We start from the raw sequence: 72,089 nt of genomic DNA, 5'->3' as shown, positions 1-72,089 counted from the left end.
ACCTTAGATACCTGATATAAAAATAAGACAAACAATTCCATTCTCTATAACTGTGTAATAATCAAAGAGATAAGACAAATGAAGTTTAAGTTGCACAGCTAGTAATATACTAAACTATGGGTTAAAAAAAAAACAAAAACAGTTTATATCAACAAACCCAGTATAGAACCTAGTATTTTATGAAGGTTCCCTCTTACTTCTGACTCAAGCCAAAGGTTGATTTCACAAAAATATTCTGCATCTCACACACATGAAAAGATGCTCAGAGTCACTAATCATCAGGGAAATGCAAATCAAAACCATTTCACACTTGTCAGAATGGCTATTATCAAAAAGACAACAAATATAAAGTGTTGGTGAGGATGTGGATAAAAGGGAACCCTCATGCACTGTTGGTAGGATGATAAATTGTTGCATCCACTATGGAAAACAGTATGAAGGTTCCTCAGAAAATTAAAAAGAGAACTTCTATGTGGTCCAATAATTCCACTTTGGATATTTACCCAAAGAAAACAACACAGTGATTTGAAAAGATATATGTAACCCAACGTTCACTGCAGCATTATTTACAATAGTCAAGATATAGAATAAACCTCAGTGTCTATCAATAGATGAGAAAATAAAGAAGATGTGGTATATATACACAGGCATAAAAAAATAAAATAAAATCTTGTCTTTTGTGACAATGTGAATGGATTTAGAGGGTGTTATGCTGGATGAAGTAAGTCAGATAAAGACAAACACCATATGACTTCACTTACATGTGGAATATAAAAAACAAAATAAATGAACAAACAAAACAAATCAAAATCAGACTCATAGATACAGAGAACAAATGTGTGTTTGCCAGAGGGGAGGGTGGTGAGGGGGCAAATAGGTGAAGGGGATTAAGAGGTACAAACCTTCAATTATAAAATAAGTAAGACATAGGAATATAATACACAACATAAGAAATATGGTCAATAACATTATCATAACTTTGCACAGGCACAGAGGGTTACTAAGTTTATTGTGGTGATCATTTCATAATGTAGGTAAATGTCAAACCACTGTGTAGTACACCTGACACTAACATAATATTGCATGTCAACAACAACAAAAAATACATTCTACATCTCTTTTCCTTTGAGGGTTGAAAAAACCCAAATATATTAAATATTAATTAGGGATGTAACAACGAATGTTTTACTTATCTTCCACTGCCTCTCCAGATCCATTCCCCATCATTAGATAAACTTCCATCTGCCCTGAAATAGAAGTGAGAGTGCCAAGACCAATTAGAAGGATATTGTCATGATTTAGACAACAGATAATGATAGCTTGAACTACAAATGGCTATGTTGAATTATGGCCAAATTCTAGATATTTGAACATTGAAATAAGAACTCATGCAGTATTAGGGAAAGAAGAACAAAAACACTCCAAAGTTATCAGAAGGAAAGAAATCATAAAGATCAGAGCAGAAACAAATGAAAAAGAAATGAAGGACACAGTACCAAAAATCAATAAAACTAAAAGCTGGTTCTTTGAGAAGAGAAACAAAATTGATAAACCATTAGCCAGACTCATCAAGAAAAAAGGGAGAAGACTCAACAGAATTGGAAATGAAAAAGGAGAAGTAACAATTGACACTGCAGAAATACGAAGGATTATGAGAGATTACTACAAGCAACTATATGCCAATAAAATGGACAACCTGGAAGAAATTGACTAGTTCCTGGAAAAGCACAACCTTCAGAGGCTAAACCAGGAAGAAATAGAAAATATATACAGACCAATCACAAGCACAGAAATTGAAACTGTGATTAGAAATCTTCCAACAAACAAAAGCCCAGGACCAGACGGATTCACAGGCGAATTCTATCAAACATTTAGAGAAGAGCTAACACCTATCCTTCTCAAACTCTTCCAAAATACGGCAGGGGGAGAAACACACCAAAACTCATTCTATGAGGCCACCATCACCCTGATAACAAAACCAGACAAAGACGTCACAAAAAAAGAAAACTACAGGGCAATATCTCTGATGAACATAGATGCAAAAATCCTCCAAAAAAAAAATACTAGCAAGCAGAATCGAACAGCACATTAAAGGATCATACACCATGATCAAGTGGGGTCTATCCCACTTGAATGCAAGGATTCTTCAATATATGCAAATCAATCAATGTGATAACCCATATTAACAAATTGAAGGAGAAAAACCATATGATCATATCAATAGATGCAGAAAAAGCTTTTGACAAAATTCAACACCCATTTACATGACATCCTCTGGAAAGTAGGCATAGAGGGAGCTTACCTCAACATAACAAAGATCATATTTGAAAAACACACAGCCATCATTTTTCTCAATGTTGAAAAACTGAAACCATTTTCACTAAGACCAGGAACAACACAAGGTTGCCCACTCTCACCACTCTTATTCAACATAATTTTGGAAGTTTCAGCCACAGCAATCAGAGAAGAAAAAGAAATAAAAGGAATCTACCTTAGAAAAGACTAGGTAAAACTTCACTGTTTGCAGATGACATGATACTATATAGAGAGAATCCTAAAGATGCTACCAGAAAACTACAAGAGCTAATCAATAAATTTGGTAAAGTAAGAGGATATAAAATTAATGCACAGGGCTTCCCTGGTGGCGCAGTGGTTGAGAGTCCGCCTGCCGATGCAGGGATCACGGGTTCGTGCCCCAGTCCGGGAGGATCCCACGTGACACGGAGCGGCTGGGCCCGTGAGCCATGGCCGCTGAGTCTGCGCGTCCAGAGCCTGTGCTCCACAACACGAGAGGCCATGACAGTGAGAGGCCCGTGTACCGCAAAAAAAAAAAAAAAAAAAAAAAAAAAAAAAAATTAATGCACAGAAATCTCTTGCTTTCCTATACACTAATGATGAAAAATCTGAAAGAGAAATTAAGGAAATACTCCCATTTACCATTGCAACAAAAATAATAAAATACCTAGGAATAAACCTGCCTAAGGAGACAAAAGACCTGTATGCAGAAAACTGTAAGACACTGATGAAAGAAATTAAAGATGATACCAACAGATGGAGAGATATACCATGTTCTTGGACTGGAAGAATCAACATTGTGTAAAGGACTATACTACCCAAAGCAATCTACAGATTCAGTGCAAGCCCTGTCAAACTACCAAAGGCATTTTTCACAGAACTAGAACAAAAAATTGCACAATTTGTATGGAAACACAAAAGACCCCTAATAGCCAAAGTAATCTTGAGAATGAAAAATGGAACTGGAGGAATCAGGCTCCCTGACTTCAGACTATACTACAAAGCTACAGTAAACAAGACAGTATGGTACTGGCACAAAAACAGAAATATAGATCAGTAGAACAGGATAGAATGCCCCAAGATAAACCCACACACCTATCGTCAACTAATGTATAACAAAGCAGGCAAGGATATACAATGGAGGAAAGACAGCCTCTTCAATAAGTGGTGCTGGGAAAACTGGACAGCTACATATAAAGGAATGAAATTAGAACACTCCCTAATACCATACACAAAAATAAACTCCAAATGGATTAAAGACCTAAAGGTAAGGCCAAACACTGTCAAACTCTTAGAGGGAAACATAGGCAGAACACTCTATGACATAAATCACAGCAAGATCCTTTTTGACTCACCTCCTACAGTAAGGGAAATAAAAAGAAAAATAAACAATGGGACCTAATGAAACTTAAAAGCTTTTGCACAGCAAAGGAAACCATAAACAAGACGAAAAGACAACTCTCAGAATGGGAGAAAATATTTGCAAAGAAGTAAATGACAAATGATTAATCTTAGTTTACCAAAAAAAGTTAACAAGCAACTTATGCAGCTCAAAATCAAAAAACCAAACAACCCAATCCAAAAATGGGCAGAAGACCCTTAAAAGACATTTCTCCAAAGAAGATATACAGATGGCCAACAAACACATGAAAGGCTGCTCAACATCACTAATCATTAGAGAAATGCAAATCAAAAGTACAGTGAGGTATCACCTCACAACAGTTAGAATGGGCACCATCAAAAAATCTGCAAACAATAAATGCTGGAGAGGGTCTGGAGAAAAGGGAACCCCGTTGCACTGTTGGTGGGAATGTAAATAGATACAGCCACTGTGGAGAATAGTATGGAGGTTCCTTAATAAACTAGAAATAGAACTACCATATGGCCCAGCAATCCCACTACTGGGCATATAACCTGAGAAAACCATAATTCAAAAAGACTCAGGTACCACAATGTTTATTGCAGCTCTATTTACAATATCCAGGACATGGACGCAAGCTACGTGCCCATCAACAGATGAATGGATAAAGAAGATGTGGTACATATATACAAAGGAATATTACTCAGCAGTAAAAAGAAACAAAATTGAGTTATTTGTAGTGAGGTGGATGGACCTAGAGACTGTTGTACAGAGTGAAGTAAGTGAAAAAGAGAAAAACAAATACTGTACACTAACACATATACATGGAATTTAAAAAAAAAATTGGTACTGAAGAACCTGGGGCAGGACAGGAATAAAGATGCAGACGTGGGGAATGGACTTGAGGGCATGGGGAGGGAGAAGGGTAAGCTGTGACAAAGTGAGAGAGTGGCATGGCCATATATACACTACCAAATGTAAAATAGATAGCTAGTGGGAAGCAGCCGCATAGCACAGGAAGATCATCTTGGTGCTTTGTGTCCACCTGGAGGGGTGGGATATGGAGGGTGGGAGGGCGAGGCAAGATAGAGGAGATATGAGGATATATGTATATGTATAGCTGATTCACTTTGTTTTAAAACAGAAACTATCACACCATTTTAAAGCAATTATACTCCAATAAAGATGTTAAAAAAAGTTTTAATAAAATAAATAAATGCATAAATTCATATTCCAAAAAAAAAAAAAAAGAGAGAACCCATGCAGTTTGAGAAGATATCCCCTGCCTGGGAAGAAGAAGGTGAAGGAGGAGCAGCAAGATCCAAAGAGGATTCCTAGGATTCTTGTTTGAGGAACAGAGTAAAAGGCCAAGTGCTTTAGGAGTTTGAAAAGCCTAAGGGAAGAACAAATTCTGGGGAAGATATTCATAAAGTCTGAAAGGAAATAGAAGAAACAATTTTTCATCCACAATGGCAATATTTTAAATAGATTTCATTCCATTCTTCATATATCTGAACTTTCTGGATTTTAATTAGGAGGCATGTCTTTTATATTAACAATTCATCACCTTTTATGCTGTCCACAAAAAACTGACTCAGCACAGAGATAAAACACATTAAATATCAATAATAAAAAATATGCAATAAAAACACTAATCAAAAGAAATCTTGAGGGACTATGCTAATAAGTTAGACTTTGGAATGATGACTATTACTAGGGAAAAAGAGGACTACTTCATGTTAATACACGGACCAATTCATCAAGAGAATATGGCAATCCTAAATGCGTATAACCCTAGAAACAGTGCTTCAAAATATATGAAAATATCAAAATATATACAAAAACTGATATCATTTGAAAGGAGAAATAGAAAAATCCACAATTATAGTACAGAATCTCATCACTCCTCTCTCAGTAATTGAAAGAACAAGTAGATTAAAAATCAATAAGCACATAATACACTTGAACACACCAGCAAGCAACTTGACATAATTAATGTTTTTAGAACACTGTAGCTGCCCATCAGAGGATGTATATTTTCCTCTAATACACATGGAATATTCACTAAAATAAATCATATTCTAGGCCATAAAAGTAAGTCTTATTACATTTAAAAGAATTAAAACTATTAAATTATATTCTCTGACCACAGTAAATCAAAGTCTAAATCAATAGCAGAAAGATGACTGGCAAAACTGAAATACATTTTAAAATTAAACACCATCTTTTAAAATAAGACATATTTTGGAGAAAAAAATCACAAAGAAAATTAGAAAATATTTTGAACTACATGAAAATGAAAACACGCCTTATTAAATCTGTGGTATTCAGCTAAAGCATGCCTTACAGGGAAATTTGTAGTAGTGTTTATATTAAAAAAGAAAGAATTAAAATTAATTATATAAGCTTCTACCTTAGGAAACTAGAAAAGGTGAGTAAATTAAATTCAAAGTAAGCAGAAGGAAGAAATTAATAAAGATAAGGGTAGATACTAATGAAAGATAAAACAGAAAAAAACAACAAAGAAGATTAATGGAATAATTGGGCTGGCAAATGGAATTGTTTACAAGGGACATGAGAGTGATTAAAATATTTCTAATCTTTTTTGTGGTATTTGTTAAATTATTACATACCTTGGTCAAAACTAATCAAGCTGTATCCTAAAATAAATCTAAACTTTATCTTAAACTTTATATGTCAAAAAACGTACTTTAAAATTTATTTACATTATCCAATATATTATGAATACAAGGCCTTTATTTTTTATGTGTATATTAAGATATCCTTATATCCAATGACTGGACATTTTACTTGGTATATTTGTAATAAGCTTTTAATTTTAGAATAGTTATAGAAATATAGAAAAGTTGCAAAGAGAGTTTCTATACACCCCATGTTGTTTTCCCTATTAGTATCTTACATTAGTATGGTGCATTTGTCACAATTAATGAATTGATGTTGATATAGTGTCATTAATCAAACTTGATACTTTATTCCTATTTCCTTAGTTTTTACCTAATGTCCTTTTCCTGTTCCAGGATCTCATCCAGGATACCATGGTGCATTTAGCTGTCATGTTTGCTTAGGCTTCTCTTGACCATGATGTTTCTTAGACCTTGCTCTTTTTTTTTGCAGTACGCGGGCCTCTCACTGTTGTGGCCTCTCCCGTTGTGGAGCACAGGCTCCGGACGCACAGGCTCAGCAGATTTGGCTCATGGGCCTAGCTGCTCTGTGGCATGTGGGATCTTCCCTGCCCGGGGCACGAACCGACATCCCCTGCATCGGCAGGCGGACTCTCAACCACTGCACCACCAGGGAAGCCCAGACCTTGCTTTTGATGACTTTGTCAGTTTTAAGGAGTACTGGTCAGTATTTTGTAACATGCCCCTCAATCGAGATTTCTTTGATGTTTAGCTTGTGTCTGGGGTATGTATTCTTTGGAGGAAGACTATAGATGTAAAGTCCCATTTTTATGGCATTATATCAAGAGTATATACTATCAACATGATTTATCCTGTTGATGTTGACACATCATCTGGCTGAGGCAGTGTTTCTCCATTGTAGAATCATTCTTTTTCCTGTCTTTCCATACTGTACTCTTTGGAAGAAAGTCACTATGAGCAGCACACATTCAAAGAACATGGAATTGTGTTCAAAATCCTTGGGAGCAGATTATCTATAAAAATGTTTTGGAATTCTTCTCGACAAATCTATCTTGTCTGCCCCCATGCTATAATATGAATGTTTGTGTCTCCTCAAAATTCGTGTTGAAATCTTAATGCTCAATGTGGTGGTAATAGAAGGCGGTACCTTTAGGAAGTTCTTAGGTCGAGTAGAGCTCTCATGAATGGGATTAGTGTCTTATGATAGAGGACCCAGAGCTCCCTAGCCCCTTCTGCCATGTGAGGACGCAGTGAAAAGACAGCTGTCTGTAAACGAGGAAGTCCTAACCAAACACTGAATCTGCTGGCCTCATCATCCTGGACTTCCCAGCCTCCAGAACTATAAGAATAAATGTTTGTTACTTACAAGGCACCCAGTTTATGGTACTTTATTATAGCAGCCTGAATAAACTAACATACCCCCATTTAGTTATTTATGTTTTTTTTATCATTTATTTATGTAATATCCATGGACTCATGGATATTAATTTTAAACTTTGGGTGACCATCCAATGCATTAGTTATTTTGTTGCTTACATTGTTACAGCTTTGGTCACTGATAAATCTTTTAATTTGCTCCTGTGCCCTTTTGACATAGTCTATTGGTTGTGTGTCTTTGTTTGTTTGTCTGAGTGCCTTTTTATTTTCTGGCACTAAAAGATGCCCCAGGCTTACCTTTTATGTTCCCTGTCTCAGCCTAGAATTAGCTATTTCTCCAAAGAATTATGTTTCCTTTTATTGAAGAATGATATTAGAAACCAAGATCTGTGCATTGGTTATACTCATTTCTACCAGGATGTAGTTGCTTTTGTCAGAGGAAGAAAATATGAGTGTCTTTGTGAATTTTAATTAACAGAAATTTATACTTTTAATGTCCAAATTTTAAATTTGTTAATGCTTTGTTTAATAAATCTTTCACTTTTACAAACCCAGGGTGTTTATACTATGATTATTTTTTAAAAGCATGTTGTTTTATTTTCCACACTTATTTACATTTTGATTTTCAATATTTCTGACTTTGTTATTTGTGTATATCATGATTTATGAGTCAAATTTTATTTTTCTCATATGGATATCTAATTGATCTAGAATAATTTATTTAAAAGACTAACCACTTTTCATAAATAACTGGTGATGAGTTTGTATCCAGAATAAAAGAGAACTCTTGCAAAGCAGTAGCATTAGGAACAATAACCTAAAAGAAGTCTTGTTATGAAACTTCAATTATTTTAAAAATTTATTTTACCTATTTATTTTTGGTTGCGTCAGTCTTCGTTGCTGTGTGCAGGCTTTCTCTAGTTGTGGCTAGCGGATGTTACTCTTCATTGCGGTGCACAGTTTTCTCATTGCAATGGCTTCTCTTGTTTTGTGCAGAGCATGGGCTCTAGGAACATGGGCTTCAGGAGTTGTGGCTTGCGGGCTCTAGAGCACAGGCTCAGTAGTTGTGGCACACAGGCTTAGTTGCTCCGTGACATGTGGGATCTTCCTGGACCAGGGCTCAAACCCGTGTCCCCTGAATTGGAAGCAGATTCTTAACCACTGAACCACCAAGGAAGCCCTCAAATTTTTTAAAATATAAATTAAGGGTTTATTACAAAATACAAAATATTAGTTTCTCATTGTCAGTGATTCAAGAAAACAAGGCCATGAGCCCTGGGTGGAGCTGGGGGTTAAAAGCCAGGCTCGGGAGACATCCTACAGGCCACAGCCCCCAGCTGGTGGGTTCTCCAGGGCAGCTGCTAGCTGCTCCTTATCCCCAAGGGGCTTGTTCATTGCATGCTCTGGTGTACTGTGCACGTCCATCCTGAAATGCTGAGGAATGGATGGCTGAAGTTTGACTTTGGTGGACTGGCCAATAATGGTGTCTATGCTGCAGTGCAGAGCAGTGGGTATGAAGGCCGCAGCCACTGTGCCCTCAGGGTTACTCACTTGAACCTGGATTTTCTGTACAAAATTCAGTTCTTCTAGCATCAGTGGATGTTCTGGTTCATTGATGGAGCTAATCAGATTGAAGATCTACTGCATTAGTGCTATCTGGAATGGCTCATCTTCATAGCCTGAGATCACTGACCACTTTCCAGAGTGCTTGTAGATGAGGGGATTACATTCAATATTTTTAAAATCCTTGGAAATTATTCACTGATTAAAATATTTCGTTTTCCTACTTCTATCTGTAGATATAAATATGTTTTCAAAAATAACTTTTTTTTTCTGTATTCCATTCCATAAATAAAGTCTTCAATGGGAAATATTAAAGTGTCAACTTGGTTTGGTGTTTTTTTGTTGTTTTTGCTTTTTTTCCTGATATACCTATATAGATATAGATGTTTATGTATGTAATATTTTATGTATAAATAAGGATACTGCATATATATGAATATGTAACAAGGATACCGAGTCATAAAATAAATGTGATGTGAAAACTTCCTCTATTTTATTAGTTGTCAAGTAAATGAAAATTAAAACCATAAAGACATACCATTACATGATAATAAGAATCATTAAAGTTTAAAAGACTAAAAGTATGTAGCGGTGAATATGTGGAGCAACAGGAATTTTTATTCACTACTGGGAAAAACTTTAGCATTATCTATTAAATTTGACATACGTAGTTATATACCTTGTAGAAATGGTGCACCTGTGACCAACAGACATGTACGAGAATGGTCATAGCAAGTTTAATCATGTTATAGTCATACAATGTAATACTAAACTATGATGAAAATAATGAGTAAGATGTGCAGACTTTAAACAATATGTACATTATAATTTCACTTAATAAAGTTCAAAGATAAGTAAAACATATATTGTGTTAAGAATCAGGAGAGTGTTTTCTTTGGGGCAGAAGAGAGACATATGCTTAGGAGGAGGCTTGTCTATCTTCTTGAGTGTTGGTGTATTTCTCACCTTTGGTGGTGTTTACATGAGTGTATTTCAGTCAGTGATAATTCATAAATCTATGGGCTTAAAATTGTGAACTTTGTGCACGTGATGGTTCAATTAAAAAAATGAAAATACATTACGTAAAAATAGGAAAAACTGGAATTAGAAGATCTAGAAGCAGGGTGGTATGCCTTACTGTCACTGAATATTATGGGATTTGCCTCATCTGCAAAACAAAAAATTGTCACTTGGAATAAAGAAGAATTTTGGGCTTTGTGAGGCAAAGATGCCAAAAGCATACTCTTAGAGGTAAGTTGTGCCACAGGGAAAAGTGTCAGGAATTAAAATAAACAACAAGTACATTCTGATTTGAAGTGTGCTTGTTTTAAGGACCTGGCAAGTGTTAAATTCCTCCCTTTAAAATGACTCCTAGGGCTTCCCTGGTGGTGCAGTGGTTGAGAGTCTGCCTGCCGATGCAGGGGACACGGGTTCGTGCCCCGGTCCAGGAAGTTCCCACATGCCGTGGAGCGGCTAGGCCTGTGAGCCATGGCCGCTGAGACTGTGCGTCCAGAGCCTGTGCTCCGCAACAGGAGAGGCCACAACAGTGAGAGGCCCACGTACCGCAAAAAAAAATAAATAAATAAATAAATAAAGTGACTCCTAGATACAGAGAACAGCAATAAAGGCAATAATTACAAAGATTTTTTTCTTCGTAAATCCATATTTCATGTGCATTAATACAACGTAATTTATAAGGATTAAGGTTATTTTGATGAACACCAAGGCTATTAATGATTAATCTAGGTATTTTAGAGTGTGTCTGCTTGAGATAATGTTTTGCAATCCTGACATTAGCACAATCCATCTGGTTCTTACATTTATGCATATTTAGATGAAAGTACCTAGAATGTTGTATGCTGATCACTAATCATGTATTTAACAAATGCATTATTGCCAAGTGACATATTTTTACTCGCTTGTTAAAAACATATCTCTTAGTAAATATCTTCATCTTTTTAGTCCTTAGGTGAGTTTGAGTTTATTTTGTATCATGAAGTTAAGAAGTACAGCACTTTTATTTTTCTACTAATATAAGTTCATTTTTCTAATTTTTACCACCTATGGCCTAAGCATGAATAATTTCAGTTAGATATTATTCTATACTATAATAGTAATCCCTGACTTTATTTAACAATACAGTGAAAGACATTTCTTCTGATAACTGCTGAAGTATATATGATTGCTTGTTCCACACTGCAGATAGTACTTTTGTCATTTTCTCCAATATCTCCATATTTTATCACTTTAACATGAATATCACCAATAAACATCCAAGTTTTTCCAATCTCTTATCAGCAGAAGCATCTATAAACTGGAGTGGAACTATTTAATTAAGAATGGTAAATAGTATGAAAGTTCCTCATAAAGTTAAAAATAGAACTACAATGTGTTGTAGTATTCCCACAATGGGGTACTTATCCAAAAGAACTTAAATGAAAATCTGGAAGAGATTTGGACTCAGGTTCATTGCAGCATTATTCATAATAGCAAGATATGAAAACAACATAAATATCCACTGACAGATGACTGGATAAAGAAAACGTAGCATGTACATACAATGGAATGTTATTTAAGTAAAAAAAGGGGGGAATTCTGCCGTATGTGACAGCATGGATGAACCTTGAGACACTATGCTAAGTGAAATAAGCCAGTCATAGAAGCGCAAATATTGCATGATTCCACTTACATGAGTTATCTAAAATAGTCAAACTCATAGAAGAATATAGTAGAATGGTGCTTGCCAGAGGCTGGGGAGGGGGAGATGGGAAATTGCTGTAAAACATGTTCAATGTTTCAGTTATGTAAGCTGACTCTGCATTAGAGACCTGCTATTCAACACTGTGCTTTTATAGTTAACCGAACTGTATTTTACACTTACACACTGGTTAAAAAGTTAGATCTCATCTTAAGTGTTCTCTGAATAATTTAAAAAAGGATAAATTAAAAACGTACATAAAATTCTGACTCAGAAAGCAAAGGACCAATGACAACATGTTATGTGCAATGCTAATTACATGTATAGGAAATGCTTTTAACCCACTTCCAATCACTGTTTCTAGATAGAGCCCTGTCACTGGAACAGAATATGCAGTCATTGTACCTGCCATATTATTATTATTTTTAAGAGTTACTTTTTAAAATTTTTATTTTATATTGGAGTATAGTTCATTTACAGTGTTGTGTTAGTTTCAGGTGTACAGCAAAATGATTTAGTTATACATAAAAATATATCTACTCTTTTTAAATATAGATTATTTTAAGAGTATTGAGGGGATTTCCCTGTGCTATACAGTACGTCCTTGTTGATTATCTATTATATATATAGTAGTGTGTATATGTTAATCCCAACCTCTTAATCTATCTCTCCCCTGCCACCTTTCCCCTTTGGTAACCATAAATTTCTACTCCAAGTCTGTGAGTCTGTTTTGTAAATAAGTTCATTTGTATCATCTTTTAGATTCCACATATAAGTGATATCCTATGCTATTTGTCTTTGTCTGACTTACTTCACTTAGTATGATAATCTCTAAGTCCATCCATGTTGCTGCAAATGGCATTATTTCAGTTTTTTTATACGCACATTTGTGTCTGTGTTACAGTTGTTTGATGTTGCAGAAATCTATCTCTGGATAGATGTACACATAGTTTCTAAAATGATGAATTCTTATCAAATTCAAGGCTAAATATTAATTAAATTTCTATAACTTCTCTGAATTTATCTAATTATTATTTGGATCAAAATAATGTGTTATATTTGTTATATCACTAAGTTAAGATTTCACAAAATAGATTGAATTTAAAATCTATAACAGTCATTATGCTATATGACCTAACATAAATTATCAAATATATTCCATATTTTATTTTTATTAAATAGTATTTATTATTTGTTTTTCAGATGATGAAAGACAGTCTCAAAGTTTTAGCAACTTGCCCTAAGTTTCTTAACTAACACACTGAGGAATTGGTAATGATTCAAAGATTGTCTTACCAAAGCAATGTCATTTTCACTATTCCATTCTATTCAAAAGTATGTTTGTAGGTCATTGGTACTTCTGGATATTCCACCCCCTCAAAAAAGAGTTCTGTAATCAAATATATTTAAGAAATGATGCATACAGCCTCGTCCTCTTGGAGACGTACACAACACATGAGTATTATTAAGTTTCAGAGAATTTCCGCAGTGAAAAACTTAACTTTGTTTAACCAAGGGATTTCCTAACATATTTTATTCCAATCCCTTTTCACCAATTAATATCCTAATAGAATAAGTTTTCTAAGGAAAATGCTAGAAAACTTAGTGTTACATCACAGTTGCCTGATTTTTTTTAATTGATTTATCATAAACACGATTGGAATACTGATGCTTGGTATAATATAGATGAACTTGAAATACTATGTTAGGTGAAAGAAGCCAGATGCAAAAGGCCATATATCTTATGATCCCGTTTGTATCAAATGTCCAGAATAGAGAAATAATACACAGAGATAGAAAGCAGATGACAGGTTACCAGAAGCTAAGTGAAAGGGGGAATGGGGACTGACTGCTAGGGAGTATCGTGTTTCTTCTTCTTGTGGCTATGAAAATTTTCTGGAGTTAGATAGTGGAAATTTATTATTTGAGGATTGTATTTAAATATGCTGTTATTAAAAATTTAATAGAAGAAAGAGGAAATATACATGGTTATTAAGCATAGTAGTAACTAAATAAATTCAAATTCAGGTTGATTGGTAACATTTTTATTTAAAAAATTAGGGAGTTTGAAAAGTAACTACATTTTCCACCTGTCATGGCCTTGGGAACCAGACTGATCAAGTTTTAATATTAAGCCTAATCAGGCCTTAGCTCAAGAACCCAAAGCACTCCACCCATGAACGCTAATAAAGGCGTGTGCACCAGGTCCTATCTGTCTCTCTGCCTATACCCTGCCTTGACCCCCTGTGTTGCCCCTCAAAACATGCCTAGTACTTCTTCCAGGACCAGTGAGTAATATATCTTTCTATTTCAGTTTTTCTCGTGGTCTTTTGTTGAACCAGGGTTTAACATCTTGCACCCCAGGGCTTTACTTAACACATGTTAATTTAACATTCATAACATAGGTGACTTATAATGATAAAATTGGAAACAGACTAAATGACCAACAGTAGGAATCTGATTAATCAAGTTATGCTTTATTTACCAGATGCATTATTATGCACTCATTAAAATGTATTTTTAATATGATGAGATACCAAAATGCTTTTTAAAAAAATACTAAATGGATAGTGATAATAGAGAAGTTTGTGTATATAATGACTTAAAATATGTAAAACATTCATGAAAGACATGACTGAAAAAAACTCACAAAGTCACCAAATTCAAATAGTGATGATTTTTGATTGATGAGACTGTGCTTTTCTCTTGCTTATTGATAAATTTATTTCCAAAATTTGCCCAATAAGTATGTATTTTATAATACATAAAATATTTTAGATACTAAATAGAAGAGTTACAATCCAACATAAGATAATCTGGTAGGATCAAATCAGACATGATTTAGCAAAGTTTGAGAAAATAATGCCAAATGCCAATAAAAATAAAATAATGTCAGTGGTTTACATTTGCACATGTATTAAACTATAGATATATGTTGTAAGAGGTTTATATTCATTAATTATCTAAGTTATGACAACCACCTTATAACATAGTACTGTTCTCGACTTCATTTAACATTTTGGGAAGATGAAGCAATTTATGAATACAAAAATTTCTCAGCTAGCAAGTGTTGGTGTCAACATTCAAACCCAGGCAGTCTGGCTCCAATACGCTAAATGCTGCTAGAATAAAATCAGCAGTGTTTGTGCTCTATGTATTCTAGAATTCTTAATAACTTTTCTTACAAATAAGAAAAAAACACTAACAGTATTTTAACCTCCAGAGCTTTAGTCAGTTAAAGAAATGAAGATTTATACAAACACAAATATAAACATAATGATTAATTATCATGACTTTCTAAATGCCCTTTGTGAATAATTTACACTGAATGACTTATTTGCTCTGCAGAAAACATTTGCATTTGTTAATTAAACCTGACTTTATTTATATTACTTCTATTTTAAGGGTAAAATTTTGCCATAGAGCTTGTGATAATCAAGGCATTCAGAACCTAAAGATGGTGCCATGAAAAAGGTAAGGACAAAATAAAATAAAACAGAAAAGTTTGAATGTATTCAAGCATCTATTCTAGACAATTTGAGTCTAGACACATAAGAATCATTAAGTCTACAGTTCCTTTATTAATTTACCTAATGTGTTTTCCAAGGACCTTACATCGCTAAATTCTCAGACAATCCTCCTTCTCCATTCTAGATGTGAATTCTTGCCAAAAAATGTGATAAAAAAATCTGAAATTTCCATTATTTTAAAGAAAGTTCCAGTTTTAAGTCATTAATGTCACATGAAATAGCTTTTCTTAATAAACAATTCTTTATCACTTAACCTTGACTCTTACTCAACACACACACACACACACACACACACACTTATAGATAAAATTGCCTTTAAAAAGCTCTAGTAAATGAGCGGGGTTGTGTATAGAATTCTAGTAGTGGTTAATCTCAACTATTAAATATATTTTGTGCAAAAAAACAATACGATATTGACTTTGAAAGTTTGTGCATATATTTTATGTCTGTAAACACGTACAATGAGATACAGCAGTGTGTGGGGTAGAGATTAAGAACCTCTTAGCAGCTCTTTTTTGAGTCTTTCTTTTGGATTGTTTTTCCAGATCTAGCAGTATTACTTCATTTACTGAACTAGTTATTGTCTAATAGGGCTCTAGTGAACTGAGTTAGTAAAGGTTCCAAATGACACAGAATCAGAAACAATTTATTACCAGTTGAAAGATTCTTACAGACTACACATTCCTAAGACCTTTATGGAACAGCGCTTGATAACTTATAAGCAACCAACTCTCTAAGCAAAGCAGATCTATTCAAATAAAAATATGATTTGTTTAGACAAAGCTTGCAGCAAATTTTCCAAACTTCTAATCCTAGGAAATGCAAACGTTGCAGAAACATTTTTGAGACATTTAATCGACCATATTTTTTTTTTCTGATATTAGTCAGTGTTAATGATGGACTATGTATGCTGCCAAATTTTTGCCCCACTTTTATTGACTGTATGAAATACTTAGGGATACAGAGCAACGCAAATAAAATGTCCCTTTGTAAAGAAGTGAAGAAACTCTGAAGCCAAATTCTCAGTTTTGTGATACTGAAAAATAATTTAATTATTCCGGGCTCTATTTTGTCATTTCTTTTATAACATGGTTATTTCTGTGTTCTTTGCTAGCATTAATGTTCAGTGATTGTAATTGGGTTTGTGTGTGTGTGTCTTTCAGTTCCTATTTTTAGAAGTTGAACATTACATTAGTCATTGTTAAAAGTGTTCTAGATGATAAACTCACAATTAAATATCACATCATGCCACATCAACAGCACTGGTCACCTTGCTTGCAGCAGTAGGATAGGGTTTATTTTTCTTTGTCAAGCATGGTACACTCTATTTAAAACTCTTTTATTGTGTACCTCTTTTGAACACAGCACTCCCCAAAATGACAAAGAAGCCCAGTATATATATTTATGTTGTAGAGTCTTATTGTAATGTTGGATCAAAAAGTCAGGTAAATATTTACAGAATACCAAGTAGAGGGGGAGAAAGATAAAACACACACAAAAATGGCATGGTAATGAAACAGGCATGAATTGAAATTCTCATTTGCTATCTTAATTGTGTAAACTTAGATCATTAACCTCACTTATTCTTGGTTTCCTCTGTTATAAAAGGTAGATGATAACTGAATTATAAATTTTTATGTAAGGACTAAAGGGGGTAATGTATAAAAAGTGTTGGCATATAATAAGGATGTTGCTTACAATTTTCCTGATTTTCCCCATTAGAACCTCCTCTTTCACATTCTAGTAAATGGCAACTGCATGCTTCCAGGTACTCTGTCCAAACCTGGACTTACTACTGACTCCTCTGTATCACACATATTGCATCTCATGCCCACAGGAAACTTGTTTCACTTTCTCTGTATTTCTTTCTATCCACTACAATTACCCTGGCCCAAGAAGCCCTCATCTCTTATTTAACTGTCTTCTTTTCTACAGTTTATTCTCAATAAAACCATCAGAATGATGTTTTAAAAAAGTAAGTCTGATCAAGTCACTCCCTTTCTTAAATCATTCTATCATCTTCTCATCTCATTTAGATTGAAAATCAAAGTTCTTAAAATGGCTTATAATGCTCTAAAAAGATTAGATTTACACTCTCAGTATCCCCACCTTTTTTCTGGTCCCATTATCTACCATGTTATCTCCCTGCTCCTTGTTCCAGCCAACATGGCCATATTCCTGAATATGCCAAGCAAGCTCCTGCCTCAGGACTTTTGCACTTGCTCTTCATCTGCTTTAAAGATATTTGCCTGGTATTTGTACAGCTCACTTCTTTCTGGTACAACTTTAAGTGCTACCCTTTAGAGAAATCTTTTCTGATAATGTAATTTACATTAGTCACATGTCCTGTAATCACATTTTCTTTAACTGGCCTTAATTGTCTCCATAGTCCCACCTGACACAGCAAACATGTCCTTACTGGTTTATTTTCTGTCTTTTCTACATTAAATATGAGTATCATGAAGGCAAGGTCTTTTCTTTGTTTTGCTTTCTTCTGTAACCAGGCATCTGATGAACATCAATAGATGATAGGAGCATGATGAATAACTCTTTAAAGAATAAATAAGTGAATAAATCATACAGTAGAATGTATGTTTGTGATAATGTTCCAGGTATAAAAGAAATAATCTAAAGCAAAAGAACTCAGAAGAGAAAGTGATTGTCCTTGCAAAACATATTCAAGGGAATTCAGATTTTAGAAGAACTGGTGCATCAGATAAACACACACAAAACTGAAATAGTATCTCCTTCCTAAACGTTAAACGGAGTGCTACTAGCACAGAGGAGATGCTCAATAAGAGTTTGCTGAATGGATGGGTGAAGTAAAAGATGAATGGAGACGGATGGGTGGATGGATGGATGGATGGGTGGATGGATGACAAACAGAAGAAAGACACTAAACTAAAATATTCTTGTGTTTAAAATAAGTGAAGAAGAATATGGAGGCATGCTAGCTACATTATCTCACATGAATAAGAACATGACCTTAAGGTAGTCATGGACATAGTAAAGATACTATTTTTCTTACTGGAGGAAGTTTATAATAACAGGCACTTAGAGAGTCCTTCAAGATGGCAGAGGAGTAAGATGTGGAGATTACCTTCCTCCCCACAAATACATCAGAAATACATCTACATGTGGAACAACTCCGACAGAACTCCTACTAAACACTGGCAGAAGATCTCAGACTTCCCAAAAGGCAACAAACTCCCCACATACCTGAGTAGGGAAAAACAAAAAAGAAAAAACCGAGACAAAAGAATAGGGACAGGAGCTGCACCTCTGGGAGGGAGCTGTGAAGGAGGAAAGGTTTCCACACACTAGGAAGGCACTTCACTGATGGAGATGGGGGTGGCGGGGGGAGGTTAGCTTTGGAGCCACGGAGGAGAGCACAGCAACAGGGGTGCAGAGGGCAAAGCAGAGATATACCTGCACAGAGGATCTGTGCCGACCAGCCCTCACCAGCCTGAGAGCCTTGTCTGCTCACCCGCCGGGGAGGGTGGGGGCTGGGAGCTGAGGCTCGGGCTTCAGAGGTGGGAGTGCAGGGAGAGAACTGGGGTTGGCTACGTGAACACAGCCTGAAGGGGGCTTGTGCACCGCAGCTAGCCAGGAGGGAGTCTGGGAAACAGGTTGGAGCCGCCTAAGAGGCAAGAGACCATTGTTTCGGGGTGCGCGAGGAGAGGGCATTCAGAGAACAATCTAAACGAGTTCCAGAGATGGGTGTGAGCCACAGTTATCAGTGCAGACACCAGAGACGGGCACGAAACTCTAAGGCTGCTGCTGAAGGCACCAAGAAGCCTGTGTGTAAGCACAGGTCACTATCCACAACTCCTCTCCCTAGAGCCTGTACAGCCTGCCACTGCCAGGGTCCTGTGATTCATGAACAACTTCCCGGGAGAACACACGGCACTCTTCAGGCTGTTGCAACGTCATGCCGATCTCTGACTCCACAGGCTCGCCCGGCATTCTGTACCCTCCCTCCCACGCCCCTGGCTTGAGTGAGCCAGAGCCCCCTAATCAGCTGCTACTTTAACCCAGTCCTGTCTCAGCAAAGAACAGATGCCCTCAGGGGACCCACACACAGAGGCAGGGCCAAATCCAAACCTGAACCCCAGGAGCTGTGTGAACAAAGAAGAGAAAGGGAAATCTCTCCCAGCAGTGTCAGGAGCGGCAGATTAAATCTCCACAATCAAATTGGTGTATTCTGCATCTGTGGAAAAGAATTAAACAAGATGGACTTAATCGATATTTATGACATTCCATCCAAAAACAACAGAATACACGTTCTTCTCAAGTGCTTATGGAATATTCTCCAGGATAGATCATATCTTGGGTCACAAATCAAGCCTTGGAAAATTTAAGAAAATTGAAATTGTATCAAGTATCTTTTCCAACCACAGCACTATGAGACTAGATATCAATTACAGGAAAAAATCTGTAAAAAATACAAACACATGGAGGCTAAACAATACACTACTTAATAACCAAGAGATCACTGAAGCAACCAAAGAGGAAATCAAAAAATACCTAGAAACAAATGACAATGAAAACACAATGACCCAAAATCTATGGGATGGAGCAAAAGCAGTTCTAAGAGGGAAGTTTATAGCAATACAATCCTACCTCAAGAAACAAGAAACATCTTAAATAAACAACATAACCTTACAACTAAAGCAATTAGAGAAAGAACAACAAAAATCCCCAAAGTTAGCAGAAGGAAAGAAATCATAAAGATCAGATCAGAAATAAATGAAAAAGAAATGAAGTAACAATAGCAAAGATCAATAAAACTAAAAGCAGCTTATTTGAGAAGATAAACAAAATTGATAAACCATTAGCCAGACTCATAAGTAAAAAAAGGGAGAAGAGTCAAATCAATAGAATTAGAAATGAAAAAGGAGAAGTAACAACTGACACTGCAGAAATACAAAGGATCATGAGAGATTACTGCAAGCAGCTATATGCCAATAAAATGGACAATCTGGAAGAAATGGACAAATTCTTAGAAGAGCACAACCTTCTGAGACTGAACCAGGAAAAAATAGAAAATATAAACAAACCAATCACAAGCAATGAAATTAAGACTATGATTTAAAATCTCCCAACAAACAAAAGCCCAGGACCAGATGGCCTCATAGGTGAATTCTATCAAACATTTAGAGAAGAGCTAACACTTATCCTTCTCAAACTCTTCCAAAATACAGCAGAGGGAGGAACACTCCCAAACTCATTCTATGAGGCCACAATCACCCTGATACCAAAACCAGACAAAGATGTCACAAAAAAGAAAACTACAGGGCGATATCTCTGATGAACATAGATGCAAAAATCCTCAACAAAATACGAGCAAACAGAATACAACAGCACATTAAAAAAGAACATACACCATGATAAAGTGGGGTTTACCCCAGGAACGCAAGGATTTTTCAATATACACAAATCAATCAATGTGATATACCATATTAACAAATGGAAAGATAAAAGCCATATGATCTCAGTAGATGCAGAAAAAGCTTTTGACAAAATTCAACACCCATTTATGATAAGAACCCTCTAGAAAGTAGGCATATAGGGAACTTACCTCAACAAAATAAAAAATAAAATGACAAACCGACAGCCAACATCATTCTCAATGGTGAAAAACTGAAACTGTTTCCTCTAAGATCAGGAACAAGACAAGGTTGCCCACTCTCACCAATATTATTCAACATAGTTTTGGAAGTTTCAGCCACAGCAATCAGAGATGAAAAAGAAAGAAAAGGAATCCAAATTGGAAAAGAAGTAAAGCTGTCACTCTTTGCAGATGACATGATACTATACATAGAGAATCTTAAAGATGCTACCAGAAAACTACTAGAGCTAATCAATGAATTTGGTAAAATAACAGGATACAAAATTAATACACAGAAATATCTTGTACTCCTATGCACTAATGATGAAAATCTGAAAGAGAAATTAAGGAAACACTCTCATTTACCATTACAACAAAAAGAATAAAATACCTAGGAATAAACCTACCTAAGGAGACAAAAGACCTGTGTGCAGAAAACTATAAGACACTGATGAAAGAAATTAAAGATGATACAAACAGATGGAAAGATATACCATTTTCTTGGATTGGAAGACTCAACATTGTGAAAATGACTATAATATCCAAAGCAATCTACAGATTCAACGCAATCCCTATCAAACTACCAATGGCATTTTTCACAGAACTAGAACAAAAAAATTCACAATTTGTATGGAAACAAAAAAGACCCCGAAGAGTCAATGCAATGTTAAAAAAACGGAACAGGAGGAATCAGGCTCCTGGACTTCAGACTTTACTAGAAAGCTACAGTAATCAAGACAGTATGGTGTTGGCACAAAAACAGAAATATAGATCAATGGAACAAGATAGAAAGCCCAGAGATAAACCCAAGCACATATGGTCACCTTATTTTTGATAAAGGAGGAAAGAATGTACAATGGAGAAAAGACAGCCTCTTCAATAAGTGATGCTGGGAAAACTGGACAGCTACATGTAAAAGAATGAAATTAGAGCACTCCCTAACACCATACACCAAAATAAACTCCAAATGGATTAAAGACCTAAATGTAAGGCCAGACACTATCAAACTCTTAGAGGAAAACATAGGCAGAACACTTTGTGACATAAATCACAGCAAGATCTCTTTAGACCCACCTCCTAGAGAAATGGAAATAAAAACAAAAATAAACAAATGGGACTTAATGAAACTTAAAAGCTTTTGCACAGAAAAGGAAACCATAAACAAGACAAAAAGACAACCCTCAGAATGAGAGAAAATATTTGCAAATGAAGCAACTGACAAAGGATTAATCTCCAGAATTTACAAGCAGCTCATGCAGCTCAATATCAAATAAAAACAAACAACCCAATCCAAAAATGTACAGAAGACCTAAATAGACATTTCTCCAAAGAAGGTATACAGATTTCAAACAAACACATGAAAGAATGCTCAACATCACTAATCATTAGAGAAATGCAAATCAAAACTAAGACGTATCACCTCATACCAGTCAGAATGGCCATCATAAAAAATCTACAAACAATAAATGCTGGAGAGAGTGTGGGAAAAGGGAACACTCTTGCACTGTTGGTGGGAATGTAAATTGATACAGCCACTATGGAGAACGTTATGGAGGTTCCTTAAAAAACTAAAAATAGAACTACTGTACAACCCAGCAATCCAACTACTGGACATATACCCTGAGAAAACCATAATTCCAAAAGAGTCATGTACCACGATGTTCATTGCACCTCTATTTACAATAGCCAGGACATGGAAGCAACCAAAGTATCTATCGACAGATGAATGGATAAAGAAGATGTGGCACATATATACAGTGGAATGTTACTCAGCCATAAAAGGAAATGAAATTGAGTTATTTTTAGTGAGGTGGATGGACCTAGAGTCTATGATACAAAGTGAAGTAAGTCAGAAAGATAAAAACAAATACCATATGCTAACAGATATATATGGAATTTAAAAAAATAAACTAAAGTGGTTCTGAAGGGGCAGGACAGGAAAAAAGATGCAGGTGTAGAGAATGGACTTGAGGACATGGGGTGGGGGAAGAGTATGCTGGGACTAAGTGAGAGAGTGGCATGGACTTATATATACTACCAAATGTAAAACAGATAGCTAGTGGGAAGCAGCCACATAGCACATGTAGATCAGCTCGGTGCTTTGTGACAACCTAAAGGGTTGGGATAAGGCGGGTGGTAGGGGGACGCAAGAGGGAGGAGATATGGGTATATATGTATATGTATAACTGATTCACTTTGTTATAAAACTGAAACTAACACACCATTGTGAAGCAATTATAGTACAATAAAGATGCTAAAAAAAGAAGGCAAGAGATTAAAAAACACTGGCAAGGATGTGGAGAAAAGGGAACCCTTGTACAATGTTAGTGGGAATGTAAACTGGTACACCCATAATGGAAAACAGTATGGAGTTTCTTCAAGATATTAAAAATAGAACTACCATATGATCCAGCAATCCCACTTCTGTGTTTCCAAAGTAAACAAAACCATTATCTCAAAGAGATATCTGTACTCCCATATTCATTACAGCATTGTTTACATTAGCCAAGGTAATGGAAACACCTAAGCGTCTGTCAATGGCTGAATGGATAAAGAAGTTGTGGTATGTACACATACAAAGGTATATTATTCATCCTTAAAAATAGAAAAAAAAATCCTGTCATTTGTGACAACATGGATGAAACCTGAGAGCATTATGCTAAGTGAAGTAAGCCAGACAAAGACAAATCGTGCATGGTATCACTTATACGTGGTATCTAAAAACAATATTAATAACTCAAACTCATAGAAGTGAAGAGTAGAAAAGTGATTATCAGGGGCTGAAGGTGGGATAAATAGAGAGAGACTGGTTAAGCATAGAAACTTTCAGTTATAAGATGAATAACGTGTGAGGATCTAGTGTATAACACGTTGACTATAGTTGATAACACTGTACTGCATAATTAAAAGCTGTGAGGTGATGAATGTGTTAATTAACTCAGTGGGGAGAATCTTTTCACACTGTATACATACGTCAACTCATCACATTGTATACTTTATCTTACAAATTTATTTGTCAATTATGTTTCAGTAAAGCTGAAGAAAATCACAGGGTATGTGTAACATAATCAACTTTTAAATTATTAAAGCATAATAAGAAATTTAAATAAAATAAAATGTCTACAGAAAAAAAAACAGGCACTTAGGCATAGAAGAAAAGGTATGGGCTTGGGAGCTAAGTCAATTGGTTTCATTTTACAGGTCTCCAAATTTATATCTGTATAACTGTAAGTTCATTTCTCAACCTATAAAAGCCTCAGTGTTCTCATCTGCAAACATAGGTATTTATGTTATATTATTGTCATAAGGTCTTGATATAATGTATGAAAGGTGCTGAAATATAACAAGTATTTTTCTGTTGTAACTAATACTATTTGGTGAGGGCAACCATTGCCAATACTCTGTTGTCTTTGGTAAACCACCTAGCTTTAAACTCTATGGTGCCCTTTGAAAACAAACTTTTTAAAAAAAATTTAATGACATCAGTGCCATGTCTAGTTTTTAAAAAACAAAACTCATTTAATATACCTCTACATTTTTCTGAACTGTTTGAATATTGCACTACGTTAGGGAATATGATATTTTACACATCAGCTAGTTCCAGGTTAAAATGTAACATATTGGTTAAAATACAGCCTTTATAATCAGGCTTGCATTTCATTTCCTGCTCTGCCACACACACCTGTTTGACATTGGGCAAGTTAATTAACTTTCTAAGCCTCAATGATCTCATCTCTAAAATACGGATTAAAAACACATATATCTTAGCGTTGTTGTGAAGCCCGAAATGTACATTTTATTCAAAGCTCTAACCTTATGTAAATGAGCTTACACTCAATTATTCTTCACAACAGACTCTGAGGTAAGTAATATTATTATCCCTATTTGCAGAGGAAAATAGAAGGCACTGAGTGAGGAAGTAATTTGCTCAAGGTCACAAACCTAAGGAAGTGAAAGGACTGGATTTGCGCTAGAGAATCTGGTTCTAGAATACTCTTAATCACTTCTCCATGCTCTTCTTGTAAGAATATGCAATGACATTGAAGGCTTTTGAAAAAGGCAGGAGGTGTGTCATTTTTTTTATTCCTAGAAACTGTCAAAAGCCCCACATGTAGTACATTAGCTAAAGGGCTATGACTTTTAAATTCAGGCTAAGCTTCTCTAACAGAAGATAGAAACTCAGAATAATGCACATTGTTTTTCCCATGGGACAGTATTTTCCATTTCATCTTAGAATTCAAAGGAATAGTATGATTTACTGTAGTAAGCTGTGACTTTCATTCAACTGCTGGATTTTATCTAGTCTGTAATGTGACAGATATTCATACTGATATGTATAGTATCTGGAAAAATGGGAAGTGGCAGGTTTTGAAGGAAACTAACAAATTTAGTTTTACGACATTTGAATTTATGGTCATATTTTACTGTTTACCAGCTCTGTGACTTGGTGTGATTCCTTTCATATCTTTGATCTTCAGTTTCCTTGTGGGTAAAATCTGAACAAACACTTGAGTCATCAAATGCAATCAACGTATTCTAACAGTTTTCAAAATGTAAATGCTGACTGATTGTTACCATGATTAGTGATAAATCATTCTAATATAAGTTTTGAATAAATAACATATGCACCCCATAAATGAGACTTTACTCCTCCATCTTTGGGAGATGAATTTTTATCTGTGCAACATTTCCTTAATGATTCATTTAAGCCAAGAAACTTAAAAGAAAGGATAGGCTATTTTCCCCCTGGGAGATATTAACCTCTAATACTGGACACACTGTCATGCCTCTTTAAACATACTATATGGAACCTAACTTAGCTTTTTCTTAATGACTCATGGTTACGAGAAACAGGTATGACTCACCTTAATATATGTAGTGATCCTGTCAGAAGTGATGAAAGTGAGGAAGAAGCTGCATGATACTAAATACCCTCTTTGTGTAGTCTTCACTTTTTGTATCTTTGATCAAGATGTCACTATTTTCCTCTCCTGGGCCTAGAATCTTTAGTACTCATTGTAGCTTTCTGTCAATTCTTCTGACTTATTTTCTATAATCTGCAATGGAAGAGAATATTTCAAAACAAGTGCATTAAGACGATTACAAGGGTCACTAAGTTTGGAGTGAGAGTCAAGAGTGTCTTCTAGAATAAGACATGTGGGTTTTGGCAAAAAAGAAAAAAATTGTTGGTTGGCTGGTGAATCACCATGGAGATTGGATCTTAGCTGTCTGGATGTTTTTGCAAGAAATCTTATCTTCAGATAACTGGGTGTGTAATGCACTCCCCAAATGTTGACATCATCAAATACATTGGTGCGGTGAAAAAAGTCTATTGATTACTCTTATGAAAGATTGTAAAATAGTTCAGAAAATTGACAAAAACCCTAGGCTTCATTATTAAAATGACTCAGTTACTTTAGGCCAAAAAGAGTCCTGACATTTAAGGTATTCATAGAATACCCTGCTCCAGCTGAATGTTGTTGCTTAAAAAAGAGACTAATTTAGTCTTCGTATCTAGAAACAGACCTTAAAAAAAGAAAGAGTGAGGGTTTCCCTGGTGGTACAGGGGTTGGGAGTCCACCTGCCGATGCAGGGGGCGCGGGTTCATGCCCCGGTCCGGGAGTATCCCACGTGCCACGGAGCGACTGGGCCCATGGGCCGTGGCCGCTGGGCCTGCACGTCCATAGCCTGCACTCCGCGGCGGGAGAGGCCACGGAAGTGGGAGGCCCGCGTACCACACACACACACACACAAAAAAAGAGTGAATAACTGATTAGTTTGAATATGTATGCTGCCTGCCTTAAAAACAAATATTTTGAGATACTGAAAACATCATTTTCAACACATTTAGATATTTGGACTTAATATATGCAAACAACTTTCTGAGTTCCAAAACAAGGAAAGCAGGGAAACATTTCATTTAAAAATATATTTGACAAGTTTAGATTACTGGGAAGAAAACCCCTCTTCTGGGCTTTCGAAATTGTCTGCAGCATATGCCTAATTACCCCCTCTACATATAGAAGGAGGGTTTTGTTTAGCCGTATTTACAACGCGTTCTTACTTCCAAATTACACGCTTAACCACAGAAATGATAAGGCACAGTGAAGGTTACGTTGCTTTCATCCCAAATAGAGAAGGGAATAAAAACGTAGATGAGTGCATGTACAATAGTTCAGTTATCAGGCCAAGTTCTGCTACTTTGTTTTTCTACAAATTCTGCATGTCCTTCTGTTAATGTCCATGCTTATCTACTAATGGAATATTAAAAAGCAAATTAATTTTTGTTTGTCAGGATTATTTTAAAGGTATAGTGAAATTAATGTGACTAATTTTCATTATAAAAACAGCTTGAACTGCAGGAATGATCTGAAAAAGTTTTCAGATAATAAATGGGCCACAGATAAAATCTTCCTCACTAATGAGAGAAAGAAATATTAAGTTCTGCTGACCTGCGGTGGGTTTTATCTTCCTTCAGGAAAAGTGACTTTACTTGCATTTACTTTTCAAGCTGTTATTCATTATTAACTATGAAAGATTTTGGAAATGATTATATATGTTTTGAGGTCACTATATTCTTAGAAGATGTCGAGTTACCTAAAATATAATAGAACAAATTATGTAAAATTATTGATGTCACAAATCATTGCATCTCACAGGTATTAGTCTATTTGTGATTTGTCAATAATGTAGAAATACCTCATTTCTCGTATGTAAATCATTCACTTGATAAAATGGAAGTTTTAATAAATTTTTTTAAGATGGTGGGTGGATAGGTGTGGCTACATCTGTCCTTGCATAACCAATTTTGATTGGAAATATCTTTAGCTGCCCTTGCAGGACATGCCTGTAGTCATTTTATGTCTGCTTTGTTAAACAGTTATTTAAGCAAGTGTAAAGGTGAAGTGTTGAAAGAAAAGTGGTATATTGAGTTCCTCATTACTATTCTATCTGCTGCCTTTTTCCTTTCAGAATACAAGCAAAGTGAGATTTATCACATGCTATAACCCTCCTGGAAGTATGGCAAATACTGAACTGAGGAGTACATTCTAAGAATATTTTATTTATTTAGTACATTAACGTTTAATATTAGTTCAGGTTTAATTTTTGTCTTTAATTTCTGTGAGAAGTTTTAAGGATTTGAATTATTAGATAACTAATTTCCAGCTAAGATCATGTAATTGTAAAATTAAAGCTACAGAATTTACTGTTTAAGTCACAGCAAAGTATGAAATGATCCTCCTTACTTTTCCAATATTTATTATAGAAATGCCTTTTAGTGATTTTACAACTTAGCAATTCTTCTACTGATTCATATCATTAACCTCTTCCAGATTGATCTTCCCCAAATACAGCTACTCTCAAAAGAGAATTTCTCTGATCAAATGTCTTAAGATTCCCACTATACATTAAATAGGCTCTAAAAAATTAGCATACAATCCAAGTCTTCAATAATGTTGTCCCAATTTATTATTCTATCCATATTGACCATTACTCCTTTTCATATGCACCGGCTCTCCAGCTAAGTCAAGATACTTGCCCTCTTCAAATATACACTTTTTGTGTGTGTGCATTCTGGTACTTCTACCTGAAGTTTCCATACTCTATATTTCATAAATCATCTCAGCACATATATATGTAATATATGGATATATGAATATATGTGTATATATGTGTATGTTACACATGTGTGTGTATATATATATACACACACACACACATATACACAGAGATTTGTCTTCATAACATACACAACCTGTTAATCATGTTCAAAGACGTATTTTCTTTATGCTTGGCTCTCATAGAGCCTAACATTATCATGGATATAAGCATGCAATAAATAGTGAGTGAAGTAATGAATGGATAGCACATAAATAAATTTTAACAAAGAATATTTTGATACTCTTTTCCGTATCTCAACATATGATCATCTGTCAGAGTGAATGATCTGTTTCCCTTCACTGAATCATTGCTCCCTGATTTAGTGATTCGAGTATAAAATTTTATGTTGTATGTTGAATGAGAAACAGGATAGCATAATGGTTAAAGGTGCTGGGTCTGAACTCAAGGTTTAAACTCTAGCGGCTCTCCATAATGTGTGACTGTTCCTGTGTCACTTCTTTGACCTTCTTGTGCCTCAGTGACCTCATGTAGAAAATATAATTAATAATAAAATATAATTAATAAATATATTATTAATAATAATAATAATTAATAATAAAGTAAATACTAATAATAATATTTACTTTATAGGGTCATTATGGCTATTAGAGAAGATAATATATGTAAAAGTCTAAGGATTGTGTCTAGCACATACAATATGCTCAATAAATGTCAGCCATTATTATTATTGCATGTCATAAATTATTATTTTATATATTGCATATATTTCACATGATTTTTATGAAATAAGTTTAGTACTTTTATTTGCATTGATGTACTTGTCATCAAATTGTTTTATACAAATGTCCTCATGAAGTATTTACACATAACCAAAAAATACGTTCTTGTAAATTTGTAAGAAGTTTCAAACAGCTAACTGTGAGAAAAAAATTGTCTATGTAAAATTTTATCAAAAACAAATACCACTTTACTAATAAGCATGCTAGGAAAAACAAACAAAACCCACGCACATATTGAGATAATCATTAGCTAAATGCAAAAAATGCTAGTTTGCAACAGAAACTGTCAGCCCAAACATGTATTTAAAAGCAAACTACAAAGTTCCAGATGTTCTGAAGTTATATGAAGCTACTGAGCCCCAGATGCTGCGGTGCAACCACCCATTTCCCAGCTGTGTCATCACACTTGTGGCACATGTAAGAGAGGCCGACAGAGCTTCATGTTCTCCACGGCAGAACCAGTTTTGGGGCCACCTCCAACACCAGACCTCACCACTGTGACCTGTCTGCTATAATGAGAATTAAATATCCTTATTTAATTGCAAAACAATTAAGATATTCTTGTCTTACATACTTATTTACCCCAGTCCTGACCCAGTGCTCTAATTCCTCACCTGGATTTTTGTCCACTGTCTACATCTCCTAATCTCAGACTTTTCCCCAACTCCTAGAACTGTTCCGTGATGCCCTCTAATATATATAGTCTATCACCAGCCAGATCTTCTACTTCTTACACCTCTTCTCCAAATGTTCTTTCTCATAAAACCTCTCAGTGAAATCTGAGGGATGTTGCCCCTATAGCTTCCTTCAGGGTGGCTGCTTATTTCTCTGACACCACATACCTTCCATGGGGCTGGGGCTGGAGGTGGAAGAGTGTTCAACATGCTCCTCATTGCTGGTTCTACATGGTTTCTTCTCATTACTCCCTGCCTTAATTAGCTTAAGTTGCTATAACATAGCATCATAGACTAGGTGGCTTAAACCACAGACATTTATTTTTCACAGTTTTGGAGCCTGGGAAGCCCAAGATCAAGGTGCCAGCAGATTTCGTTCTTAGTGCGTACCCTCTGCTTTGCTTTCAGATGGCTGCCATCTCACTGTGTGCTCATATGGTCTCTGTTCTGTGCACTCAAGGAGAGAGAGGGCTCCAGTGTCTCTTCCTCTTCTTTGTGAAGGCATTACACCCATCATGAAGGCACCACCCTCATGATCTCATCTAACCTTAATTAACTTCCAAAGACCCCATCCCCAAATACCATCTCAATGGCAGTTAAGGCTTCAACAACTGCATTTTGGGGGAGACACAAACATTAAATCCTTAACACTCTCTTAAATCCCAATTCCTTTGAAACTCATGTTATCCGACTGCACTATGTGCTATTTCTAAACTTAGTAGTCAATATAAAACTTACGTTTTAACCCCTGCCATCCTTCTCTTTACTGCTTATAGTGTTGTTTATTATATGGTCCTCAACATCTGCTGAGTCAAAGGTACATGCCATTGGGAACTTCAGATCCTTGGTATACTTATTTGAAATAAGTGTTTCCTCCATCCTACATATCCACCACATTTCATAGTCATTTCCTGGACTTTTGTTTTTACTACCAATAAATATATGGCATCCAGAATGTTGATTTAAAGGAGACTTTTACTAACACCTTCTAACATTTCAACTCACTTTGCACACATTTCAAACATTCTTTGATTTCCCTGAATCATAATCCATTGACTTTATCACTTTTTTTTTGAATGTCTACCACCATCCCCAGGTATGCAATTTATTCTTGCACACAGCTTATGTTCTTTGGTTCTTATGCCTAAGAAATACTTGCTTAATACACTCAAAACAAATAACCCACTCTTCCTCTGTGTTTCTCAACTGGCAAAATCCCAACTATGATTACATCAAAAACTATAGCTAATTTGCAGAAACAAGCAAAGATGCTGACTTGTCTCCCTTTAAATTTGTGACTACAAATTTGGCATGCATGATCATAGGAGTCTGTCAATAACACTTATTTTCATTGGCAATTCACTTTTCCAGTATAGAGACAATAATTCTACACTTTCTCCTCTCAAGGAGAAATTATCAGTTTGACTCCTAGAATTACTTGTAAATGTGCAACAATATTTTCTCCATGGGTTTTGGCACTGTGATTTCTTCTCACTGTGTATCTCTGAAGAGTACATTGTATATACTCTTTATATTCTGATTCTAAACAGTTGTAGCTCATTACTAATATTTTTCTTCCACATGCCCCTCTCTCTCTCTCTCTCTCTCTCTCTCTCTCTCTCTAACTCATCCCATTGCATGTGGAGCAGGAGAGACAGTAAAATTATTTGTTTAGAACATATTGAACCAATTCTATTCTTTCTGGATTAAACATTTTATATACTTTGAGCATAATAATATGTGTAGATAACCCAAAAATCATATTTTGAGCTTTGATATTTTCCTATCCTTCAGGCCCTGCCTATTGCACATCATTACTTAAGTTTTTCCAGTCATGTCTTAAACTCAGCATATCCAGAGATAAATTCATTTCTTTCTTAAACTTGTTCCCTTTTTTAAAAAAAACTACAGATTTCAAATAATTGCAATATGTTCTACCCATGTGTCCATTCCAAAAATCTAGTCTGAGCAACACAATTGATGCATCCTCTCCATCACCCTCAATTCTCACAATCAATCAATCAATCCCAGGCCACTATCATATATTATCATGTCTTACCTGGATTAGGGAAACAGCATCTAATTGGATTCCCTGCTTCTAGTCTTTCCCTAACCTGGTCCACTTTTTCTAGGCATTTAGAGCTACTATTCTAAAATAAAAGTTTATCAGGTTAATATTCTACTTTAAAGCTGCAAGCCATTTTAATGCTCTTAGTCCACCATGAAAAGCATTATTGAGTGTGTAAACAACAGCTATTTCTTTATTTTTCTTACCAACAGAGCCTACCTTCCACTGTACTCGCTGTGAATGCCAGAAAGTTCCTTTCCCAGACATGTTTGTAGCTTAAGAGTAAGCAAATAACTCCATTTTGGCCAACTGAACCTGAGATAGAACCTGTTAGAGAGCTTCTCACAAATAGTTTCCTCCTTGACAGAATGAGAGAGATGAGTAAAGATTATTGTATTAGCTCCTACTGCCTCTACTGGCTCTGTCCTTGCTTCTCCTCAGTCTTTTCAGAATATGGCAGACATTTAAAAAAGAAGTCCTTGAAAAGTAAGTCAATCACCCCTCTACTCACAGCCCTCACCTGGCTTCCTATCTCCTGAATAGCAGTAAACATTCTCATAGTAGCTTATAAATCTCTACATAGCCCACACTCCCTTGTCCTTACCCTGTTTTACCTATGTGACCTCACCTCCTACTTTCCTCCTCCTTTCTAACACTGCTTACATTAACAGCATTCTCTTTACTTTCCCTCCAACTTGGCAGGAATGCTGTTCTAACTGTTGGACACCTCTGCCCCTTGGTGACTGCATGGTAACTTCTCTAATATCATTTAAATTTTAACTGCCATGTCATTAATCATTAAAACCTACCTGGGTTATACTATCAACAATTGCAACTCAGCCCCTCTACAAAATTGAGATATGACACGTGCACACACTTCCAGTTCTCCTTTATATTTTTTCTTGTTGACATTTTCACTAACTAGCAGAATTTATATTTCACTTAGTTTTCTTTTTATTTTTTCTCTTTCTTCCTACCTCAAATATATATTCCTTGAACATGGGATTTTGGTCTCTTTTGTTGACTGAGGTACCCTTAGTATCTACAACAGTGCCTGACCACTGATTTTGAGGAATGAAAGAAACGCTCATCTTGTTCTGATTTTGGATGAAGCCATGTAAGGATGAGACACTTGGAGCTGTCTCAGGCATCTCTACCATGTGGAGAGATATAGCTGATATTTTAAGTATGGCAGATGGAGTGGAACGTTAGAAAAAACCTGTGTCCTTGATATTGCTGAGTGATTTAACAAATCCTTACATCATCTACCTTCAGCCACCTTCTTCTTATATGGGATTTACTAATAAGTCTTATTTTTTTATACACCTTTACTTGTGGTTTTTTGTTTTTGAAAACGAATCTTGACATAACTCACAAGACTACAGTGGGCACAGCTGAAGAGAGAATTAATGACATGGAAAATAGTTTAAAGATAATATCCAGACTAAAACAAGGATTGTCTTGCTTGATTCACCACTATAAATATAGCAACTAGTATAATTTTTAACACAGTAGGTGTGCTACTGCTTCTACTACTAGTACATATTACTAGTACTTACTGTTAATACTAGTACTACTACTGCTGTTATTTCTACCATCAAAATTATCAGTTAATAATTATTGAATGCTCACAATGAGTTCAGCATGATTATAAAACCTTGAATATTTTAATATATTTGATTTATACTGCAATCTTATTGAGTGAAAACTAATATTGTCTCCACTTTATAGATGAGAAACTGGAGCACAAAGGATTAATTAAGTTGTTTCAGGTCCTATATTTAGTGAATAGTCAATATCAACCCAATCTCTTTACTATACTGATTCTCAGAAAGATACATTTTGATAAGGTGATGAAAGAAAGCAAAAAGATTTGGCAGCAGAGAAAGTAGGAAAGTGAGGGGGAAGGATGCAGACCATTTCTTGCAGCCTCATTACTTTCTGACTTATCGTTTCAAAGTTTTCATTTATTTTTCTCTGTCTAGAAAGTAGTGTTCTTATGAAAGTAAAATCTTGATCACATTGACTGCGTACTGATTTAGGATGGGGAAGGGGAAAATGGAATTGATCTATATTCCTGACTTTGCCACCTATAATGTTATTTAACACATCCTAATTTCTACAACTTTCAAAAATAAACAACTTAATACTAATTGTTACTATGGATTTTTGTACTAGGAATAGACTCACTTTTCTATGACTTGTTAGAAAAGCTAGAATATTAATGAGTTAATATTGATACAGCATGTAAAATGCGAAGCAGACATTTGAGAGACACTAGATTTCTTTAAAAACAAGCAGAGTTCTATTGAAAACACATGGAATATATGCTGAGATTAAGTAGTGACAGTATCTCCTAGGTTCTTAGCATCCCCAACTTTGAATTTACAGCTCTGAAACTTAGAAAGTCATGGCAAAACAAATAATTGGCATTTCTACATTTTATGCTCTGAAAACATTAGTTTTTGGAATATTTCATCTCAGTGTTTAAAATTGTGGACTAATTGAAGAATGCAGAGAGCTACAAATATCACTTAAATAATCTATGTGACTAATGTTTTAGTTGGGGGGAATACAGAGGCTTAAAATTTCCAGGTCTCATTCAAAGAATCATATTTTATATTCCTTGAAGCCTAAGTACATGCCTTCTATTTTTGTTGACTTTTCTAAAAGTATCTACTCACTTCCAATTTTTTAACAAATCATTAATAAAAGAAAGAGCAGTGATGCTCTCAGAAAAGTGCTTGTAAAGATTTTCTTGACTTAAATTATATCAGTTATATTCATTGTATTAGATATTCATAAGTCATTTAAAATAAGTTTTCTAAAACAGCTAAATTGGAAATATATAATTAAGTGAATAAGGGTCACTATATTATACACCTAAATAAAACTAAACATATAAATAGGCAAAGTACAATTTAATTATACAAGCAGAAATTTAAGAAAAAAATGAAAGAGTGAGATCATTTTACTCTTTTTATAGTTATCACAATTTCAAATATACACAGATATTTAAAACATGAAAAATGATTAAATTCTTATTGAAAACTATTCATAACACTCTAATTATGTTTTTTAAGGCATTTCATGTGTTAATCATAAACAACATTATTAATATTTTCTATGCTTTTGCATGTCCTAAGGTCACAAGAGGTGATAAAAGTTCCTGTTGTGTTTTGTTTCTTCTAAATTCAAAAAATTAAGAAAAATTTTGTTGGAGTATAGTTGATTTACAATGTTAGTTTCTGCTGTATAGCAAAGTGAATCAGTTATACATATACCTATCTCTACTCTTTTTTAGATTCTTTTCCCATATAGGCCATTACAGAGTACTGAGAAGAGTTCCCTATGCTATAAAGTAGGTTCTTACTAGTTATCTATTTTATATATAGTAGTGAACATATGTCAATCCCAATCTCGCAATTTTGATTAATACTCAGAATCAGTATCTCACAAAAATATCCAGTTTTCTAAGAATTTCCTCAAAAACTTTCTCCTTATTTTAGAAAATATTTTTGATAGTCTATTATTATGTCAGTAACTTTTTAGATCCTGGAACTCTAACAATAGATAATACAGGGAAAGCCCTGCTCTCATAGAACTTATATTCACTCAAGGAAAAATAGACATAGAGAATTAAGTGTTATGAAGACTGTAACCAGAATAATGTGAGAGAGTGTGAGTTGGGTCAGGGTCTAATTTAAGTGAAATGCTCAGGGAAACCTTTCAGAAAAGGTGACCTATGAGCAGAGACTAGACTGGCAAGAAGAAACCAAGCATGTGAGTGTGTGGTGGCAGGGCAACTCAACTAAGGAGCACCCAAAGGAGGTTTACATGTTTAAGTAATGGAAAGAAAGACCCTATGGCTAGAGCACAGAGAGACAGCTGTATGGAAAATGGATTATAGAAGAACAAGAAAGGCAGCAGTCAATTTTTTCTTTTGCCCTACCCAAGTATGTGGGTTAACACACCATTGTAAAGCAATTATACTCCAATAAAGATGTTAAAAAAAGAAAAAAAAAAAGAATAGAGTGAAAAAAATAGTACATATGACCTGGAGAAGGTAAATAAAAGTTTTTAAAAATTCACAACTCAAAAAAAAAAAAAAGAGAAAGGCAGCAGTCAGAAGATATAGAGAGCTCTTGGCATAGTCCAGGTGAGAAATGATGACACAAGGACAAGGTGGTAATAGTAGAGATGGAGCAAGGTACTTGGTATGCAGAGCAGATTCATTTGTTGACTTTTAAGTCTTTAATTAAATTGAAATTCTGCAAGTATTTGTTGTTGATATTACATTTTTAGATTCTAGTGTATCCCTTCAATTAGTTTTGATTTCTAATTAATATAATTTATTTGTTTTTCATTTAATCACTGACAGTATTTACATGTTGGAAAAAACACATCTGGATCTTAATAAAACAATAAATCTGAGACTATTGATACTTTAACTTCTAAGCATGGCAATAGAAGAGGAGGAATACTATTTTTTTAAAAATATAATTTTCTTTCATATAAGTTAACTATGGTGAGTTTGGCAGCTCTTCAAATGTTGGAGGCCAATATGCTGAATAATTCTTCTGACAAACTGGCTGAAATTTGAAATATATCCAAGAAAGTTATTTGTGAATTTTTAGTTTTTTCCTTGAACAAAGATTTCCAAATGCTTCTTTAAAAACTCTATCCAATAGGAAACAGTTTCAGTGAACACATTTTATATGTCAGTATTTTACTGTACATAATTCTACTTTCCTATAATGCATGTCAATGGTCTATTCTTAATTTTTAATATTAAAAGATAGAAATTCACATTATATATGAAAGAAAAATGGGCTATGCAGATACAATATATATTCTCATGCAAAAGACCAAAAATCTTGTATTTGGAGATCTAAAACCAGCTTTAAGTCTTTCTCTACTCTAGTCCCCTTCTTTGAGGCAGAACTTTCTTCAAGCCATTCTAAATAGTTTTCTACTTTTTCTCAAGTTCTGTAATGCTTATGATAATAGCCATGTACAGAATAATAGAATACTAAGTCTCCTTAACTGGCTTTGATTTTTAAAAAATATTAATGAAATAGTAAATTTAGGATAGGAGAATGTCTGGAAAAAACATACATTTTTAATCCAAGCCATCACTTTTATAAAGCTACATTACCTGCATCTCCCACATCCTCAATATTTCCTAACAATTTAAAGTTTCCATAAAATTTCAACCTGATCTATATTTTTAACTCGTTTCAAGTTATCTAGACTTTTTGTCCAATCTACTCAAACTTTTCCAGAAAAAAACAAATACTTCAATCTCTGACTTAGTGCACTTAGGCAAGGCTTTCACCGCAGAATATCCCCTGTTCCTCTATAACCTTCTAAACACTAATCTGGCAAAGTTGGACTATGTTGTTCCTCCCATATGACACCTTTCTTGACTATTCAGTCAATTGTATCTCTTCCTCTTCTTTACATTATTTATTTTATAAAATTCATGTGAGGCTTTACTGATAACTGTCCTTTTTTCTTGTTTGTTTTGGTACATGTTTATCTCCCACTTCTGTACTAGGAGAGTGCATTTATTTTAATTTAAATGAATTTAGAAGGGACATAACACTCTCCATTTGAGCAGAATACCTACTACCTCACATTGGCTTATACTCATTTCATTTATTTTCTTTCTGACCACTGCGGGTACTTGATTTGAAGGCTCTATTCTGTACCCATTCCTTAGTGAAGATATTTCTCACACAACTAAACTTGGAGATGGAGAGAGTTTTACACTTCTAGTCATTATTAGTATGACAGAAAAATGAGTGCCAGAGAGATGAGATGTTTTGCCCAAAGATACACAGCAAAGTAGGGTAAGAGTGGGGACTAACCTGGTCCTATCTGCTCCTTGCTTTTTGCTCATACTCTTAACGTACCATTTGTCACACTATAAGTACTTGTTAATGTGCCCTGTCTCTCCATTAGAACAAAAGCTATGCAATCAAATTTTTATCAGCCCAATGCCCAGCATATAGTAAACATTTTGTAAACAAGTGTTGAATTAGTTTTCCACTCTGTCAGGTGGAAATTAATTTGCTTCAATGTTCCACTCATTCTCTCAGTTTTCCCTTTTAGTTATTGTTTGTTTCCATTTTAAAATCTTTCTTTTTCAATTTGTACTATATTTCCATTGACTTTAATGTGGCAAGGAAACAAAAAAGAAGGTTGTTAATTTATTTGGGACCTTTCATCATCTTGGTGCATCAACTGGAAAAGGCCAAATGCAGAAGTGCTTGCCAAAACAGCTTATGTATTCCTGTCAATTTCTCCCTGCTGAAAACATTCTTCTTCCACAGCAGCCAGCAATGAAGAGGTTTGGAGCCAAAAAGCAATGAGTCTGCCTTCCTTTCCAATTATATCATGTTGTGCATTTGGAACCAAAACCTAAGATTTTTTTTTTCCGGTACATGGGCATCTCACTGTTGTGGCTTCTACCATTGTGGAGCACAGGCTCCGGACGCACAGGCTCAGCGGCCATGGCTCACGGGCCTAGCCACTCTGTGGCATGTGGCATCTTCCCAGACTGGGGCATGAACCTGTGTCCCCTGCATCGGCAGGCGGACTCTCAACCACTGCGCCACCAGGGAAGCCCCAAAAGCTAAGATATTTTGTTCATCTTTTGTCACCAAAAGAAGCTGTTTTACAATGCCTTTCAATGCAGGTGATTGGTGAAGTTCAAAGAACCGTTAAACGTGAATTGACCATGAAGTTTTGAAACATTTCCTCAAGTTTTCTGAAGATGCATTGTTTCTGAAATGAATGATCCACTTAGCAACCCTTAAAAGACAGATTCTGTAAAACCTTCTAATCAAGAAGAAAACAAGTAGGCATTACGGGCATGCAAATCCCAAACTAGACCATAGTTCCAATATCCCAGTGATCAAATCCATGTGATGATATCCATTATGTAACAATAAGCATGAATCTGACAAGTGAACACCATATTGTGACTCTGAAAATAAGCAAGCTAAGTTTAATATTATAAATGTTTTGATGCATATATACTTTTAACAATTACAAACCGTCTTCTAGGACCAGTTCCAATAATTCTATCTAACTCAAAAATATACAGCAGAGCCACCATGTTTGCCAGGACAGTGTGTATTGCTTGTGTGTACATCACCCCCTGAAGTACAGTGATATGGTAGACTTAATGGCCAGAAGACAGGATCCAAAAAGCTTATCCTAAAATATTTTGGCTTTTAAATATACAATCTCTCTTCTCTCTCCATAAATATAGATATAGATATATACATATACAGATAGACATAGATATCTCTATATTTATACGTGTATCTTACCTATATCTATACCTATACTTTTATCTTTATTTATACCTATATCTGAATAGCCCTATCTATCTATATCTATTTATCTATCTCTCTCTCTCTCTCTCTCTCTATCTATCTTGAGAACCAAGCATCCTGTTTACACTTCAACCTAGGAGACAGTACCTACTATAGTTTCCATTTATTACTATTTAAATGACCTTATAAAAAGTTGCTCATTTAAATTAAGTTGCTTATGAATTTTATTCAACACATTGTTACTTTCATCAAGAATTTAGCAATAGTAAATGTAAAAGAATTGAACCAGAATTTTAATGGCAGTTATAAATAATTACATTTCTCTAAGTATTTATATTAATACATTCACCCAAATATTTTATATGTAATTTTATTATCCTTTACACCAGTAAATTCCCCCTCTCTTTGCCTTTAGCCTTAGCATTTTGAGATAAATAATTTAAAGGATAGACTTAAGAATATTGTATGGGAATGAATCACTGAAACTTGGGAGAATTAAAACTGCAACAAATAAGGTCAGTAAGCTTATAGATAAAGTCAAGAATTAATTCTTATGAACGTTAAAACTGCTGAGACTAAATATTAACTTTATTTCTCTTAGAGTACTTAAGAACTAGAGTGTACGTTCATGTATTAACTTGCTTTGTTTTGTTTGTTGAGTCTACAGAAAGGTATAGGTTAATTTTTTGCAGTATTAAGTAAATTCTTAGTCCAATTTAAATATATAAAAATTGCCACATTAAGAAAAAAACTGTATATTTCACAAAACATGTACTTGATTTTCCCCAAAAAATTAATAAAGTTTTATATTTTTCCCCTTTACTAGTTTTTTGTTGCCTGTAGCCTCCTAAAATTTGATGAAAGATTAATTTGTTATCATTTACTATCCAATTAAATTAAAAGATAAATAGGATTTTATGAATACTTAACACCTTAGTGTATTATTCAATGTTTGTAATAAACCTATGTGTCTGTGGAGAAAAAGTGAGTTGGATTAGTGATTCTATAATTGGTCCCACACCATCAGCAATGGTATCACCTGGGAAACTGTGAGAAACACAAATTATTTTCAAGATCTGTTAATTCCAGAAATCTGCCTTTATAAAAAGAAGACCCTGATGTGTGGTATTTACCTATTTCTGTGGTATAAATACTCCCACCATGGTCAGCTAGAAGATGCAAATGTAACATTCCTAAGTGCAGAGTTGGGAAGTGATTTACAGCACTGCATGTAGATGATTCTTATGCACACAGCAGTTTGAAAATCACTAAGTTGAAATATGGGGAAGTGGCTAAGTTGAATTACAGGGAAATGGATAAGAGCACAGGCTTGGATGTCAAACAGATTTGGGTTTGGAGAGGTCTCTGCTACTTATTGGATTACTAATTTAGTCTTGGTCAGGTTACATTACTTCTGTAAAACATTAATTTCCTTTTCATAAACAAGGTCAATGAATGTTTCTACCTAAAGATGTGACAATCAAAGGACTTAGTTGGATTAGATTGGAGTTATGTGTAGAATTTAAGTTCTAAAGTCAGTGTTTAGGGCATAATTGTCTAAAGACCAAAATTAACTTAACAAATTACTTAGCCATGTCTGTACAACAAAGACAACCCCTTTTCCTCCACTGCAAGAAGAAATCTCTGTTTCCTCAATCAAGCACCAGATACAACACTTAGCTTGTATTTAAAGACTGTATGATATAACATTTACTTATTTTTAACACTAGAATAACATAGAGTACATCATAATTCTCATTCTGTGGGAGGCCCATGAACTGAATCAGCTGAGGGTGCAATCAATTCACAGCTTACACTCTTGGTTCACTCCTGGACATACTGGAATTGAAATTATTTTTAACTGTTGTTATAATTATTGCTGTTGTTGGTGTTGTGTTGTTATTTTTTTCTTTGATTCTTCTCCTTTTTAGAGAGTGCAGAGTACAAATTTTGAAATTCACTTAATTTAAATCCAATTATTGGGACTCTTTACACTGAAGTTTTAATACAGTATGATTAATGCAGTTTCATTGCAGTTTGAATAACACATAGTAAGCCTCCCATATCTTACTTAATATTATTATGTTTTTTGTTGGCAAATGAATCTTACACTAAATCTAGAATAAACATATTCTCAGTCATTCCTCAAATAACTTCACCTCTCCCTGCAAAAAAAAACTGTTGTAAAAATTGTAACAATGAAAGCATAAAACATCCAGGTTTTGCCACTCCTTGAGTAAAGTTTAACACATTTCTTAGAACTATGTCAGTTCATTTTAGTTTTACTACATTCCTACAAAGATTACGTCTATCTTACATTTCAGATTTCACCAAAAATATGCTTTTTACTATATTTCACATCAATATTCACAGCTGTACAATACCTTGTGCCAAAATAAGTGGTTCTTTTACTCTGACATTTGCTCTATTCAAACATGTGTACAAATATGTGTACCTATTCCCCCTTTGGCTTAGCTGTAAAGACATTTTCCCTTTCATCTTTCCTGATTACACAGCCCTCTAATCAATTTTGTTGCTCTCATTTCAGAGCTAAATTCAATACTTTCTATAATTCAACTCTTGTGAGAGAGTTGACTGGACTGAATGTGATGCTTTTTAGTCTGAATTGGAAGGTTTGGGGGCACACTTAAAAAACCACTTAGTAATGTAAATGTATAATGGATATTAACCTGAAAAACATTGATTTTAATCTTGATATACATTCTGAAGCTCACTAGTGTTTGAACACTTTCAGCTCCTGCGTACCTAAAAATAATAATATATTTTTCCTTGCCTCTCAAGAATCAATGAAGCATCCAATATCTATCATATTTGAGCAAAGTCAATAAACCTCAGGTTTTTAAGGCTGCTGTAATACCTGTCAGAGATAATGGCTATTTGTAAGTTTCTTGCTTGATCACTGGATTTGGCAGCTAATGATTCTCAAGAAACTGAGAGGCAAATACAACAAGGAAGCTTATGTAGTAATTAGTAGAACTTTATAATGAGATTTGTACGCATTTTATTTTATATGGAAAGACATTTAGAGATATTTGTTGATACCTAATTTCTAGATCACCAAAAGAAAAAAAGATTGTAATGATGTCTTGTAACAAAGGTGTCCTGAGGCCTATATCTTTTCAACAAGAGTGTGAAATTTTTTATTTCTGTATATTTTGTTATGATAACAGACAGCTTCCCTCTTTTTAAAAAAAATATCTTTCACTAGCCATCAGGAGACTTGTATTTCCTTTTTTTTTTTTTTTAATTTATCTATTTATTTTTGGCTGTGTTGGGTCCTGTCTCTGTGTGAGGGCTTTCTCCAGTTGCAGCGAGCAGAGACCACTCTTCATCGCGGTGTGCGGGCCTCTCACTATCACGGACCCTCCCACTGCAGAGCACAGGCTCCAGACGCGCGGGCTCAGCAGCTGTGGCTCACGGACCCAGTTGCTCTGCGGCATGCGTGATCCTCCCAGACCAGGGCTCGAACCCGTGTCCCCTGCATTGGCTGGCAGATTCTCAACCACTGTGCCACCAGGGAAGCCCCAGGAGACTTGTATTTCTAACTCCTTCACTAATTGTTTATATGTTAGTGGGTAAGTCACCGCCTAACTAAAAACAATGACCTGATTCAAGACATCTGTTAAGAAAAATTTCAGATTGGTTCAAGGTGGCAGACTAGAAGGACATGTTCTCACTCCCTCTTTCAAGAACACCAGAATCACAATTAACTGCTGAACAATCATCGACACTAAGACACTGGAACTCACCAAAAAGATACCCCACATGCAAAGACAAAGGAGAAGCCACAATGAGATGGTAGGAGGGGCTCAATCACAATAAAATCAAATCCCATAACTGCTGGGTGGGTAACTCACAAATTGGAGAACACTTATATCATAGAAGTTTACTCACTGCTGTGAAGGTTCTAAGCCCCATGTCAGGCTTCCAAACCGGGGGGTCCAGCAACGGGAGGAGGAATTCCTAGAGAATCAGACTGTGAAGGCTAGCGGGATTTGATTTCAGGACTTCAACAGGACTGGGGAAACAGAGACTCCACTCTTGGAGGGCACACATAAAGCAGTGTGCACATCAGGTCCCAGGGGGAAGGAGCAGTGACCCCAGGGGAGACTGAACCAGCCCTACCTGCTAGTGTTGGAGGGTCTCCTTCAGAGGTGGGGTTGGCTGTGCCTCACTGTGAGGACAAGGACACTGGCAGCAGAAGTTCTGGGAAGTACTCCTTGGCGGGAGCCCTCCCAGAGTCCACCATTAGCCCCACCAAAGAGCCCGGGTAGCGTCCAGTGTTGGGTCGCTTGAGGCCAAATGACCTAATGAAACTTAAAAGCCTTTGCACAGCAAAGGAAACCATAAACAAGACATAAAGACAACCCTCAGAATGGGAGAAAAAAATTTACCAAGGAATCATCTGACAAAGGATTAATCTCCAAAATATATAAAAGGCTCATGCAGATCAATATGAAAAAAACAAACAACCCAATCCAAAAATGGGCAGAAGACCTAGATAGACATTTCTCCAAAGAAGACATACAGATGGCCAAGAAGCACATGGAAAGCTGCTCAACATCACTAATTATTAGAGAAATGCAAATCAAAACTTCAATGAGGTATCACCTCACACCAGTCACAATGGGCATCATCAGAAAATCTACAAACAACAAATGCTGGAGAGGGTGTGGAAAACAACTGAACACTCTTTCATTGTTGGTGGGAATGTAAATTGTTACAGCCACTGTGGAGAACAGTATGGAGTTTCCTTAGAAAACTAAAAATAGAATTACCAAATGACCCAGCAATCCCACTACTGGGCATATACCTAGAGAAAACCATAATTCAAAAAGACACATGCACCCCAGTGTTCACTGCAGAACTATTTACAATAGCCAGGTCATGGAAGCAACCTAAATGCCCATCCACAGACGAATTGTAAGGAAGATGTGGTGCATATATACAATGGAATATTACTCAGCCATAAAAAGGAACGAAATTGGGTCATTTGTAGAGACGTGGATTGATCTAGAGACTGTCATAAAGAGTGAAGTAAGTCAGAAAGAGAAAAACAAATATTGTATATTAACACATATATGTGGAACCCAGAAAATGGTACAGATGAACCGCTTTGAAGAGCAGAAATTGAGACACAGATGTAGAGAACAAATGTATGGACACCAGGAGGGGAAAGTGGCGATGGGTGGTGGTGGTGGTGTGCTGAATTGGCAGATTGGGATTGACATGTATACACTGATGTGTATAAAATGGATGACTAAGAAGAACCTGCTGTATAAAAAAATAAATTAAATTAAAAAAAATAATAAATAAAAAAGAAAGAATTCTCAGATGAGAAGGATGATTAAAAAAGAAAGAAAGAAAGAAAAATTTCTTAGGATTTTAGTAGTTGTTGTCACTGGGTAAAACATTTTCACATTTGCAACCAGCTTTGAGAATGTCTCATTCATAACTGGAGAGTGACAGAATTAGTGTGGTTATAATGGAGTTAATATAGTCTTAAAATCAGTCTGACCTGGATTTGAACCCTTCCTTGGTTCTTGCTAGTTATGTGATCTTGGATATATAACTTAGATTATCTGAGTTAAACTTCTTCTTTTAAAAAATATGGATAATATCATTTATCCCATATACTTGTTAAAATGATAAACAAGCAAGGTTCTGGGATACTGGTTTGCCCCTGATATTTATTTAACAGACATGAACTGTTAATTTACCTCTTTCATGTTCTGTTTGTATTTTTTTTTTAATTTGATGAAATGCTAGATCAAATCTCTGAATGAAAAGTAGAAGCAGAGATCTTCTGGGTAGTCAGTTAAGGAAGACAGGAGAAGGTAAATTATAAAGATTCCCAATTGTTGACTTTACTTTTGTTCTTAAGACGGTTCCTGAAGAAGGTCAGTGGAAATATTGGGCTCAAGGAAATACAGTTATTACATGCATGATCTCAAGTACCTTCTGCAGCCTTTCATGGCTGATATAATCTCCTCCTTGACTGAAATTTTTACCACTTTCCTTCTTGCTCCTCTGCTTCTTTGCTCTTCCTGAAACATTCCAATGCATTATAATCTCACAGCTGTTGTACTTGTCTCCCTGCCTCCCACACTTTTCAAGGTATTTTCATGGCTAATTTCTTGACTTAATTCATGTTTTTTCTCCAATATTTTCTTTTCTTAATGGTCTTCTATAAATAGCCCATTATAAATGACACTCCACTCTTCTATCCCAATACTAAATTCTAGTTATCATTAAAGTGCAGGTTTTGAGGATAAAGGCTATCTCAACTTTATATATATCAATATATTCCCTGTACCTAAGCAATCGCCTGAAACAAAGTAGGTGTTCAAAAATCTATATCACATAATCATATTTTCATAATAATTATATAACAGTGGAGGAATTGGGGGCAGATACATCATTTGTTTATGTGTTTGTGTATGTATATATGCATACCTGCATGTATTTATTTGCCACTGTGGACTAAATACAATCTGGCTTGATATACACTCTTTATCAAAAAAAAAGGAAATCATTTATTTAGGTGTAATCTACATATCATAAAACTCTCCCTAAGTGAACTTTTAATTAGTTTTAAAAATACATATATCCATCACCATAATTAATAAATAGACGATTTCCATTACCTCATAAAGCTCCCTTGTAGCTCTTCCCAGTTAATCCCTACTCTATGCCTGGTTTCATTCAACCACTGATCTCTTGACCCTATGGATGGTATTGTTCTTTTAAGGAAACCCATATAATGGAATCATACAGTATGCATTCTTCTAGGTCCAGTTTCTTTCAATCAAGCTTACCATTCTTGAAATGTATCCACATTTTTGTGTATATGTAATTCATTACTTTGTATTGCTTAGTAGTGTTCCAGGGCATCAGTATTCTACTTTTGTTTTCAAAGTTCATTTGTATTATATCATGTATTAAGATGTCACTCTTTTTTAAGGTTGAATAATATTTGATGTTTGTATATAACACATTTTGTTTATTCATTCATTCATTGATGAAAATTTGGATTGCTTGCACTTTTGGGGTTTTGTAATAATGTTGCTATGAAGAATAGTGTACAAACATATGTTTAAGTCTCTGCTTTTAATTATTACTGAAGCATATAGTAATTCTATGTTTAATTTTTTTGAGGAATTGCCATACTGTTCTCCATAGTAGCTATACCATTTCACATTCCCACCAGCAATGCACAGGCATTTCAGTTTCTCCATGTCCTTGCCAACTTATGTTACTTTCAAAAATCAACAAACAAACAAAAGCCATCCTAATGGGTATGAAGTGGTATGTCATTGTGGTTTTAATTTGCTTTTCCTTAATGATTAGTGATCTTGAGCATCTTTTCTTTGGCTTATTTGCCATTTGTATACCTTCTTTGAAGAAATGCTTCCTCAACTCCATGGCCCATTTTTATAATGGGTTGCTTTGTTGTTGTTGTTCTTGACTTGTAGGAGTTCTTCATATATTCTAGATATTAATCTCTTATCAGTTATCTGATTTGCAATTTTTTTCATCCTGTGGGTTCTCTATTTTTGTGTGTATGGTATGAGGTCAGAGTCAATGCTTGTTTGTTTTTTTTCCCAGCTAAATTGCAGATTTCTTTTTACTTTCCATAAACACTTCAGTACGTATATTATTACCTAGTGATCAATATAGATTTATTAATTCTATGTAAAATTTACACACACTGAAATGCACACATTTATGTTTGCTTAGTTTTGGCAAAGGCATGCACCAGTGTAAATACAACCTATTATGATATAGAATGTTACTGTGATCCAGCAAGATTCCCTGATGTTCTTTCCCAGTCAGTTCCCACAATCTTGCCCCCAGATGTAACCATAATCACACTTTTTTGTGATTTATATGCCCCAAAATTTGATTTGACTGTTCTAGAGCTTTAAAAATTTTGAGGAAAAAAGAGAGTATGCACTCTTTTGTGTAAGGTTTTTTTACCACTTAGATTGATACATGACTTTCAGATTCACCCATGTTGTTACATATAATCAATAGTCTGTGCCTTCATAACAATGAGTAATGTTTCCTTCTGTGAATATTTCTCTATCTAAATGGAAACTTGGGACAGTTCAATTTTGGGGCGTCTATAATCACTTTGTGCAATTCTTCTTTTGTTAACACGTATCTATTTCTTTTGGATAAGAAACTAAATTTTGCATTTCTGGTCATAGGCTAGGTATATTTTTAATTCTATAAGAAACTGACAGAACTTTTTTCAAAGCAGTTGTCCTTTTCAATATTTGTATAAACAATGTATAAGAGTTTCAGTTTCTCCACATTTGGTGTTATTATTACATTGTTAAACTTCGTCCATCTGACATCCTAGGAGGTGTGTAGTAGTATCTCATTGTGGTTTTATTTACATTTCTATCATGAATAATAATATTGAACACTTTTTCTGGTTCTTATGGTCCATGCTTACATCCTTTTTACTGAATTGACTATTCAAATCATTTGCTTATGTTTTTACCAGATTTTTTCCACCACTTTATTATTGAATTGTAAGAGTTTTTCATATACCCCAAATAAATTCATTTCACCAATCCTCCCAGGAAACACTTTATAGATGATCAAGGAGATTTTTAGTGCAAAAAGAAAAATAAAAGTGTACTACTCTAGAATTAATAATTAATCTGAAGGATCTATAGCATTTTGAGTAGATGGATATAAAAATTTATTCACTTTTGAATTTTAATATTAGCAACAGCAGGATGAAGCACAAGCAAAATAACAACAAAAACAATGAAACCCAAATTATTTCATTTTATGTAAAGTAACTTTAGTTTTTATTCAAATTGTCACCTTATTTAATGCTTATAAACAATATTTTTGTATAATGACATATGGAGGAATCCTCTTCAGCTGTGTTTTATTTATTGCTTTCCCACTAATAAAAACTATCATTTATTGATTTCTAATGCCAACTATTGTTTTAAGCATGTACATTATTATTTATTACAAATAACAACGTTTTACCAATAGGTTTTCAATGAGTAAAAAATTGCTCCATTAATATAAGCACAGTATTATTTATTTCTCATGAACTTAATCCTCAACTTGCCTTGCAATCTAGTTATTGGATTCTAAATTATGTTTATTGGTTTTATTTTATATGCGAGCAATAATCTTATAAATACATTAAAGTTTACAATCACTGTTTACATGGCCTAAATTGCTGTATTTTTTCCAGTCTTTGGAAATTGATCCTCTAATTATGGGATAATTACTATTCAGTGATAGGTTAATTATAGAGTAATTGCTAAGTTATTATTGAGTAATAACATTGTAACACCATGAAATTACAGGGTAGATAAATGCATGCCAATTTTTACATACTAAAGCACAGTACAAAAAATCCAATAATTATATTTCATCGCATTTAAGGAAAGCATACACTAAATCACACTAATCAGGTTTCAGTATTCATATATATTAACAAAATTGTTTCAAAGCAAAGCCTTTATTTTCTGGTGAAAGCAAGTAGCTTAATTTTTGTGGAAAAATTAGTGTTGGAGACAGAGTGTATGATAGGAGTTTATGTTTTCTCTTTCAATATCACTGTGCATACTACCTTTCATATTTAAGTAATCACAAATGAGATTTCTTAGGGAAAAAAGTGCTATTATTTTAAATGTAATAGAATTCTATCATTCTAATTTATATACTAAATTTACATACATATTCCCTCTTATATGAAACAAACAAGCCTGCTTCTGTGGGAGGAATAGATTTTGAAACTTCAATTACATACTTTTGTATGGCTTCAGTGTCAGTGTCATAAAATACAAAAAATTCTTGGGGAAATTATTCTAAATTAAAGAAGAATTAAACCCATGACAAGTAAAAGCAATAAAAGATTCTAGCATAAGTCCTGGTCATAAAAAATAACAGGTATATGATATTATTGAGAGAATTGGGGTTATATATTAAGTAAAAGTATTTCATACATGTTAAGCTTGCTGATTGTGTTCATTATATTGTTTTATGTTGGAGGGTATACTTGTTTGTTAATAATATATGCTTTACTATTAACCACGATGCTCTACCACTCCAGGAAAAATATGTGTCTATACACCCATACACACACTTAAGCTCACACACACTTAATGGAGACACAGAAGGAGAGGGAGGGAAAAAAGGAGAAAAAAAGAGAGAGCAAAAATAACAAAACCTTGACAAGAAAGAGAAAAATATATGAATGATAAATACATTAATGCTCACTGTAGTATTCTTGCAACTTTTTTATTGAAATATAGTTGATTTGCAATGCTGTGCTAGTCTCTACTGTACAGCAAAGTGACTCAGTTATACACATAGAAGCATTCTTTTTTATATTATTTTCCATTATGGTTTATCACAGGATATTGAATGTAGTTCCCTGTGCTATACATTAGGACCTTGCTGTTCATCCATTCTAAATGTAATAATTTGCATCTACCAACCCCAAACTCCCAGTCCATCCCTCTCCCTGCCCCCCTCCCCTTTGGCAACCACAAGTCTGTTCTCTATGTCTATGAGTCTGTTTCTGTTTTGTAGATAAGTTCATTTGTGCCATATTTTAGATTCCACATATAAGTGATCTCATATAGTATTTGGTTTCTCTTTCTGAATTACTTCACTTAGTATGATAATCTCTAGTCACATCTATGTTGCTACAAATGGCATTATTTTGTTCTTTTTTATGGCTGAGTAGTATTCCATTTTATATATGTACCACATCTTCCTTATGCATTCATCTGTTAATGGACATTTAGGTTGTTTCCATGTTTTGGCTATTGTGAATAGTGCTGCTGTGAACATAGGGGTGCATGTATCTTTTTGAATTATAGTTTTCTCCAGGTATATTCCCAGGAATGGGATTGCTAGATCATATGGTAATTCTATTTTTAGTTTTCTGAGGAACCTCCATACTGTTTTCCATAATGACTCCACCAGCTTACATTCCCATCAACAGTGTAAGAGGGTTCCCTTTTCTCCACACCCTCTCCAGCATTTGTTATTTGTAGACTTTTTAATAATGACCATTCTGACCAGTGTGAGGTGGTACCTCATAGTAGTTTTGATTTGCATGTCTCTAATAATTAGTGATGTTGAGCATATATTCATGTGCCTACTGGCCATCTGTATGTCTCCTTTGGAGAAATGTCCACTAACGTCTTCTGTCTATTTTTCGATTGGGTTTGTATTTTTTGTTGTTGAGTTGTATGAGCTGTTTGTATATTTTGGAGATAAAGCCCTTGTCTGTTGCATCATTTGCAAATATTTCCTCCCATTCCATAGCATGCCTTTCTGGTTTTATTATGGTTTCCTTTGCTGTGCAAAAGCTTGTAATTTTGATTAGGTCGCATTTGTTTATTCTTTCAACTTTTTAAGTTTAATTTTTTAATACAAAGTTATTGATATAGTCTAGACCATGACTTGATAAATCTTAGAACTGCAAAAGAAGACAATAAATGAGGAAACCAAGATGTTTCATGTATAACTACCATATCAGAGATGAATCAGAGGGTGCCTAAATATGCAGCATTCTTTGTTTAGACTTGTTTTGTCATATGTTGTAGTACATCCCTTAATTTGACTCAAGTTCCTTCCTGTATTCCACATACATGCACAAACTTCATACCTACACAGTAATATATGTAATAGTTGTGGATATACACATATAATGTCAACTTTTCTTTGAACAAATAGATGTTGAGTTTGGTAGAAGAAAATGCATATGCATGTTTAAGGTATTTCTCTTCCCCTCTGTCTTTTTCTAATTTTCGTATTTCTTTTGAGACTAAATTAACCCCCTACTGAAATACACAGACACCACCCCAACACACACACACACACACATGAGAGAGAGAGAGAGAGAGAGAGAGATTAAGAGAGAGAGAGATCTAGAAAGAACACTCAGCAAACCACCTGTGTCTTGAAAGAAGTAACATGTCAGCTTTATAATATCACTAAAAATGTGAGTCCCAAATTATAAAGAAATGTAATACTTTTCAGTTGAATTAGCTCTAGCCAAATCAAATTTTGGTGATTCAACCAGTTTTTTTTCTTTTAATTCTCATGGTGTCATTCAAAGCAAAGAGAAAATCTGAATAATAATTCTGAATAATTTTGTATTCATTACTTGATATAGATGTTCATATATTGTGGGAAAAATACATCATAAAGTTGACTTTCTACTGAAAAATATTTTCAGAAGAAAATAAAAACTTGAGAAGAGTTTTGAAAAAGCAGCAAATGAAATGAAACTCATTTATTGAAAAAATAACACTGTCTGATAATACAATCATAATCATTATAGAGAGTATTATCCATCCAACCTCACATCAAATTTCTTACATTGGAAGATGAGAGACATGCTTGGTTTTTATGTAAAAACTTCAATAGTGAACTTAATTATAAAATATTAATGATGCTAATTTTACTGCCCCATCACTTAGCAATTAACTTGCTACCAAGTACATATTCAGTTTCTATCAATTTTTCCAATTCATAGTAACAATGTTTTTAAAGAAAATAGGACAGTTTTTCAAATTAAAACCTCCCCATGTAAGATAGAAATAATAAGAGCCACTTTTTATTCTTTAAAGGCAAGTTCTTCACAGTAAATGTGATGTCCTGAATAATTAGTAATTACTATTAAATATCATTGTTAATATTCTTATTTAAATGATTATAAAATACACATTCAATGTTATGTGGCCTTATGAGATTAATTTGATTCTCTTTTGAAAATAAAATTACTTATTAGTAATATTAACTATCCAAGTTCTATTTCTTCTTTAATATCTCTGTCACTTTTTTTCTACACAGACACAAAAAACTTCTTATTTTACCCTCCTGCTATATATCTTATGCATACGTAGCCTCTTTTCTTCATCAACTCAGCAATAATAAACTGATATTTTAATTTATTATTTTAAAATAATTTAATTAAAATCATCTTGTTAGCATTGCAAAAACTTTTAGGAATGTATTCTATCTAACAAACTATATTATTTTCCATTCAAACTTATATTAATCTTGCACATACCACAGAGAATGCTAGAGGGAACTTAATGTGTGTGAATTCTATGAATTTGTCAGCTCTGTGTTGTCATAGATCTTTTAAAGTTCTTCCAAATACTGTATTTTCTGTGATATATATATTTAGAGAGAGAGTTGTTCAATTTTGGATTTATCCATTAACCAAAAATAAACACCCACTCTGTGTGTGTATGTATATACATATATTCTCACATTCCCATGTACACACATACATGTTCATATATAAAACATATTTTCTCTGTATTAATAAACACCAGATACTGGAGATCTTTTAGATAAGATATGAAGTTTATAAAATTTTCAACCAGGGCAAAGTATCTTTCAAGAATGATTAAGAGGTCTTCCCTGGTGGTGCAGTGGTTGACAGTCTGCTTGCCGATGCAGGGGACACGGGTTCGTGCCCCAGTCCGGGAAGATCCCACATGCCACGGAGCAGCTGGGCCCGTGAGCCATGGCTGCTGAGCCTGCACATCCGGAGCCTGTGCTCCACAGCGGGAGAGGCCACAACAGTGAGAGGCCTACGTACCGCAAAAAAAAAAGAATGATTAAGAGAAAACTAACAACATCATTATTAGTAACACTTGCACCCAATCATAATTTTTTGCAAATTTCCAATCAAAATTTGATTAAGTTGTTTCTGTTAAGTCAGAAAAAGAGCCCAAATACACTGAAAATGCTTATTTGGATGTCAACCTTTTTCAAATTTAAAAAATAAAGTCATTCAATTTAGAGAAAATTATGTTAAACATCTTTTGCTCTTTCTTTGGGGATATCAAAGTTTTTCCCATCATACAGAAAGAAGATGTAGATCTGTCCTATTCATTTTTCTGCAATCAGCAGTGTACTAGGCAGCACAGCAATGAACAACCAAAAAACATATAAGACATAACACCACCCTCTAAGAAATATAATTCATTTGGGGAAATACCATAGAGAATGCATTATAATTAGTCTTTAGATGTTCATAAAAGTTTAATTGGTGGTTTATAAAATTTTTATCATTTTTGAATATTTTTGAATTCCTAATAAATGTTTAGGTAGTATCTATTTTATATTCCTCAGTTTATGAATGTGGAAAGAGACCCAATAACTCTCTACAATCACACAGCCAGTTATCTACTGGCTAAGCTAAGGCAAAAACTTAGGACTCTTGAATCCTAGGCAGAATGCTTCCAGTTATATTGCTCTGAGATATGAATAGCATCAAAAATAAATTCTGTGTAGATGCTTTTGTTAATGCTATTGTTAATATTCATAACAGGAAATAAAAACTGATAAATTAATGAAATTCTTTTCTCTAGTATAGTTACATATTTGTTTAATAAAGCAAAGCCTCATTCAAGATAAAAATTATTACCGTCCTTATTAGAATTTTTAAATAATGAAAGTCTCTCAACAGAGTAAGACATCCTAAAGGATGAGGACTACGTCCACTTCTGAATTTTAGCCTCAACACATGGCACAAGTAAAAGATAAATATTTGTTAGGCAGCACTGTACTCTTGTCTAAGACTGACTGACTCCTTATAATGTTCAAACACACAAAGTATTCATTTGCTTTCACCAATAAGTATAATTAGGTTTGACACGCTAAAGGAAGTTGTGCTTGCTTAGTTATTTAGGTAAAATATTTTTTCCATGAATTAGGAGAATAAATGTTAACTATGCTTTGCTATATGTAACCCAGAAAGGGAAATTTATCAGTAGGTGAAAGAGGTATTGCTTGAATTGCATGATTTCATCTGCTTCATAGTGAAGTATGTTTGGGATTTTAGTAATAAAGAATTATTCTTTTAATAAAAGATATCTACTTCTGCCCAAGAGCAAGCATCATATTAATCCATGTCCATCATGCTTGTCTCTGTGTCAGATCAAGAATCAACCTGATCTTAATAGTCACCCTAATCTATATAAGGTAGGAAAATAACAGGTTTTGGAGATCTCGACTCTAATTTTTTCTCTTCTTTTACTAGCTACTAAATAACTTCATCTCTTTGAGAAACAGTTTCCATATAAAATGGAGAAAATAAACCTACCTTTTTTTATAATTTATGTAAATCTTATATAATGGTTTTGATCAGGAGATAAGAAAATAAATCATGGTCTATGTGGTGTAAATAGCTGAACAATGATGGTAAAGGAGTGCAAAAAGCAAAAATTGTTGCTACATTAAACAAGATTTTTTTTTTTGCTTTCTGTACAAGTTTTGTGGTCTATATTTGAGAGACACAGTGATAGAGTTGGGGAATGAGAAAACTGGTCCATGTAGTCACCTTGTGACACTAGGCAATTTTTTAAACATCTCTAAGCAGCATTGAGAAAAAAATGGTTATAAAATAAATGAAAAATCCACTGTGAGATTTAATTAGATAATAATGCATATAAGCAATTTAAAAATTGATACAGAGCTGGCAAATGAACTATTGTTTGTTTTTTCTTGTATTTTTCCTATGTTTTAGTTTATTTTAGATCTACAAAGTGATAATGTTTTGTAATTCAAATAAAATTAGTACTCAAATTCTGACCTTGAAGAAGATAAGAAATCCATTTTACTTTTTTGTCTCTCTATTGAACACGATATATCCTATCACTTGATGTGTCTGTGCAGTACTGATTCAGTGAATGTTAATGCTGACAAATAATTATAAAGCAAAAATTTTAATAGCTTAGTTTCCAGAAAATGCACCCTATTTGAGAAGAACATTTTGGATCAAAAAGTATCTTAAATATATTCATGATATTATTAAATAAAAAATGATGCTGCCAATTCATAAGAGGTGGTTGAAAGATTAAACTGTATTGTTGACATTGTCCTAGTCCATTTGGCCTGCCATGCAAATTACCATAGATTGGATGGCTTAAACAATAAACATTTATTTCTCACATTTCTGAAGGCTGAGAAATTGAAGATTAAGGTGCTTGCAGGTCTAGTGTGTGGTGTGGGCCTGCTTCCTTGTTCATAGATGACTGTCCTCTTGTTGTATCCTCACCTGGAAGAGAGCAGAGGTAGAGAAAGCAAGTTCTCATGACTCTTTATAAGGACACTAATCCCATTCATGGAGGCTCTACCCTCATGACCTAGTTATCTCTCACTTCTGAATACCATTACATTGGAGTTAGGATTTCATCATATAAATTTGAGGGGAGACACAAACATTAATTCTATAACATATAGCATCAAAAAACTAAGACAAAACAAATAGAAGCAAAGGCTTTTAAAGGGAATATATTTTGGTAAACCATTTTCCTCCTGGACTCAAAAGGCTCAACTGTGGAGTTGAATGGAATTAAATCAGCCTTCATACATAGTAAAACCTATTTTGAAATAATATAAATTTCCCAGAAAAATCTCAAACCGTATGATTGCATTGTTATATAAAGTTTCTAAAACCTACAGATGACAGGCAGAAGTTAAACAAGTATCCTTTCCTAGAGTAAAATAATATCACAGGTGACATCATCCTAATCCTTAAATTACTTCTACAAATACTTTTTCAATGACAGTATTTTGCACACACGATCAAATGTAACCACACAAAGAGGTGGCAACTGAACATGAGCAAGAACTTTAGAAATGAGAACAAAGAGATGTATAGAAATTATAAATATTGGAATTGTCAGACTCAGACTGAAGATAAAAACATGTATTTATACATTAAAGGAGACAAAACCTTCAACAACTGGGCAGAGTACAAGAAACAATAAAAAGGGACTTAAACATATTGAAGAAAAAAATCTTTATAGAATTTATTGAAGTGAATGATATAATAATCTAAAATAAGGGCTCAATGAACATACTTAACAGCAGATTATACAAAATGAAAAAGAAATAATGAAATGGAAATTTTGCCAGAACAAACAAGAGCTGAATGCAGCATTTGGAGACAGAAATTTGAAACATTTTTTATAGGAGAAAAGAAACAAAAAGGATATAGAAGCAGTAGCATATGTTTCAGAAGAAAATTCGAGTTTCAGAAGTAGAGAAGCATGTTAATGAGACAGAAGTAAAATAGGAGGTAGCATTAGGGAATTTTTCAAAATGCATGAATAGTATTAGCCCATTGTTTCAAGAATTTTATGATGTTAAGCAAGGTGAATGCAAAGAAATCTATACATAAGCTATCAAAATAAAACTAGAGAAAACCAAAATCAGGCCACCCACCCATACTGGGCAGGAGTCCTACAGGAGTGTGACACTGAGAATGGGTGTTGGTAGGATACAGAGGCAGCGCCCAGAAACCAGTCCAGCTGGAAAGAAGCTTTGTACTGCAGCCAGAGCCTGTGAGTGGTCAAGAGGCCGCTGGTGCGGGACGGCACCTCGTGTTCCCTGAAAGTTCAGACAAGGAAAAGACAGTGCCCTCAGACGTGGCCAGCTAGGGTCTGCAGAGCCTGGACCAGTCTTACCTCCTGCCTTGCAGGACACTGGGGGCTGTTTGGAGGGGAACTGTGGCAGCACGTCTGACCTGCCTGCACCAGATTCCCAGGTTCTGCCTGTTCTGCTCCTGCTGTTGGCTAAGGGCCAAGGGCATGTGCTGCCGGGTCTCTGTGCAGGGATGAATCAAAGTGTACCAAAGCAGTCTGGGCCCAGGGTGCTATTTATTGCCTTTCACACCCTTCTGCCTTCCCAGCTGTGGGACCAGAGCCTTCCCCAGACCCCTGCAAATGAAACCAAAAGTCCACCTGCTGTGTTCATTCCTTCCTGTCCTTCAAAGTACTTAGCCTTCTCTAAGGCCTTGTGTGTGTCCTTTTTGTATGTTTTGTGTTGGTGAATGAGGTCAGGTTTGTCAGTTTTTGATAAATAACATAAAAGTGGACAAAATATCATTGGTAGTGGCAAAAAAAAAGAAGAGGAGGAAACGAAGACATACAAATTGAAAACTATTATGTGATTTCAATTATATGAAATATCTAGAATAGGCAAATTTATAGGACAGAAAATAGATTAGAAGTTACTAGGGACAAGGGGAGAGGGAGGAATGAGGAATTATTGTTTAATGGTTACAGAGCTCCTGTTTAGATTGATGAAAAAGTTTGGAAATAGTGTTGACGGTTTCATGCCATTGTGAATGTAATTAATGCCACTGAATTGTACACTTAAAATGTCTAATATAGCAATTTTTATGTTATGACATTTCACCACAATAAAAATATACATAATAAAAATAGTCCTATAAATATTTCTATAATTATCTGTAATTAAAAATCTTGTCACAATAAAAACTCAGAGCTTCATTGTCAAGTTCTGCCTAATATTTAAGGAATAAATAATGTCAATGATACTGATTTACAGATTCTTCCAGAAAAGAGAGCAACAAGATATATTCTCCCATCATTTATAAGCTAACATAACCTTGATCCTAAAACCCAGCAAAGACTATAAAACACACACAAAAATTCATTCTAATGTCACTCATAAAATTAAGTAAAAAATCCTATCTCAAATATACAGAGTAAATATGACAAATATATAAAATAAAATGCATCAAGACCAAGTTAGAGTTATCACAGATACACAAGTGTTTATTTAAATAGGGAAGCAATACATAGAATTCACCACATAAAAAGAATAAAGAATATAAAATCATGTGAACACACATAATACATGGGAAACAATCTTACAGTAACTAGGAATAGAATAGAACTTTCTTATTCTGGTAAAGAATAACTAAATAATAATTCCATCAATAACCATAGATGATATGGTTGTGTAAGCAAACCTGAATGTAAAAGATAGAAATAGAAATATCTTTTATAACATAAGAAAATATCTTCATTAATCAGGACAAGGAAATAAAATCCATAAAGAAAATTTTGATAAATTTGATTAAAAATCAAGAATTATCTCTCCAGGTAACACCATTAGAATCACTCAAATACATGCAAGAAGGTATTTGCAACATATTTGCTAATAAAGAAATCATACACTAATATATAAATTGATATGCATAAATTCCTTATACATCAGTTAGGGAGACAATGGAAAACCCAATAGAAAACTGGGCAATAGACTTAAACATGTACTTATGAAAAGCAGAACTATAAATGGTCAATAAATATAGGCAAAAACTTCTCATAAAATTCATATTTACAGTGATATGCCACCTATTAAAATAGATAAAAACAAATGACAATGCCAAATGTAGATTATGATATATAACAACAAGTACTCTCATCCATGGATCTATTGCTGATGGTGGGTAATTATCCTAACTATTTTGGAAGATATTTTGATATTGTCTAGTAAAATTGAAGTTACACTTAATCCTATATTGTTTCAATCCTACTACAATGTTTACCCTATAAAACCGAACGTAATTTTGTACCATCATACATAAACAAAAATAACTAAACCATATTATTTATAATAGTTCCTTAATAGAAATTATCTAAAAACTCAAGAATAATATAATTAATTAATAAATAGTGGTATATTAATCCAGAGACATACAATACAGCATAAAAATGAGTAATTACTACTACAAGGAACCCAGTGGATAAATCTTGAAAACAAAGGATGAAGAAAAGAATACAAGCAAAAGAAAATTCCTAATGTTTGATATAATTTACGTAAACTTTAAAAATAGGTAATACTAATTGGATGAAGGAGGTCAAAATGTATATACTTTCAGTTATAAGATCAATGAGTACAATATGATGTACAATGTACAATGTATAATATGAGTAGTATAACCAACACTGCTGTATGTTGTACATGAAAGCTGTTAAGAAAGTAAATCCTTCTCATCAAAAGGAAAACTATTTTTTTTCTATTATTTTTTTTTTTGTGTGTGTTTGTATACACACACACACACACACATATATATATATATATATATATATATATGATGGATATTCACTAAACTTGTGATAATAGTTTCATGATATATGCAAGTCAGATCACTATGCTGTACACCTTAAACTTATACAGTGCTATATGTCAATTATCTCCCAATAAAATTAGAAGAATAATTAATTAAAAATAGGGAAGACTAAAAGAATCGGTTTAAGGATGAATAGTTAAGTCATAATATTGTAGAAAACAGACAGATTAAGTAGTATAAAACTAAGGATATGGAAGAAGGAGAGGGTATGTTAAGATGGACATGAAAAGAGGTTTCTGAGATGTTAGTAATGTTCTTTTTCTTGGATATTATTATATGAGTGTTCTCTTTATAACAATTTATTAAGCTGTACATTTATGTTTTTTACACTTTTCCATGCATTGTACTTCACAAAGAATAAAAAGATAGGCACACAATTACACATTCTACTTATACATATCAGTGTGTGTGTGTGTGTGTGTGTGTGTGTGTTGTGTAGTGTGTATCAAGCCATTACAGGTAGCAGATTCTGAAAATCATGAGGTAAATGTCATTGTTTTAATTTGGACAGTTCTTAAAGTGATACATGACTGAATTAAATTTGAATCATAGGTAAAATATGTCCTCTTTTATCAGATATTTCTCATTTTTCACTAGTCAGGGAATTCTGTTCACTCCTGAGCATGAAAATGTTTTTCTCTTGATGTTCTGATTTCAATGAAAGGCAAACACCGTGTTTATAACTCCAACCCATTTAACCCGTCATTTCTGACTTCTTCCAGTATCTTGCTCTTATACTCTTAACTTGCTCTTACACTGTTCCAAAGTCAGTTTGTTTGCCTGTATATTGTCTATGTGACATCTCTGACCTGTTTTCTACTCCAATTGCCATTCTGAGTTCAAATTCTCACCAACTTGTTACCAACCTCATACTGCTTGCCACACAGCAGGCCAATAAATTGAGAGACAAGTTGTTGGGGCAAGGAATAATGACTTTATGTGGAAGCCAGCAGACTGAGAAGATGGTGGACTAGTGTCCCAAAGAACCATTTTACCTGAGGTAGAACTCAGGATTCTTTCTAAAAGAGGAGGGGGTGTGGCTGGTTGTTACAAACTTCTTGGTGCTGGAATCCTTTGTTCTTGAAGCTGTCCTGGTAAGTCTGGTCACAATGTTCCTATAAGCCTCCAAGAAAACAATTACTATTATCTGTTCTGCAACATTTTATCTGTATGAAAGGAAAAGTGTTATACCTTTAAAGGTCAGAGCCTTGAGAATGAGCTATCCTGTATATTTCAGGCTATAGGCAACATTCTTTTACAAAGATGCAGAGCCAGCATGACTAAGCACAGGCAGCAGAGCACAAAGGTTAGAGCTAAAGGAATAGATCCAATATGGAGTCAGGTTTGTTCTTCTCTGTTATAACCTCATATCTTAATTTCTACAGTGGCCTCAGTCCCTGACTCCAAGATCTCTATACTGCCTAAGTATCCTACATATCAATATGAATCATTTTATTAAAATTAATATTAATAACATCCATCCTTAAAAAACTTCATCTTATTGAACTTTATTTAATCCTTATATCATCCCAATAATGTTGTATTTACAAGTCAGAAAAATAGTCAAAGAAATATTAAGTAAATTGCCCAAATTCACACATTTGGTAAATGATAGAGCTTGGAATCAAACCCAAAGCTCATGCTGTAAGTAGTATGATTTATTCCTTCTATTCTTTCAAAATAAGGTAAAATAAAATAAGAAAGTTTTTATATAATGAGTGTCGTCTGGTACTCACAAACCTCCATGATCTGGCTCCAGTCTATAATTTCAGCCTTGTCTCCAACTATGTCCTTTCAAATAGACTCTATTCATAATATAAGTTATATCCTCTGTGCTTTTCTGACAACGGTCCTTTTCCACCTGTCCATCTCATCTCAAGTCTCCAGTGAAAATGCCTTCTCTCTGTTAAGGCCCTCTGCACATGTGATCACCTCTGTGAATCCTTCAATGACTTACCAATAAGAATCATCTCTCCTTGCACTGTCCTTCCCTAGGACTCTGTAGTGCCTTTACAACATTCTTTTTTAATTTGTGCATGTGTCATTGCCTGGATTTTGGAACATGGCCTGCGAAAACCTTCCTGATGTGCCACCTGCCTCTTTCTCTGGTTTCCTCTTCACCCTACATATGTTCACTTTATTGGATCCCAACGTACTGATTTCTTTTTTTTTTTTTTTTTTGCGGTACGCAGGCCTCTCACTGCTGTGGCCTCTCCCCTTGCAGAGCACAGGCTCCGGACGCGCAGGCTCAGAGACCATGGCTCACGGGCCCAGCCTCTCCGCGGCACGTGGGATCTTCCCGGACCGGGGCACGAACCCGTGTCCCCTGCATCTGCAGGCAGACTCTCAACCACTGCACCACCAGGGAAGCCCCCCAACGTACTGATTTCTTGCTGATCCTCCAAGGTAGGTCTTTTCCCTCTGAGCCTTACATTGACCTCTTCTTTTCACGCCTCCGATTCCCATCATCCTATCCTTACCTTCCCACTCCTATGGAGAATGCAACTTCGTCAGACCTTGAAACAAACTATATTTTTCCAGGCAGCATTCCTTCTGATCCCTAAACCTAACAATGGCCCCCTCCCTTCCTATATACTCCCATGGCCCTTCATATTATTCCTTCACAGATTTTTATCTCAACTTGTATAAAGTACACTAATCTGTGGAATTGTTTATTTTCTTTCTTCCTCACTATACAATAGCGGCATAAGAGTAGAGACCACATCTTTTCCCCTCCTTCTTCTAATTCAGTCCTTAGTGCCCAGCCCATGTCAGGCCCATAGTAGTTACTCAGTAATATTTCTGGAATGGTCAGTAATATTTCTTCAATAGACATGTGCAATGATGTCTTCAGTAGCACCCTGAAATGTAGGGGCTCATAAATAGATTTTCATAATGAGAAGAGCACACTGTCTAAAAATTCAGGTAAGGTTTAAGCAGAATAGAATTGCTCCTTTATAGGTTTAAAACTGATCTGATCTCAGTTCCTTTCTAAGTAATGGAAAATATGCAGGCCTATCTAAATGGGATAGGACTATCTATCTAAATGCTGTTACATAGAGGGCAATCTCCATGCATCAGATTTTATTTATCCTGTCTGAGATATGGCTCCTCTGGTAAGGAAACATAAAGTTTATGCATCATTCTATTTCTCTTTTTGTCCAATTTTCCTCCATCCTGTTTTTATCTACATTTCATATATTTGCTAACATCTGCCTGCTTCTCTTTTCACTGTCACTTACTCAGCTATATAATCTTTATCGCACTGTAATAATTTTAATACCTTCCATATGTAACTTGCAGGACCTGCTCATCAATTACAGGATTTGTGCCCCTGACATATTTGTATTAATACCATTTTTTCCATCCTGGTTTCTCTACCTGTCTTTTCCTTTTTGTGCCCCTCTATCTTATCTGCCAGCTGGTGTTTTACTAATGTTTTTCAGTCTTTTCTGCCTTTCAGAATAATCGAGATATCTCCTCTTTCCTTGTAAATTTTCCAGCAGTGTGTTTCTAATAGTTGAAGCTCAGTCACAGGCATTTTAACTTGAGGCCTTAGGGTGAAACTGGCAATAGAACCATATACTCTTAAAATGGTCTTCAATACAGCCTCAGATACACTGGAGATTCATGGGCGGGTCTTCCTTTGTTGTTCCAAATTCAGTGGTGTCTTTTGTTTTTTAAAAATATTCTTTATTAGCCATTCATATGACATCTTTTTTTTCTAAAACTCACTTAAACAGTATTTAATTGGAGTCTGTTCCCTTTTGCCCCATTTTTCCTTTTGACCCATTTCTCTCTCTCTCTTTTTTTTCCTTAAAGAAATATGTTTTCTGCACTGGCATAGAGTGATACAAATAGCACTCTATTAGTTTCAGAAGAGGCATGACTTTTACAATTTCAAGAAAAAAAATTAGAACCATTCTAATAAACTCTGTCCCCTCTAGGACTAACAAAGTCTAATACTTCAAGAAAATGATAAGGAAATAAATATATTTTCATCTCTTAGGAAAAGCATCAATAATTACAATTTATGACCAGATTCTATGTATGGAATATAACTGCTTTGTAGGGAAACTGAGATAAAATATGGTTCAAATGTAAGCAAATGAGAATTGAATGAAGCCTCTGACATAATAAATCTAATAGCCAAGAAATGCCAAAGACCCAAAGTTTACCATTCATGTGGAAATAGGCTCAAATAAGGATCCTCGAAAAGTCACAGTTGAATTGTGGGTGTCAAGAAAGTTGTTCATCGTGCCTTTAAAATTGGGAAAAGGTTGATCTGCATTGAGCAAATAGAAATCACTGAGAGCTCTGGAAGAAAAAATAAATTTGGCAAAGTCAAAAACATTCTAAAGGTTCCTTCTCACCTTTATTCTCCTGGTCCCCCCTTCCATTTCATTCTTACTTTCTTCTCCTCTCCTCTACCTCCTCTTCCTATTCACTCTCTGTCTCTGTCTCTTTCTGTTTCTCATTGGTTAGAGTGTTACCAAGCTCCATCCAATTTTAATTTCTGGGAAACTTACTTTTCAAAGCCATCTACCGTAAAGTATAAGCTGAGAACTAAACCCAAAGGAATTTTCATACCAATGCAGTTGATTTCCCTTGGAATAAGAGGCAATGTTATGTTAAGTTTAAAAATAGCTGTCAGTCAAATGTTGCTTTTATAATTTATTGAAATGGTTTAGTATTCTAGTGTCACAGGTTTCTCTGTCCGACCCTTGTTGATTATTGCACTGTCAGTTCAAAATGAAGCCAGCTGTGGCAATTAGCCTCATTTAGTCTATGGGTGATATCTCAATTGATAAGCTGGTATCATATTCTACTTCATATTTACTGGAATAAAGTCCTTTTCAGCAATCAATATGTGACTTTTTACAAGTATATTCTGTCATTATTATTAAATTTTCACAGAAAATTAGTTAATATTTTTCTGAAAATACATCTTTGCTTTTTCCAATCTCTCATGCAAGAAGTGAAATAATAATTGAAGGCATATAATTTTATAGTAATCTACAAGTAAGACTTATTTCAGCTAAAAGTTTTGTAGTTATGCCTCACCTGATAATTTCATTGTATTTTATAAATTTCAAATATATATTTTTTCAAAAGTACCTATTTTTTTAAAAAAACAGTAATACCAAAATTCATACTGTATATAACTTCTAGATCTACAAAAAAATACCTACTTTAATCTCATGTACTCAGTAGTTGCAGTGTATAAAGTATTTACTCATTATACTTAGTCTTCATAGGGGCTAATATGGTAGCTTGGTTGCAAATGGACGGGTCTAGAAATGGCCAAAGTCTGGAAATAAGACAGGTTTCTGTCAAAATGGAATATCCTGAAATTGCCAGCAGTCAGAAATTGTGGTTAGTGGATAGGATACTCTCAGAGTGAAGAAGGAAGGGAATATTTTAGCAGTAGGGTATAGATAAGAGTTGAGGATGCAAAACTGACTTATTTTTTTTTTCGTATGTGGTCCTCTCACTGTCATGGCCTCTCCCGTTGTGGAGCACAGGCTCCAGACACGCAGGCTCAGCAGCCATGGCTCACGGACCCAGCCGCTCCATGGTATGTGGGATATTCCCGAACCAGAGCAGGAACCCGTGTCCCCTACATCGGCAGGCAGACTCTCAACAACTGCGCCACCAGGGAAGCCCAAAACTAACATTTTTTGATGGCGGATATCTTATGACAAAACATAGGAACTCAATGAGTGATTTATAAATTAATCAATATGCTCAGAAGAGAAAGGCAGGATCTTAGTGTAGGATGAAATTGGGTATCAAGCAAGACTCTAAGAGTAAAGGAAAGTAAAATGGAAGGTAGTTTATCTGCTTTATAAATGCAGTAAATTGGAGCTTAATAAGTTAGGTTGGCTCTACAGCTATTATGAGGTAGAATGTGGATGTTAATCCATATCTTCTAACTAAAATCCCAGGTCAAAATCGATTGTATCAGTTGTCTCTACTTAACAATAACAACAACAACAATAATGGTTACTGAATAAAAACAAACTCACTATTAGACATTTCATATATTCTGTATCAAATTTGTGTAATGACTCCATAAGATATACAACATTATCCCCATTTTGAAGATAAACTGAAGATAAGAGAAGTAAATAATTAATTCTATGACGACCTGACTCCAGAGGCCAAGCTCATAATCACTTGTAATAAAAATCTCAGGTTCGTAAGTCTCTGGACTAGAATTTAAGTGTGGGTCTGCTATGAAAATGCAATTTGTAGTCGTGCCTTTTATTTTTATTTTATTTTTTTTTGCGGTACACGGGCCTCTCACTGCTGTGGCCTCTCCCGTTGCGGAGCACAGGCCCCAGATGCGCAGGCTCAGTGGCCATGGCTCACAGGCCCAGCCACTCCGCGGCATGTGGGATCTTCCCGGACTGGGGCAGGAACCCGTGTCCCCTGCATCAGCAGGTGGACTCTCAACCACTGCGCCACCAGGGAAGCCCTGCTGTCTCTTTTAATAGGGTCAAAATCACCTCTTCAGTCCCTGTAGTCCTTACTACATCATCGGAAGTACTCCACGGAGCCCACCCTCCCCCCTTCCCTTGTTCTCATCAAGTGAATTTTCTTTATAACACTTTTAACTAAAAAGATCTTATTTAGGTATTTACTTATACACTGTGTGTCTCTCTCAACTAAATGTAAGCTCCAAAAGATTCATATCTGTTTATTCATCACTTATATTACCAGTGACCAAATGACAGGCACTCAATAACACTAATATTATTGAGCAAGTAAAAAGGAAATATAAAAGGTCATCAAACAAGATAATTTTTCACTCAATACTTTAGAAAAAAATTTTAAAGTGATAACATTCAATGTATGGAAGTATAGGAAAATGGGTACTCATATCTTGCTGGAAATGTAGATTGGTAAAATTATTGTTGTAAAACTAAAGTGAAAGTATAAATTAGAATTGTTTAAATATCCATATGCTTTAACCCAATTTTTTTTCTGAGAATCTTCCCAGGATAATGGGATAAAAAATTATAAAGATATATAATAAATAAATAAATATATATATATATATTACAATAAAATTTATACTTGTGTTTTGTAGAACTTGAAATTTTAAAAGAAATTAAATGTAATAAATGACAATTGAATGGACCATAGTTGAATAAACTATATGCACAACTATGTAGCCATAAAAAAACAATAGAGCATCAGAAGATGCTATTCTTACTACTCCATGTTTTTCTTAGTAATGTGCAGTGGAAAAAAATAAATATTATAAATATTTATGAGTAAGAAGACTAAAATACCAGAATAGATTTCTACTAATTATGAAATTCTAAGGTACTTTTTATATAATGTATGCTTATAGTGTTTGGAGGATGGTTGTGGGAGAAACATGTAAAATTAATTACAAAATTTGTCTATATTCACCAACAGTATTTATATGACATAACAGCCAAAGAAAAAAGTGTGTAAGAGGAGAAATATTATTTTGACTAGAGATAGAGATGCAGAATAGATTATTCCTAACAGTATCAAAATCTGTACAACTAAACTAATTTAAAAGAGGTGATACTGACATAGGATAATAGGAACTGAATACATATATTTGAAACAAATCACATTACATAAAATGATTTAATGTGGAATATGATAAAAACATTTCACATATGTGGGGAAGACAGATATATAATAAATTGTTATTGCAAAAATAAAACATTATGTGATATCAAAAATCAATTCTAGATAAAGAGGGAAATAATAAAAATAAAGATCTTTGAAATATAGAAATATTTGAATAATTATGAATCTCTAGAGAAAACTGGCCCAAATTTTAAAACAATGAAGGAAATTAGAAGAAAAACATTAATACTCATGTATGTCTAGAAAACAATGACCATTATTAATTAAAAAGATAAAAATGGAATATGAGAAATTTTACCAAAAATAAAATATATCCTAAAATAAAACAAACATATCTAATTCCCTGCTTATAAATTATCAAACATAAAATGTAAAAATATTTAATGTTGGTGTGATAAATCTAGCCTCATTGTGGGCAGGTAAGTTAGTATAACTACTTGGAAAAACAGTTAGGCAGCACCTAGCAATGATCTGAGCTTTTAACTCCATTACATAAACACTCATCTAATAAAATAATTTAGAACTAGAAAACAATCTTCATATCTAAGGTGTGGTTTGGGAGGTAATTTATAATTAATACAAAAGGGAAACACCATAAGTATTTAACTATAGGAGAATAGTTAAGTGATGATACAGAAGCATACTTTATCCCAACATAATTGATCCCCAAATTATTATTTTACAGAAATAAATGTGCTTTAATATTAAAAAAAATAAAAATAAAATAGGACAGAGTTTGACATAAAGTATGATGAAATAAAAAACTCTATAATTGTACCAAAGTGTTCACAGTGGTTATCTATGGAATGTGAACTAAGATATATATATATATATTTTTTTCTTCTCTGTGCTTTCCATATATAATATGGGTATGACTAAATTTAATTTTTTAACCTAAAATTCTTAATATTTAAGTAACATTTCTAGCCAGCATTTATTCTTATATTTACCCTCAAGAACATCTTTTCATTTTGTGGGCATATTATGTGATTTTATGTTAAGGGGTCTGTTACAAACATATTATAGGGAGCTCACCAACAATATCCCGATATCTAAAGGTTGGATTTTCAGTTTATGATTTTGGAACATAATTGTAGTTTATGCCATAAGGATCGGGTGCATACAATATGCTTCTCCTTCTGTTAAAATTTTTGTGTAAGTGATTATTTATCTTTTCCATTACAATCAAGGTTAAGAAACATTGGCATCCATTTCATGAACCCCTGCCAGTAGAAACTATTTCACATTTGTGTCTGACTAATGTTCTTGTCACTTAGATTTAGGTAATTTTCTTAAAAAGAAGTGAGCATTCTAGAGCCATATTAGGAAACTACTTAATATAACACATGAATTAATACACCTAATTGTGACTGTCTTAAACAGGGCACACTTATCTTTGTTCCCTCTTTTTATTCTGATATTTTGTCTTTGTTATGTCATTTTCATTCTAGTACATTGTCACTGTAGAGAAGAAATAGAAAAGAAGCATATAGTATATCCAATAGCAATAATATGGTTATCTAATTCTATGGGTTGAAATTAACTGAATATTTGGAGTTACATCTCAGAAATACCCACCTCATCTCAAGACTTCATGGTTTTCTACAAACTAAATTATGAAACCTAATATGGAAAAACAGCTGTATCCCAAAGTTTAGAGTTATAGTGGGTGATGGAAAATGATATTGAAGAACCTAGAAATTAAATTTAAGTCAGTGGAAAGACTAGAAGAAATGAACAGAATATTTTTATAGAAGATACATGTAATAGCTATTTGGAAAAAGGGAGTTAGATGTTTAGATGACTGATTATCATTGAAGTAAAATATTTTTATCTAAATGTAATTAAAAGTTAGTTATTTTTGAAACTGTTTAAATATAATATCTATCAACTCAGCTTTGGAAAATAAATGTTAAAATTATGTAAGTTATTTGTACTTTATAGTTTTAATGCCCAAATGTTGAAATTTTACAAATAAAATAATAGATACAAATACTTCTAGGAATATGATGGGCTGTAAATTTCTAAGGTGACTGCTCACCTTTTCCCTACCACAAATAAAACAACTAAAATGTGCTTTAGATTGTTCACTTTTATGTCTGTAAACATAACTTTCCAGATAAGTGGTGTCACAAGCAATAATTTCACAGACCAGAGAAGAGATATGAAGTGGAATCAAATTGAAGATTTGATAAATAACAATTTGACACACGATCAAAATAGCTAGTTTCTCTTTGAGAAGAAAGGAAGGACAAAACCTTAAATATGTAGGAAAAACAATCCTCAAAGCAAACATAACCCTTCCTTATTTAGTCTGAAAAATTCATAGAACAAAGCCCATGGGAATTTATAGAGAGATTTCCAGAGGCTAAATAAAAGTTTATCAAAGACTAACGGAAATTGGCATTAGAAGTGTCCTTCAAATATGCTTATAGCTCTAAAACTCAATAATTTGAATTCCCTTAAGGTCAGTGAGAGATGTGAATGACAATACAGATGGTGGTATAAGAAGCAAGGCTGTTGTGTTATGTGGTTATAGTTAGATTTTAATTTAACAGGGAGATATAAAACCTAACCAAAATATATTTTACTTCATTGGAAACTTTATCAGTATTTACAATAACTATGATAAGAAAGTGAGATTTTTTTAAAGTAATAATTCAAGATATTTAATTTCATGTTTCTTAGGAGGACAGTTATAGGTGCTTAATAAGTGAGAACAATTTTGGGCAAGTCATTTACTTCTGATTATTTACTTCTGTTTCTTAGGACTTTCTCTCTATATACTTCCCTAGGGAAGTATTGTATACTAAGTCCTCCAAAAAACTAAGTTAATGAAATTCATGGTGGTATATGGTATCATATAGCAATGTTGAGAATGACTCTAGCAATATGATTTTTACTAACATGGCCAAAGGAAATGTATTATAATTCTATAATAAGCAACCTAAAGAAAACTTATGGCCATGAATTGCAGAAAATACCATAGAGAAAGTAGTTTGAAGATTGCTTAGGGAAAATCCTTCACATGAGTGCACTCAAATTTTATTTAATGGTAATTTTTTATTACAAATGAGATCATTTATTATTATGGTTATCTTTGTTGGATGGAATATTAAGATAAAATGGTTATGTCAGAGAAAGAGGTTAAGTTAGGATGAGAGTGGTCAAACTAACATATATATATGGAATGGAATGTGGTTAAGCTGACACCTGCAGCCTAAAGTCATGGAAGTAGAGTTCAACTTCAAAGAAACACATTGTGATGAAGAGCTACCAGATGACCAGTGTGATCATTCTTTATGCATTTTTATTTTTTCAAGCATGCTATAAAATTTAAGTGTTTTGAAACACACTAAGGATTAAGAAACTTTGAGACCTACTACATGAAACTAGTGGTAAAGAAGTAGAACCAGAGAAATCCAGAAAATATTGTCGTGAATATAGTTAAAACTAGCAAAAACAAAAACCAGACACAAACAAACAACAACAATGACATTCTCCTTTCTTGAGGAATTTCAAATGAAATGAAATGTACAGGTTTTAAGAGTAATGATGTGTAGATGTGTGATTTGGTGACTGGTCTCAGAATGAAAATAAAACGTCTAACATGGAGGGGAAAAAAAAAGGTGTGCTATAGTCAAAACCATGTAAGTGGGAAGAAAGAAAGAAAGAAACCATTAAAAGCTACACATACGCACACACACACACTCACACTCATAAGATCAAGAATGATAGCATTGGGCTTCCCTGGTGGCACAGTTGCTGGGAGTCCGCCTGCTGATGCAGGGGACACGGGTTCATGCCCCGGTCTGGGAGGATCCCACGTTCCACGGAGCGGCTGGGCCCGTGAGCCATGGCCGTTGAGCCTGCGCATCCGAAGCCTGTGCTCCGCAGTGGGGGAGGCCACAGCAGTGAGAGGCCCGCGTACCGCAAAAAAAAAAAAAAAAAAAAAAAGAATGATAGCATTGAAGTAAGTAGAACTTGTTTCAAACCAGGCCTGAATTAAATTGGCTTATATTAATTAACTTTATCAATAAGCTTTGTAGTAGAATATCTGTTCTGAATTTCAAATATTATCTGGAAAGCCGAGAGAGAATTGTATGCCAACTCTGAGGCATTCCATGATAAAAATTACCTGTGGAAATAAGTGTAAAATTAAATAACTTGCTGGGATTTTGATTGAGATTGCAGTGAATCTATGGAACAAATTATTTTGTGAATATTGACAAACCAATACTAAAGTTTATATGGAAAGTCAAAAGACCCAGAATAGCTAACACAGTATTGAAGAAGAACAACGTTGGAATTGACACTACTGAACTTCAAGACTTACTCTAAAACTACTGTAATCAAAACAATGTGGTGTAGGTGAAAGAATAGGCAGATCAATGGAACAGTATAAAGAATCCAAAAAGAGACCCTGATGAATATAGTCAACTGATCTTCGACAGAGAAGCACAGGCAAGACAATGAAGCTAAGCTAAGCTAGTATTTTTTAAAAAATAGTGTTATGCCAAAAAAAAAAAAAAAAAAAGAATCTACACACAGACCTTACACCTTTTAAGGAAATTAACTCATAATGGATTGGAGATCTAAATGTAAAATGCAAAATTACTAGAAGGTCACATAGGATAAAACCTAGATGACCTTGGGTTTAGTGATGACTTTTTAGATAAAGCATCAAAGGCACAATCCATGAAGAAAAAACTTGATAAGCTTAACTTCATTAAAATTAAAAACTGTTCTGCAAAAGACAATGTCAAGGGAATGAGAACACAAGCCACAGAGTTGGAGAAAATATTTGCAAAGGACACATCTGATAAAGGAGTGTTATGCAAAATATGCTAACAACTCCTAAAACTCAAAAA

This window comes from Hyperoodon ampullatus, assembly GCF_949752795.1.
Source record: "Hyperoodon ampullatus genome assembly, chromosome: 7".
Classification (NCBI taxonomy): Eukaryota; Metazoa; Chordata; class Mammalia; order Artiodactyla; family Ziphiidae; genus Hyperoodon; species Hyperoodon ampullatus.
Note: the sequence above shows the minus strand (reverse complement) of the source record.